Below are 52,184 nucleotides of genomic sequence, written 5' to 3'. Positions count from 1 at the left end.
ATCAGACAGGACTCGTTGTGTAAATAATGTATATAAATGCCTGAGGTTTGGGGGGGGCAATTCAATCACTGTTTTACAAGCTGCAATAATGAGCATGAAATCACGGCAGGACTCCAAGTATATTTCAGGGGGAAACAGGCTTCTGTGCCTTTACTGCTGGCTCACTCCTGACACCTACCTTCTACACCTTCAGGAAAGCTGGAGATATTATTTATAGAATGACAGAAAGGACACGCACAGACACCCCTCAGCCACAAAGTCAACTAAGCGCAACAAAAGCCCTGTACTCAAAATTTCACAGAAATGTTCTTTTCCCTTTAATAATTTTTGAATGCAACTTCTTCTCATTAATTGATAGAGAATGGCTAAAAAAAATGCAGGCGAAACTTTTGGCACAGCACTAATCAAACTTCTACAAATATTAGCTAACTGTTCATGTCTGGTTCCATGATGGAATAATGAAAAAAACATAGGCAGTTGAGTACAGCAGTGCCATAAAGATACTTTTTCTGCTCAAAAATATGACAAAGGCAGACACCATTTTAGCATCTAAATATTTTAAAACTTTGGAGACTCAAACGCTATGCATAACAGACATCTCCCAGGGGAGTATCTACTATTTCTTCTATGTATACCTTGCTTTCAAATGGCAGCAGGACTGAGATAAAGATTTGTTAACCACAAATCCTGTGCTTCTCTTAAAACAAAATGCAAATCAGGCAATTCTATAAAGCTTTCATAATATGCAAAAGAGCCATAATCCACTAAGATGCATAGCAGAAGTAAACATTTATTCAAGCATCACATAAACTACTAGTGAATACAATGTAAATCCCCAAAGATTTGACTTAATATACCTTTGCTCTTATTAGCACTTATGGAGAGCACAGGAAAGCAAAAGAACAGGGCTCCTATATTGCTTTTCTAAAATTACTTATTCCCAATTACAGCACACTGCTATTTTGTGCTCCAGGAATTATTTGGAGAAATCAGCACCCAGCAAGGGAGCAATGATAGCTTAGAAAGGATGAGCAAGAAAAAGAATAAATATTTAAATATAATGTAGTTCCATTTCCACATAGAATTATCTAAAGTACTATGGTTTAACTGGATTGGGTACAGTATTTGGCTGTAAGACATGTTCCATTTTATGGGGCCATATGCTTAATGCGATGCTTCAGAGATTTACGAAACCCCTGCAATTATTAAATAATATTAATTACTGTTTCAGTTTTTTATCTTCCTTTTAAAGCATGCATTTCAATTATATTTGAGAGACAGTCTCATCTGTAACTACAGGTAACCCCCCCCCCAATTTGCATGGGGGGTTGAGTTCTGGGTGATTGCATAAGACTGCCCCACCTTGTTCTGTCCCCCCCCCCATTCTGCTCTCTTCCGGGTCCAAAAGGACCCACACGTCGACAGTTGCACATCAATTGGATGCTGCCTGTACAGTACTCACCCAGCAGACAGATCACCATGGCTGGACCGTCCTATGCAGAACTGGGGACTTCTCCAGACAACCTCTTCAGTGAGCATTCATCCTGATTTGCTTCCACAAATCTTACTTGACCAGTCTTTCTAGACCACCCATTATGACTTGTTTGCAGGGAGATTATACAACAATGAACATTCATCCCAATTTGCTTTCCCAGAGGTTATGCGTCTTCCTGTTGCTCAATAATTTATCCCAAACTTTTGAGTGCACTTCTCCATCACTTTGCTAGCCACAGTCTGGGATGCGGGTGGCGCTGTGGTCTAAACAACTGAGCCTCCTTGGCTTGAAAATCAGAAAGTCGGCGTTTCGAATCCCCACGACGGGGTGAGCTCCCGTTGCTCTGTCCCAGCTCCTGCCAACCTAGCAGTTCAAACGCATGCCAGTGCAAGTAGATAAATAGAGTGTTTCCGTGCACTCTGGTTTCCGTCACGGTGTTCCGTTGCGCCAGAAGCGGTTTAGTCATGCTTATGATCTAGAAAGCTGTCTGTGGACAAATGCCAACTCGTTTGGCCTGAAAGCGAGATGGGTGCCACAACCCAATAGTCGCCTTTGACTGGACTTAACCGTACATGGGTCCTTTACCTTTACCTTTACCTTTTTTTGCTAGCCACAGAAAGTCTGCTGATTTTTAAGTGGATTTGTTGCACCAGAGTGACAAAGTGCTTCAATCCACTTTAACTGTGCAAACCTAAATGTCTGGTACACAACGCAACCACTGTCTGAAATAAGGTCTTGTGACTCTTCAGTCTGCCTCCTGAGCTGCCTCAGCTGGCCATTGACAAATGAGAGAGACGTTTTAGAACCCACCTTGTTCCTTTAATTGTAAATTGTTTAAACTGATTTTCATGGTGTGTTTTTACGTTGTTGCAACCCTCCTTGGGATGCTATGGTGAAGAGTAAGAAACCACCTAAACAGTAACAACAATCTGAGCAGTCTGTTGGGCCTCATTTAAACCTTGTCTCAATGTGGGTATCTGGGCTCCTCCACACTTTTGCTTGGCTTGACCCATATTTTGATTGTGCCGTGTACGAACTAATTCCCATGGGTCCAAGAGCTTTCCTTGTTATTCTGTGGCTGTGCATCACAAAAATCTGATCTTACCTGTCAGATGCTGGTGGTGGTTTCTTGTGAGTAACCAGGCAGGACTCTGACCTGTCTTTTACAGTTTTTTTTGTGCAAACTATTTACAGTGCAAGGGACACGGGTGGCACTGTGGGTTAAACCACAGAGCCCAGGACTTGCTGATCAGAAGATCGGCGGTTCGAATCCCCATGACGGGATGAGCTCCCATTGTTTGGTCCCTGCTCCTGCCAACCTAGCAGTTCAAAAGCACGTCAAAGTGCAAGTAGATCAATAGGTACCGCTCCGGCGGGAAGGTAAACGGCATTTCCATGTGCTGCTCTGGTTCGCCAGAAGCGGCTTAGTCATGCTGGCCACATGACCTGGAAGCTGTACACCGGCTCCCTCGGCCAATAAAGGGAGATGAGCACCGCAACTCCAGAGTCGGCCACGACTGGACCTAATGATCAGGGTTCCCTTTACCTTTACTTTATTTACAGTGCAGAACTAAAAAGTTAATGTCCATCTTAGTCACTTGCAGAATCTGGGAGTGGCCCCTTCTGGCTTCTCCCCCAACATAAGAACTTCGGCAACCCAAGCCTCCTCCTCCTTTCCTTGCGTTCCACCCCTCTGTGCAAGCTGGGTGACGTGCGTCCCTCCTGGCCAGCCTGGCGAGGTGAGACGCTGGGGCTCTCCGCAGCATCCTCAAGCCCTTTCCTCGCTTGGCTGGCCCCTTCCCTCTCTTCTCCACTGGAGGTGTGCCTTTCCCCACCACTGGAAGAGGAACCGCTCCTCAGGATTTTCAGAGGCTCCCTGTATCCCAGTGCCTCCCACTGCCTCCCTCCCCTGTTCCAATGGCAGTCCCCTGACATTACCCAATGAATTGGATCTTATCAGAAGTGCGGAAAATCTGGCAAGAAATTTTGCTTAGCCAGTTTTCAATTCAGCGGGACAAGATCAGAATTGTGCAAGGCACAGCTGTGGAAAAGCTCTTGGACACGGCCGAATTAATTGGTACACAATACAATCTAAATACGGGTTAAGCGGAAGTGTAGATGAGCCCTCTCTTTCAGCTGTTGTCTGAAGAGTCTCTGTGTTGAACTAAACTATCCAAAAATCTAGTCATAAATTATGAGTCTTCTCTAAGATAAATTGGTGGCAATAAAGCGCCGAAGGACTTTCTTGTGGTCTTTGCTACCAATTAAACTCTGAGAAGTAGGTGAAGCCCCAAAGAATCCTGGAAATTGTAGTATGACACTGTTGTCCTGTCACAGAGTCCTGTCCTCTGAGAGAAGATGGCAAAAGGGTTACAGGAGGAAAGATAAGGAGCCGATACAAAGAGCTGGAAGGGAAGTTGGATGCATGTTGTCTGATGTATAAGCTGTCTGCTGATAGTGAGAGAACCAGCTAGAGGTAAGTTCTGCTGAAGGACTGGGAAGATGTTACTTCAAGGGCTGACGAGAACTGTAGAGACAGTTTGGGGGCCACAGGCTGTGAAGATGTAAAGGAAACAGTATTCACCTTCAGTTTTGCCATTCCCCTCATCTGTTTCTTTTTAAGGTTTTGCTTTGGGGGGGGGGATTGTAACTGCAAAGAATAAGTGCAGCTTCATGTTAAAATAAACAATGGCAATCGGGAGATATTTGTTTAGCTTTTTCTTTACTGTTTATTTAGCGGGAAACCTATCTCTGACATCACGTCTCACATCACACTTCTAATATTAATCTTATACCTTAAAAGCAATGTAATCTTCTTTTCAAAACAAAACAAAAACACAGAAATTAGAACAGATAAACCATCTATTTCCCTAAACAAAGAACGATCATCATATTTCTGGCATTACAGTTCTAATACTCATTTTACACCCTAAAATCAAAAGGATTAGTCACAGGCTTAAAAGCAACGTAATCTTTTAAAGAGAGAGAGAGAGAGAAATTAGAAAAGATTAATAATCTATATCCCTAAACAAAGAACCAGGAAATAATAATGAAATACTACAGCATTGCATGAAGGGATAGACAGAAATAAGATCTTCTCCATGCCATAGCAACATAACTAGTCAGTAACCAGGGGTGGAGCAACAACGTTCACATTGTAGAAGGTCCCAGGTTCAGCCACCAAGTATGGCTGGGAACAAATTCTGTCTCGGATCCTGCAGACCAATGACTCATCTCTGTATACAGTACTGCTCTAGATGAACCAGTGGTCCGACTCAGTATAAACTTAACTGTTTTTCAGCAGTTTCCACCTTAGAGGCACAGGCTGATCTTATTTATTGCTATGCTTCAGTATTCCCCAGCTATAAAATGGAACCAGCGCCCTCCAGATTATGCACATGCATATTTCCTTAACAACATAATGCATGTGTGTGCATGTTACATGGAACTGACTTGCTCTGCAGCCTGCAGCTTAACTTGTTGCACTTGTCATCTGCTTGCACCTTTGTTGATTCCTGCTTTCTGTTTGTAGTACAGTTTGAGTCTGAATTTCCTTGGCCTGACATTGTTCGCTGGGCCACACTGCTGGACTCTGTACCTGGACTCATCCATTCATGCCTAGAAATGTCTCTGTTTTCAGTTGTGATATGTTGAAGAATATGAAATAAATTGACATTGGATAGGAAAGGGCTGAGCACATAAAAAACACTTCTAAGAGCTGCTGCATTGTTTCTGACTTTCAGCATAATCCATGGCTCAGAAGTAAAATTACGTGTTCGACAGAGCTACTCCCAGAAAAGCTTGTTTAGGATAGCAGCCTTTGTTATCCAATAAAATATTGGAAACAGCATATATCTAGCTTTCAAAGCGGAGAATAATGAATAGTTTTAAAGATGTGAGTGGGAGTAAAAATATTATTTACTCTCTTTGTATCCAAATTAATGTAAGGTTTTCATGTGGTAAAATAGCACTTTGTAACATGCCGCCATAGAAATCTCAAGAGGAGTCAAACTGACCTGAGACCAGTTATCCTTGTCGCCACAGTTGTGGGTGAATGAGCTTTTACATTTGAGTCACAATATCCTAAGAAATGCACAAAGAGGAGAGCGGAATTTTAAAAATAACTCTTCAAAACGCTAACAGTCCTAATACACTGGTATCAAAGCTATGGAAAAGAATGTAGGTCCTTTCCAAAGGACTACAATCTATTCAAAGAAGGAGCCAAGGCATTGTGTGAAATCGGCGCCGTGATGTATGGTCCTGACCAAGAGGAGAAAGTCCACTGACAAAATGAATGACTGCGGCGACATTCACACTCAACCTTAAAAAGCCTCTTATGAGTACAGTGTCATTGATCTTTCTCAGCCCCACTGTAATGTGGGTCACTGGCTACTCCTTATAGATATATATTTGTATGGAGGCGCTTTATGTTTAACAGTGCTCTTATTAGTAACACAGAAAAAAGTAACATAAAGAATAGTGTCTTGCCTGAACTGAGAACTCAGGGGGGCAGAATAACTCTAAATAATATTTTTCCGTTCTACTGTTCCATTCCTGTGAGTCACTGCCCTGGTAAATAAGCATTTAGGATTGGATGCAGGAGCCAATCAGCACTTAAGAGGACATTTGTCAGAGCCCTTGGCTCTAGGACAGGGGCAAGGAAGGCTTGCTTTGAATTTTTACCAGAACTCCCAGATTCACTTGCAGGAGCCAAGTGCAAAATATTATTGCTTTTGTTTATTGTATTTCATTTCATTTATATATTGCCTTTCCTCCTGAAGTCTGGGGAGGTGCACCACATAAAAAAAATGGAAATGATAAATCTTGTAATGTTTAGATGTTTTATTTAACAAAAAACAAAAACAGAACAACAAAGCAGTGAAACAGAACTTTGGAATCCCAGAGCCAATTCGTGGCCAAAATGCTCAAGCAGACGTATGTTTTAAATTGGCATCTAAATAATAACTGGGGAGAAGAACCTTACCTCCCTGTGAGTCCCTCAGTTGGGGTGCGGCCACTGAGAAGGCACTGTACCAGACCCTCACACACCTACACACAGCCTTGCTGATCAGCAACCATCACATGACTCTATTACATTCAATAAAGGAGAATTACAAATTACAGTGGTACCTCTTGTTACGTACTTAATTCATTCCAGAGGTCTGTTCTTAACCTGAAACTGTTCTTAACCTGAAGCACCACTTTAGCTAATGGGGCCTCCTGCTGCTGCTGCCGTGCCGCCGCACGATTTCTGTTCTCATCCTGAAGCAAAGTTCTTAACCCGAGGTACTATTTCTGGGTTAGCGCAGTCTGTAACCTGAAGCATATGTAACCTGAAGCGTATGTAACCCGAGGTACCACTGTATAGTGAGAGACTGCAGAGTCTGCAAGGGGATTCTCTATTTTTTATTTGGTCTTTGAGGCTTCTTAAATTTCCCCTTATGTGATTTAATGGAACAAAGTAACTCTATTACATTAGACAGTTTTTCCCTAAGAGGATTCTGGAGCAAAAACTGTGGGTGGGGGAGAAGAGGATTTGCAGGGGGTGTACATTAGAAGCGATGTAGACAAATGCAAGCTTGGAACCATTTCTCCCCATTGCCTTTATGTGCAACATATCTCAAAAGAGATGTGCTGTCCTTCACTGGATGTTAAGTACCCAAGAACTCTTATCCTACGATTTGCAACAATAGTGGTACTTGACACTGCCTAGCAATATTGGATTAATTGTCACAACCCATAGGGGTTTTTTTTAAAAGCATTACTGTTTGGTGGGGAAAGGGTGTTCTATACATAATACAGCTTGCGCAGAGCTACCAGCGCCACAATGAGAATCATTTACAGTATATAAGGTAGAAATTATACCATTGTTAAACTGTCATTCAAAGACCCTATTATATATGAATAGCACATCACATCCATATTAAAACAGCCTTTTCTGTCAATCAGAGATGCAGTTCTGTACAGATCCAGCATCTGATTCGATTATTAAATTGGCAGAGGCTATAAAACATTGTTCTAATGTGGTATCAATCTGATCCAAGTTGCTGCCAAAGCCAGAATAACAAGAGAGCTCCCCCCACCCCTCACTATAGCTCCAACCATTTGTCTTAATCATGCATCAATTACTTGCAATTAGAAACATATTTTTGCATTAGCAAAGGTTATAAATAGACTAGTAGAACACCTGTAGGGTTACAGACATATGGCATGTAATGGAGGGAGAAGAGAATCCTTATGTTGCCAGCACACCCTGACCCATTTACTTTCGAGTGACAGAAATGGTCAGTTCTGGGGCAGAGTGCCATAGACAGGGATGATACGAGTTAGGAGGGAAGAGGAAAGGACTGTCTGCAACACCATAAGTACACTGTTCCATGTGTCAGACAGACAGACAGACAGACCAAAGCTCAATCTGTCCACTTAGAAAGAGCCAGGGTGGTGTAGTGGTTAAGAGCAGTGGACTCGTAATCTGGTGAACCGGGTTCGCGTCTCCGCTCCTCCACATGCAGCTGCTGGGTGACCTTGGGCCAGTCACGCTTTTTTGAAGTCTCTCAGCCCCACTCACCTCACAGAGTGTTTGTTGTGGGGGAGGAAGGGAAAGGAGATTGTTAGCCGCTTTGAGACTCCTTCGGGTAGTGATAAAGCGGGATATCAAATCCAAACTCCTCCTCCGCTTCTTCTTCTTCTTCTTCTTCTTCTTCTTCTTCTTCTTCTGTATCACAAAGACACAGAAACCCCAATGCATACATTATCAGTGCAACATGGCTTGCACCGAGTAACATTCCCCAGTTGGGGGACTCTACATTTCAGTGACTACAGATGGAAATGGTAATCACTGAATTGCTCTTGGTTAATTCCAGTACCAGTGTCACACATTCTTGCTGCAGCAACCATGTACTGAGGAGACCACGTGACCTGTAATCCTTTTGAATCACCTCTAGCTGGAAGGGACCAGTCCACACTTGCCAAGATGCACACAACCCTAGGCAGCCGAGTCCTCCAAGACACACACACAGACCCTTTTAGGCTAGGCATTTCCCCCCTGGTTGGTTACAATTTATTAAGAGAAGATGAATGGACAGGGAGGAGTTTTATCCTCCATTGTACTCTCTCTGGATGTTTTTGAGGTGGGGAGGGACATGTTTCTCAATGTACATCTGCGCAGCTGAGCTTAACTTTAAAAGCTTTCCCTCGCATATTTTCACAGGGTGAGGACTGAGGAGGCAGAACATTGGTGATCAAGAAGGAATGTGATTTTGGGCAAATTGAGAGTGTGATCCCTTCATCAGCTTGCATGGGGGGGAAAAAGAGCCTCATATTCCCCACCACCATCAAGGACCCTTGGAGCAATGGACTCCTTGCTGTGGGGGGGGTGAGATTGTCCTGTCTCAGCTATGTCTAGAGATGCTGATCCTTTTGTCTGCTAACCCACACACGTGGGTCTATAAAGGAATAAAATATAGTTCATTATATTCCCTCACCTACCTTAAAAAACCCATCACTTATAAGGCTCCTCCTGCTGACCCGTTTATTGAACATTTATCCTGCTTTGCTGGAAGAAAGCTTAGACAGAGAATATATTAAATCTGGTCTTTACTGAACATTCGTTCTGATTTGTTTGCAGGGATGTTATATGGCAATGAGCATTCGTTCCGATTTACTTGGGGGTGTTTAGGTGTCTTCTCGTTAATCATTCATTCATCCCACCATTTCCAGTACATTTCCCTGTCAATTTCCTAACTACAAAAGGTCTGGTTTTTGGTTTGGTTTTAAGTGGATTTGTTGTGCTAACTAAGGCAACAGAGCACATTTCTTCTATGTGTTTGAATCCCTCCCACATAGTGTGGAGGTAACCTTAACAAAGGAGGTCCACCATTGTATGCCATGCTGTGTTTTGAAACCCCCACCCCGCCCCCAAAGTGGCAATACCAAATACAGCAATTCTTCCCAGACAAAAGGGGCTTCAGTATAGATTGCATGAGGGTGTTATTTTACTATGTTCATTTTGGGTGCATTCAGACATGGGGAATATTGTGTTAGTTTTGCTGATAATCACATATGACTTTTGTCCTGTTTGCTAATGTTCCTTTCATACTGCAGTACCTGCTGTGTTAGGGAACTGTGGCTTTTTGACCAATATACCAGCCTGTTGCACTAAATTTCATTCACATCAGTGGGTGTGGCATGACACAACTGCTATTGGACAGTGTTGTTAGTCCCCACTTCTTTCCATGCATGAATATTCCCCCATGAAAATAACAGGAAATAACTAAATGCTGGTGCCCCACCCCAAATTTTGTCACTTTACTTTTGCTGTTTTCCAGGTTAAGATGGCTGCAAACAGATTTTTCCAATAAAATGGAAATGAGTGCTAAACATGTTCTATATTCCATTAGTTTTCTGGAAGTGTCTTTTACCTTGTGGGGAAGCTCAAATAATATGTGGAAATCAAAAGCAAGGAAATATCAGGGAAATGGAATAAACTGTAATGTGAATGTAGCCTTCATTTCTATATGTTGTATTCTGCATTTTTTTAAGTGCAGCTTATTAATTCATAAATAAAAAAATACGTTTTAAGCAAAGAACAAAGTAACTTATCAACTTTGACTTATCATTTCTTAAAAGAAAAGAAAGATGAATACTTGAATGGCTGATCACAGAGCTATAGCACAAGGGAGAACTACTGCTTTCCTTTGAGGGCAAGGGAGGAGAGAATTATCTATTTAAAAAACCCCAGAATTGAAATTAGCCTAAATTAAAAGATAAGACTCATATGAGCCTGACTTTGATCAAAACAGTGCAAGTAGCACACCTTTTGTACAACAAGCGAGTCCACAGAAAAAGTACTAAACTTACAAAAGCCATTGAAGAAGGTTTCATGGGGCCTTGACAGATCACATGCTGATAGCACTACCGCTGGAGTCTCAGTGGAAATCTGGTTTGGTATAATTAACAAAAGGACTCGAACTACACAAAGACAAGAGTAATTTTTTAAAATAATAATAAAGCAGAGAGGCTACAGAGCTTTGCCATTAACTAAAATGATTGATCATGAATGTAAAGTTTAGCTCATAAAAGGAAAGTAAGGGGAAAGCTGAACTGCATGATACATTTATATGATACTTTTGTTAACCGCAGGTGGCAAATTACCATGAACTTCCCATACAGTGTAATCTCTATGCATGTCTTGAGTTCAATGGGTCTTCTTCCCTGACTTTCTGAATCCATCGCCCATATGATTTCAGGTGCCGGGGAGAGGAAATGATGCAGAAGCTGTGAACTCCCAAGTATTTGCTTCAGTTCCACCTCTTCAAACCTAAACCTAAACTCATGTACCGTAAGTTTCAGTAGGAGAAATCCTCTCATCCCAAATAAGAATGAAGGAAAACACAAGCAGGATTTATAACTGTGTGTTGCACAATGGAGGGTTGCTTATCACGATTCCATCTGCTCCATTCCATTCCCTCTCTACATGGTTTTCAATTTCTACACCACCCTGGGAGGAGGAATTATTGAGTATCCCATAGCCACTGAGCACGCTCAGTTCTCATTGGGCTGTCTGCGGGGTTACAACTTGCAACAACAAAAGTTTGTCCCACCATATAACCTGGCTGGCTTCATCTGAGGGTATGTTCACGTTACCCCTTGCTCTGCATGCACAGCACCCCCACTGCTGATTTTTGAAGCTGCATTCACACGTTAGCCAAAATGTCTATCGACCCTGTCATTTCCTGCCAAATACTGCTGTTTGATGCAATTCTTCTCAAGCCAGCTTCAATCTGATTAGAAAACTGGATGAAAACTTCTCTGATGTGAGCATCTCTATGCAAACATGGCTTGAAAAGCAGTATGTGTGTGTGGCAGGGGGAATACATTTCAGGCCACTAATGTGAACACAGCCTAATTGGAAGGTTATGTTCACACTCCTGCTTTCTGTATTTCCAGTGCTGAGTTTTCAATCCATGTTCATAGGACATTAACTAAAATGCATATGTATCCCGTACTTTGTTATAAGACACGACTGCTTGATACGTTGCGAACATCTTTCCTCAGGGTAAAGATATCCCCAACAAGAACACACCCTCAAAGGCATCAGAGGTTTCAGAGCGGGGTCACCAAAGAAGCTTTTGGACTCAATTTGAACTTGTTCCACTACTGACAGATTTGGGTTGTTGTGTTTTGTGTGGTGGGTATACTGCTGTATTCACGCAAGCATGATGCCCACCCCCAATTTACTTTCTTTTACTTTCCCCAAGCACCTCTGAAATTCGGAGATCATTAACGCCACACGATGTAACAGAGCCTTCCAAAGTATTTTCTAACCTTTAGGCACACACGTAATCCCCATTAGCTTTAATGTGAATCGTGTGTGTGTATCAAGAGGCAAACAGGCCAATTAGAGGCAGTACAACACATATATTAATCTTCAGGGTCATACTCAAGGCCATGTAGTCCAAAAATTGTTTATGAAAATGAGTTACTGTTCAGGCACAGTTGCCATTTGGGCACCAGGAATAGGTCTGGCAATTGTTAAAACTGTGCAAGTGAACTGTAATCGCTGCATTTATGTTTGTATTAATGTGGGTACTCATCCAGGACCTGAGGCAGCCTGCCTTTGAATACCAGGTGGTGGGGAACAACAGTGGGAGAGGGCTATTGCCTATCTTGGCCCCACTGCACTGGATACCAGTTAGTTTCCAGACCCAATTCAAAGGGTTTGTTTTGTCCTATAAAGTATTATGCAGCTCAGGACCCCAGTACCTCACAGACCACCTCTCCTCTTATGAACCAACCCAGAGCTTGTGATCATCATCTGAGGCCCTTCTTCATGTGCCCCCTCCACAAGAGGTCTAGAAGGTAGCAACATGTGGTCTGACTTTATCGACTGCATCCGTCAAAAAGAGCATAAAGGTCTCCGCCACCAGTCTATATGAGATTGTGGATTATGTGACTTTCATTTTCCTCTTTCTCAGCATTTCCTCATTGTTTGCCTGGTTGTTTCTGCCATCCCTTTCAACATACCTGGAAAGACATAACAAAGAGAAACAAGGCGAGCCTCTTATAGTTAGAGAATTGATTGTGGTTTGCTTTACCTTCTCATTCTTGCCAGATGTTCTGTCTTTGTTTCCCCTTTGGCTTTTTATTTTCCTTTCCCCCTGTCATGGTTTCTTTACTTTGTATTTGATACTGCTATGCCAAAATTCTTAATAAAAATATTGCGGGGGGGGGATGAAGAAAAAGAAAATAGCTGTGAATTAGCAAGATCTGAATCTGATAGGTAGTAAGCATGGTTTTGCATCTTATTCAGATGTTAGGATGGAAGAAGCAAGTTCAGTTGTTACAAGTCATGCAAAATAACATAACCCATACACACACCTTCTTTTCTTTTCTTCTTCTACAAATGAATGTGTTGCACCAAATTCAACAGCTAGACTTTTTTAGGGTGGAAAAGGTAGAACTGTTTTTTTTTAAAAAAAATCTAATTTAAAAAATACTCTTTGAGGTAACCACCACACAATGCAGATATCAAAGATTCAATGATTTCACCAAGTTCCTAAGGCAAAAGAATGGAGCAGAAGTGCTTGGCTGGCTGTTGTTTTCTGACTGAGCTTTTGTGCCTTCAGCAGCTACCTTACAGAACACCACATTTCCAAGATACAGCTTTTACCCCTACTAGGGTCATTTAATGGGGAAACAAGTGGAAAGTACTGTACAGTAACCAGGGGGAGTGGCTGCTTATGAAATAACAACATGCAGGGCATACAACTACATCAAACCTCAGTGCAGCGTTTGGGGCACAGCTTGTTGGGGAAACACTCCTGTCCTAGGCTACCCACCAAATAGCTCACACAAACAGTACAAACATTTCATATTTACTTGCAAAGTTGGCAATACTGTTACATTAACACATTAACATTTCCCTCTTGCAACAGTGGCCACTCAACAAACAGTGTGTGTGTGTGTGTGTGTGTGTGTGTGTGTGTGACACAGAGAGTATCCTTAGATTTGTTTTAAATGACAGGGATAAATAATACATGCAAATTCATAGAATTGTAGAGTTGGAAGGAACCATGAGGGTCATCTAGTCCAACTCCCTGCAATGCAGGAATCTTTTGCCCAACATGGGACTCAAACCCACAACCCTGAGATCAAGAGTCTCATGCTCTACCAACTCAGCTAAATTGTGCATTTTTAAATGGGCTACGGATTTTTAAAAGAAAATAAAAAACAAGGTATTAAAAAGTTGAACAAATGGGAAATATGCCAAATGGTGTAGGGCTTTTCCTGACCATGTGATTTAAAACACACACTCATTGTAAGGAAGAAAAAAAGCAGAGAGGAGAGCATAACAAGAAACTCCAAACATCCTTTCCAATTTGCTGTTTTCCTTTTTAAGGGTAAATTTCAAGGTTCCAGAGAAATTACACACCCCTGCCCTCTTATGAAGAGGATGGGGGAATATGACAGGAGCTTTATCTATTTATGAATGGCTACTGCCCCCCTTCCCCCACTTTCTCATTCTATGTGAGGTTACCCTCTGACAAATGGAATGCCAATAGAAATAACTGGTGTGTGGGTCTCACTGCCAGACGTGGCTTAGATGCCTTTTAAATAAAAATTAAATATTGGACAGGTTTATAGAGGATTATTAGTCATTATTGTTAAAACAGAGCTTCCCGTTTCAGAAGCAGTATACTTCTGAATACCAGCTACAATACAAACAAAACAGAATCTTTGCTTGTGGAGCATTAAGCTACTCTCTGCTGCAATCAGGGTGCTGGGCTATTTAATTCTAAAGAGTTGCCCATCCCTCGACTCCTTAAACAGCGCAATGATTCTGAATTCCATTTCTCCAATCAACTCTCATTGGGCAACACGTCGTCCGCGGCTTTTCCTTCCATGTGATTGGATGCAAGGGCCGCCCATCAGGCAGCTGACCCCGCCTGGCCTCTTCGCCGTAATCGGCTGAGCTCTCCGCGGAGAAGCTTGGCAAGCCCACAGAGTTAATGTAGAGTAGCTCACCATCTGGATAGCGATCTTCTGGGTTTACTCTGGAAGCCATTTTTAAACCTTTCCCTCTCCGGAAGTGAGAGAAACAACGGGGAAACCAAAGTGTTTTATATTTTATTTACATTTTTACCAAATCTGTGACTGGGCATCAGAATGTCCACCCCAAAAAGGGAGTAGCAAAGGCAGGAATCCATGCTCTCTCTCTTTTGTTTAACCCAGGCCTTCCTATCCCCCATATCTTGGCTTGGGGGCGGGTAGGCAGTTGAGAGTGACTACAACAGTACATTGTTAATGCATTTTGGAGATCATCCTGAGGCTTAAGTTTACAACAGCCCTGCAAAGTAGTCCAGTGACACTGAGCTCTGGATGTAGGTTGGGCAGACGCTGAGAGAATAGCACCGTAGTCAGCTATTCATGTTGCATGTGGGGCTGAGGTTGACTGGTTTGGTTTTCATTTTAAAACTGGTTTGGTTTAACCAAAAGCCAACCGATTTCCACCCCGACCCTTTCTAGTCCCAACCTAGTACTCAGCTGTATGCAGAAGTCCTGTGCTCTGCTGACTTGCATGCAGATCCGTGACAACAAATCCTTAGAAGAAGAAAAACAAACCTAGGACCACATTCTGCATACGAAAAAAGACGTTACTTGGAGCCTGGGAGTTCAGCATTTCCTATATATTACTTTGAGGGCGGGGGCGAGGTGTGCCTACTGCCCAATCGCACCCGTATTACAAAATCCTGTGTTTCTTTCCTGTGTTCTTTTCTACGGAGAGCTCTCACTTTGCTCTTAGGGAGAAATCAAAAGGTCTTTTCAAGCCAGAGATTTGGACGACGTGCCACTCTTGTATTTATTTTTGTTTTTACTATCTCTATGGGCAAAAGCAGAGAACAAGAACCGCGAAGCTGCGGGGGGGGGGAGAGGGGAGCCGCTCTAGGAAAGACGTAAAGGGCATCTCATTAGTATTTCCTGCTTCAGCTGGGGAGACGCTCTGCGCTTTGTCGGCAGTTACCTACAACGCTGAGGAAAGCAAAGGACGGAGGAGCACCATAGAGATGAGGAGAGCGGAAAGGCGCGCGGCGTGGTGGAAGCAAGCTCGGCTGCTCTAGGAATCCCCGAAGGAGAACTCGACGCCCGAAGTGAAATCCGGGTCACCGAACTGCATGGTCTCTTCCCCTCGGTCGGCGCGGGAAACGGGGCGGCGGGGTCTCGCGGAGTAGCCCCTCCCTCAGGAAAAGAGAGGTCAGTCCGTGACGGAGGAGGGGGATGGATGGGGGAGGGGGGAGGCTGGCAGTCGGTGGGGAGAGGGGTTGCGTAGCGTCAAGGTGGGGTGGGGGTCCCAAAATGGGGCTTAAGGCGAGCTCAGCGGCATCCTTAATTCTGGGACACAAGAGGCCTGAAGAGGCCTGTTCGTTGGAACTCCCTGCCTATTGACGTCAAGTAGGCTCCACCTCACCGTACGCTTTTTCCAGCTCCTGCTGAAAGCCTTCGTGTTCTCTCAAGCCTAACCCAGATGCTTAGAAACTTGAGGTACTTTTCATCTGTTTTAGTGCTCTGACTTTTGCATGTTTGAAACTGAATTTTGTGGATTTTTGTAAACCGCTTTGAGGTTGGTTTCCCCACCTTCACAATCTTAATGAAATAAATAAGGGAGCAAAATCCTTGGAAGTTGGGTTACCTCGCTCTGCAAACCAGGTTTCTTTGTTATATATAAATATATATAGCCCTGCCTGCTTTGTAAAAAGAGTTATCGGTTGGATTTCTGCCTGCCATGTATCTGCTTGTTTACATTTCTTTGTCCCCTTTTCTCAAGGAACATAGGAAGATGTCATATACAGAGTCAGACGATTGGCCCATCTTGCTCAGTATTGTCTACATGCTGACTGGCAGTGACTCTGCAGGATTTAAGGCAGGGGGTCTCCCCCAACTCTACCTGGAGATGCCGGGGATTGAATTTGGGGGCTTCTGCTTGCAAGTGCAGATGCTCTGCCACTGAGCTGTGGCCCTTCCAGGGTTGTATGGGTGATCCTTCTTCCTAACACAACTTTTTATCCTTGCAACATGGATGCAAGTTAGGCTTGACTTGAATGCTAGTTCCTAGGGTTCTGCTTGTGGCCTTCACCAGAGGCATCTTTGTGGGAACATAATGCTGGATTTGTTCTGATTCAGCAAGTGGTTTTTCCTTACAGTTCCTATGAGAGAATGCCTAATCCAAAGTCACCCAGTGAGCTTCTTCGCAGCTGAGTGATGTTTTGAACCTGGATCCAGCCAATTGTAGTCTTAACACCACTGTACCATACTGACATTCCTATGACGGATTCCTAGGGGGTGGGTGAGGGAGGGACTTAGCCGTGCTACATGTGGCTTTAAAACAACAACTGATTAATAACCACAAACCTCTAATTGAAACTAATTTACAGTTAGTTTCAAAGCCCTGCTCCTACATTTTTCATGTCCCTAAAGTAGTGATGGGTGAAAACGAATGAAAGACACAGAAATCAGCACCTGCCATCATATACAGTGGTACCTTGGGTTAAGAACTTAATTCATTCTGGAAGTCCATTCTTAACCTGAGATTCCATTTTAGCTAATGGAGCCTCGCGCCACTGCCACACAATTTCTGTTCTCATCCTGAAGCAAAGTTATTAACCTGAAATACTATTTCTGGGTTAGTGGAGTCTGTAACCTGAAGCGTCTGTAACCCGAGGTTCCACTGTACAGTGTATCAGCTTTATCTGACCTGGTGACCTCCAGATGTTGTGGGCTGAAACGCACATCATTCCTGTTCATGCTGGTTGGACATGATGGGAGTCCAACAACATCTGGATGGCACCAGGGCTGCTGTACTAATAGTGAACATAAATATCTGTTGTGTTGGTCTTTACATAGATGGAACTGCACTGCCCATGCCCTGGAAAGTAGCAGCAGCATTGCAAGGGTCCCAAAGTCTGCAAAAGTAAAACACACACACACACACACACAGACTGGAGTGACCGCAAATCAGCCCTCTGAACACTGAGTATGCCCAAGTAATTGGCGGAGGGTAGGAATGGAATGGGGCATACGAGAAGAATGCAGGATAGCAGCCAACCAGTCATGAGAAAGAGCATTCCCTGCCCCAACATTTAGTTGCACTTCCCACTTGTTGCCTGTATTTGAAGTTGAACAGCTGTTCAAGATGCATGAGTCCAGTGGAGTGCCATTGAGAAATCCATGCCATTGATCCTTTCCTGTGAACATTGTTTTCAGATGCTTTGCTTCCTCCTTCACACATTAAAGAATGAGAAAAAACCCTTAGGTAACCTTGTTGAGATGTCTTCCTTGCATACCCCTAGTATTCCAGAGTTGGCATATTGCAAATCCCAAATTATTCTGCATTCAATGATTCATACTCAAATCATTTGTGAAGAGGTGTGTTAATTTGAACAAGTCTGGCATGTTGTGTTTAGTTACCTAAAGAATATCTCTTAAGACAAACGTGCTTTTAACAGTTATGTAATTACACTAAGAATGGAAAATTGCACATCTATACAAGTCAGTATCTAGGTTTTAGGTACCAGACTGTAGAGAATTACAATGCCCTACATACAAACACACTCGCACTCCTTTCATTCACAGGTGGCACCAAAATAGACACAGAATCACAGTTACCTCATAGCAAAGTCTTGTGTGTGTGAATTCTCCTTACAGGCCCACTTCATGTTTGGGAGTGCCTTAGCAAATATTCTACAAGTAGGTTGAACAATGGTGTGGTCATCTGAGGAACTTCTTTCACGACCCACTTCCTTCCAGCAAATGATTCCGGAGTTGGGAGGAAGAGAATAAGTGTGTGTATATCTATGCATGTATTCATTAGTCCTGTGGAAAAGTTCTCAAATAGACTTGTCACTGAAATTTGCCTAAAGCAAAATCAAAGTGAATCTGGAGGATCTTGTTCAGGAGAGTTAGAGGAATTTTGAAACGATTAATTAAATTTTTCAGGTGGGATTCCATTTTTTTCTTTCTTTTTAATAACATGCGAGCAGCAGTCCCACCAGGAGCAAGATTGCCTTTGCTGACCTTATTTCCTTCAATGACCTTATTCAAAATCTGAATTTACTATGCATGCTGCACAGCTCAGCTAACACGAAGAAAAACAAGGTGGTGAATACTACCACTCAAGGTTTTGAAGGCAGCGTTAAAACCGTTGGCGCAGGAGTGGAAACAATTACGAAGATGTGCTCTAAAAAAAAAAATCTTGATGGTACCCAAAGAGTCAATTTTCATATCGTATGTGTGTATGTTACACACACATGTCATGTATTCCTTGGAAGGAATATCTCAGACTTCTTAAATGTGGTAACATATGCGAGAAAGGAAATATCAGTTTGAAATCACATATTCAAAGCATGCACAGTGCACAGACTTGATCCAAGCAAAATTGCTATAAGGAAATTAATGCTACATTAGCAGGCACATTTTAATTTCCTTTCAAAGCCCATGGTACCTCCCTTAAATTATTTCCTTAAGATAAAGATTTGAGTGAGCTAAAAAGTGCACCGTATAAGCCCCCTTCTAAGCCTTGCTATCTTTATTAAAAAGTGGGGTGGGGTGGGGGGAGAAGCACATCATTCTTATCATTTTGTCATTGATGGAAATTGACTCATTTTGTGCAAATCTAAGCATGCATAATTTTATTTTTTTTAAGATGGTGGTTAAGCAATTTATATTATTTGTTGCTGTGATCAGTTACTTTCCAAGATGATTTTCATTTGGATTGCTTAGGAATATAGGATTGTTTGTTTATACGGGAAACAGAATTTTAGAGCGTTAGGTTTTCAGAGGCAGTAAATTTCATGGGAGTTGCAGGTCTGCTGATATGGACGTGGAATTCACTGTCAGCAGGAGCTCTCCCATTAACTTAAATGGTGAAGAAAGGGATGGGGGATTATATAGCGTTCTCCATCACTGAAGTCTCAATGTGCACATAACTCGATGTGCACACTGAGGCCCCCAGATTGGGGCAAATATGTTTAATGAATGCTCATTCCTTCTGCATTTACCATTTAGCTTTGTGCAGACAAATTCCTATATGGGGGATATCAGACTTCAGAATTTCGTGAGATTACTAATAGAAGGAACCAGGAACATCAGGTTACTGTCTTCTACAAGAGTGCGATTTTACCATTGATGCTAACTAGAATATAACATAGAATGCTATTTTTTAATATATAAAAAATCCTTTGTTCTTGAGCTTGGTGAGATCTGTGTGGATTTTCACAGCAGAAGACTCAGATTTAACTTTTGGTGCACTAGGTTCTGAACTTCTTTGGAAGTTTATTGAGACATTTATCAGTGATAATTCAGGACTTCCTGAGATAGAAATGCTGTGGATATCTAAAGCTACTTCAGCATCCTGTTAATGCATGTTCAGAAGTCTTCATATTGAATACCATAATAATTCATTCAAGAACTTCTGTATATAACATGGTGGAAGTCCTTTCAAATATCCCTCTGTTCTAAGTTATGATAAAAGTAAATGTCCTTGTTGTTTGGTTAATAGTCATAAATATTTATGATTGTCAGAAAGTATGAACACAGTGCATGATTTATTGTATCATGTTCTTAATGCTCGACTATTGAAGTCAAAACATTTTCCCTATTTTTTCTTTTATGTAAAAAAACCCACAGGATTTAGTGTAGTATGTTTGAAAACAGGTCTGACCTGAGATTTGAAAAAGAATCAAGTTATGAATGTTTGTATTCAACACAATTTAATAAATATTATGTAATGTAACTATTTTTTTATCCACCCCAATAATCTCTTATTGATAGCAAACTAAGCAGGAAGCAGAAAACTGCTCCATCTTACTGCCAAGAGACAGTGAGATGGAAATTATGAGAATACTGAGAAAAATGTGAAATAAATTAAACAGTACTTCATTGGCATGTTTAGGAATTTAAAAAACAAAACAACCAACCACAGTCAGTATTATACTGTCATATCACACTAATTACATTTGGCAATAAGAAGAAAGCAGTTATCTGAAAAGTGAATTCCAACTACCCTTAAGAGACTCATTCCAAAACACAAGACGAAAATTTGGTCTCACAGATACGTTATTAAGCCTCCTTAAAACAAAACTAATACGACCATTTGATACAGCTGAGCCAAAAGCAGTGCTTTGTTTAGAATCATTCAGTCTGGACTATGTGATTTCAAATGCCCGCGTAAAACCTAGTTTCAGTGGTGGATGCTTTAAACAATGGTCAGGTCAGCCTTGCCTTTGTTCTGAAACGAGAATTACAGCAGATCAGTGCAACCTTCTTTAGCTATAGCTTTAGCCCAGGTGCCACTGTGTGTTCTTACCGCCTTCTGTGTCTGCCGCTCTGTGTCCTGCCACTACTGACGCCACCTTCCTGTTAGCAGCCGTCCCGCAAATGGAGAGCTGCACTTTCAGGAGGGCAGAATGTGTCTTAAAAGTACATGGAAAGCAGAGGTTTAGTCTGTGTGTTTGTGTATCACGGTACAAAGACCACCAACTAAAACTCTGGGAAGAGAATGTACTTATAATTGATTTTTAAAAAAACCAACACGGGAGGTTTCAGTGACCAAGAATGTCAAATGGTTACTTGTATCATACACACTCATAAATTACAATGATATATACAGTGGAACCTCAGTTTTTGAGAATCTCAGAAGTCGGAACATTTCGGCTTTCAAGTGCCGAAAACCCAGAAGTAACCTCCAGTTTTCAAACGATTTTCAGAAGCTGAACGTGCCATGCGGCTTCCTTTTTGAGTTTCCCTATGGTATCGAGGCTTCCATATTGAGTTTTTGAACGTTTCAGAAGTTGAACAGTCTTCTGGAATGGATTATGTTCAAAATTCGAGGTGCCACTGTGTGTGTGTGTACAGGAAAGAGTTTTCCATTTCTGTTTAGATCAGGGGTCAGCAACGTGCAGCCCACGAACCACCCCTGAACCAAGCCACCCACTCGGTGAGTTCCCCGCATGCTGCGCTAAAGCAGCACGGCACGGGGACTAACCAAGTGGTGCCAGAAATTGCATCTGCGCAGGTGCAGATACTGGAAATCATGTCTGCACATGTCCAGATGCCGAAAATCGCTTCTGCGCAGGCGGGATTTTTGGCGTCTAGGCTTGCGCAGAAGCAATTTCTGGCGCCGCGGACATGCGCAGATGCGCTATCCGGCGTCGCGCTATGCCAGTCCAGTGCCAGGATGATCTCCGTGGGAGTGATCTGGCCCATGGCCGGTAAACCTTGCCGACCCCTGGTTTAGATCAACTATCTCTCTATTAGTAATGTAATACCCTTATTAGGACTGAACCGCCTTTTATGTTTCCCAGAGCGGTGCACCCGGCTAGATGTTAAACAGAAGCGAGGTTGAAGAGATGAAGATTGTTGGTAAAAGGCAGAACAGACACCCAACTGTCTTACAGTTACCTATTTCAAAAAAATTATTTGCCTTAAGTAAGTTTGTGCCCAGTAGAAAGGATTTGAGTTGATATACCAAAGCTACCAGTTCCTCTTGGGGCAACAGGATGGTGTGGGGTAAGGCGGGAAAGGACATTTAGCCAGAATAAAAGTTATGTAAAACTCAAGATCAGGGGTAAGCAACCTAAGGCCTGGGGGCTGGATGCGGCCCAATCACCTTCTAAATCCGGCCCACAGATGGCCCGGGAATCAGTGTGTTTTTACATGAGTAGAATGTGTGCTTTTATTTAAAATGCATCTCTGAGTTATTTGTGGGGCATAGTCGACTCCAGCCTACCACATGGTCTGAGGGACGGTGGACCGGCCCACGGCTGAAAAAGGTTGCTGACCCCTGCTCAGGATCTTACTACTTGAGTTGTTGGTCTTACAGGTATCAATGCTACTGCCATTGGGCAAAATCATAGTAACAGTACTAGTAGCAGCAATAATAGCTTCTGAAATGAAATGTGTTACAAATCCAGTATTTTTGCCAAACTACCATTTCCGGCCTAAGCATTATTGTGGACATAGCCATCAATGATGTCTAGCATAGTAAGATACTTCTTGCATGGTACAGAAAGTTGATTATCTCCAGGCAACATAATGCATTTTCATGAAAAATTAAAAGGGGTATTATCAGTCCAGTCCTCTTTATCAAGGTAGCTAAAATTCACAAACCTAGATATTTCCCTTCTATTTCCCATAGTTATTTATCCTTTTTACAATATCCAGTAAAGAACCGTAAATTAAATGACTAAAATTCTAAGTAAAAGATTATGTGACTTAAGAAAATGAATATAGTCATGGAAATCATGTGATTTCTCCTTCTAGTCTTTTCCCCAAATTTTGATGCAATATGTTCTGAAGTCCTCTTTTCCACATGTAAAATAGAGATAATTCTTCAATGCCTCACAGGAATACCATGAAAATAATCAGTTAACATTTTCAGGGATTCAAACATGGAAAGTTATATAAATGTTATGTATTATTAGCTATGCAGAATGGTTAGAGAACCTAAGTCTCTATTATTCTTTCAAACGATAGTAGGCACTTAATTGAAGAATATAGAAATTTAAAATGTAATATGAAATTAATCTTTTCTAAGGTTATTTAAGCTAATGGCATAGTAATGGCAAACTAATTTTACAGTGATTAAGAGATAATATACTCTGGGCTTCTAGTGAGGCTTTTGTTGAGGTAACGTACCTATCTTTGATGAGACTGAAGATAGAAAAATACATTGTACAGTATGCATCTCTAAGGAGATTCTCTATTGTGGTTTGGGTTGGAAACCCGTAGAGTGGAGGCAGCCTACAGACAGCCAATGTGGTCCCTTTTAAACAAAGAACAATGAGTTTGTCTTGCACACTGTAGCTTTGATAGAAGTCTTCTTACTTGGCAGCTGAATTCTCATGCAACTGTATTCCTCAATACTCCTCAGGCTCCTTGGCATGGACTCAATACAAATGATTTTGAGAAATCTTTTAATATCACGCACAGTAGGAATTACTCTAAGAAATTATCATGTTGATAAATAGTCTATCTTTATTACATTGACATCTCTCTTCCATGATGGAACTTGCAGCACACAGGGTTCCCAGGTAATCTGATGTCCAGCCGCTGACCAGAATTTAACCTGCTGCTTCTGCAGGGGTGTTGCGTTGTATACCTTCAGGCCATGTTCAAGGTCAAGGCCAACCTGGTAGGCTCCAGATGTTGTAGGACTATAACTCTCATCAGCTGCAGCCAGCACATTGTGAGAGTTATAGTCCAACAACATATGGGGAGCACTAGGTTGGTAAAGGGTCTTATAGCCAGAAACTGGGTCTTGGATGAAAACCAGTGCTTATTTTTCTGGCGGTACCCAATGATCCTTAATACCGGCACTTTATTTTTCCTGGAGATGCTTGGCCGCATGAGGAGACATGGCATGGGCAGTGCCACTCCAGGGCCCGGCTGCCACCGCCCTCCGGGAGCTGTTCCTGGGCCCGATAACAGCTGCTGCTTCCTGTCAGCAGCAGCGTGGCTTGCCAGAGCGCATGAGTCCCGCTCCCTGTGGAGCGCAAGAGCAGGCAGCACAGTGTGATGTGCATCCCCAGCAACGCACTGCACTCCACTGTTGGCCATGTGCGGCTTGGTCGCCTCACTGGCAGCATTCATGATGGCCGTGGCAGGGTGGGCGCAGGAGCTGCCGAAGCCGCCAAAGTCACCGGAGCCAGTGCGGCAAAAGTCCCAGGTAATATGAGAATGGGAGGGAGGGAGGCCATCTGGCTTTAAGGGACCCTAAGGGTCATCTAGTCCAATTCCTGCAGTGTGGCCGGGGAAGTTGGTGCCATGGCCAGCGCCAAAACAAGCCCTCTTTGTGGGACCCCTCCATTGTCTTTCCAAGTTCTGCTTCTGGAATTCTTCTAACGCCAGCCTCTCTTTCTTTTTCAGACCTATGCTCAGTATAGCCGCTTTGCAGAAGGCATGATGAGGCAGTTGTACATGTGATCCAAGTTAAATCAGTGCAATCATTTTTCATAATGAGTACCTTAAGTAGTTACTTTGTTCCACTAAGTCAAAAAAGGAAGGCTGAAGAAGCAGCAGAAATTGTTGAATCAACTTCTGATCCTTTCAAACATCGCAAAACTAACACTGAAGATACATGTGGTCAAGAGGATGGAAGTTCAGGCAAAGATTGGCCCGAATGTTGGACACTATTGCAGAAAAATGACTTCTGTCAGAGAAATGAGTGGCTCTTTGTCAACAATAAAAGGTTGGGCTGCAAAGTGTGCCGAGATATCGGAAGTCTTCCTGTCGAAAAACGGATGGGAGTGAAAATTTCAGTAGAGTGGGCCAATTGCAAAATTAGTCATTTTGGAGAGTCTCGAAAACAACAGTTAATGTCTTTAAGAAAAAAGATTTTCGAACACAAGGAAAGTGGCGCTCACAAAGCAGCTGAAAGGATAAAATCTGAGTCTAAAAGTGAAAAGTTAGATAAAGTCATCTTAAACACAACAAAAGTGTTTCGAACTGCTTACAAAGTTGCAAAGAAAAATCAAGCATTTAACAACTTTGAGGATGAAATAAATTTACAGGAACTTAATGGCCTAGACATGGGATATACCTTTCACTCTACAAATGCCTGCATTAATATTTTAAACCATATTGCAGATGAAATGAGAAAAACATTAATAAGCAACATAGTGAACTCTAAGAACAAAATGTCCTTAATTATTGATGAATCAACAACAGTGAATAACAGAATAACTTTGATTGTTAGTATTCGCGTAGTTCTTCCCAAACATTCGGCTCCAGTAAGTCTTTTCTTAGATTTGATTGAGTTACAAGATACAACAGCAAGAGGAATTTTAAGCTCATTAATCAGTCATCTTGAGTCCCTAGGAATCTCAGAAGATTATTTAAAGGAGTATTTATTGTCTGTCACTTGTGATGGTGGTGCAGTGTTGTTTGGCGCACGTGGTGGTGTAAAAAGGTTAATAAAAGAAAAATTTCCGAGTGTTATGTTCTGGCGTTGTGCTAACCATCGTCTGGAATTGTCTGTCAGTGACACAGTGAACAAAGTGGTTGGAGTTAATCACTTTAAGAATTTTATGGACAAACTTTATGTGACTTACCACGCTTCACCCGAGAATGCTAGGGAATTGGAGGAATGTGCAGCAACTCTAGAACTTCAGCTTCTGAAAATTGGAAGGATTTTAAGCACCCGCTGGGTTGCTTCTAGCTTTTGCACAGTTTTCGCAGTTTGGCAAGATTATGAAGCACTGGTTTATCACTTTCAGGAGGCAAAAGAAGACAGGAGAAGAAGCAAAACAGATCGCTGTCTTTATGAGGGTCTTTTACGGACAATAACATCATGTGAATTTGTTCTCGATTTGGGTCTTATGTGTGATGCTCTCCAAGTTCTCAGTGAACTAAACTTGGATTTACAAGAGCAAAATATTGATTTGTTTACAGCAGACAGGAAGATAAGGAACACAGTTCAACTTTTTGAAGAACGAATTGAAAATCCTGGTCCATACTATAATGTTGCTCTTGAGAGTCAGAAGACTATGAAGTTCAAAGGGAGTGAGCTCCACAAAAATGAAAAACTTACCCCTACAATAAGTTCATCTGCTTTCTATGAAAGTCTGAAAGAAACTGTTAGAAAGTGTATACTTGAAGGAGATGATGCTGATTTGCCTGAATGTGCCAAGGTCTTAGATTCCAAATATTGGCCAGAAAATCCTGGAAAGCAATTAACCTTTGGTGAAACTGAAATTAGAAAACTAGCACAAAAGTTTTGCTTAAATGAAAATGAAACAATTCTTGGCTTTCATGAATATCTTGAAGAAAATGAAGTCCCGGACAAATTACTTCCTCTAATGCACGCTTTAAGCACAATTGCAATATCTTCGACTGAATGTGAAAGAGGATTATCTCAGATGAATCTTACAGTAACTTCATCAAGATCATCTCTGGTTATTCGGACAGTTTCTTCTCTGATGTTCATCAGGATGGTAGGACCACCTCTTACTCAATTCAGTCCTACCAAATATGTTGAATCATGGCTGCTACAAGGACATCATAATGCAGTTGATACAAAAAGCAGGAAGCGATGTAGAGAAGATGAAGGTACATCGGAGGATGTATCAAAAGTGTGGCACTTACTCTAACAACTTCATGGTGAGTACCGGCATCGTTTTTTCTCCAAAACAAGAAATGAAAAAAGCACTGATGAAAACCATCAGTGCAAGTGATTTTCTGTGCCTGCTTTTGTTCTAGTTTGGTGACATGATTTAGTTCAATTTCATCACCTGTAACAATTCATACATTTTACAACTTATTCCACAAAATGCATTTCTGCTGGAAAATCGACACTTCAGATTTCCTCTCCCTCTTTCTTTTTAAGTCTTGTTTGCCTTTCTGTCATCAGAAACAGTAGCAATGTTCATTACAGAGGTGGGTCCTGCTTGGAAATGTTTTAGAGTTACGCTCTATATACTAAATTTATGATAACCTGTTTTTTTAAAAAAAAGCTTTCAAAATGAAGTCTTCAGCTAATGCCAGCAGAGGTGACACAGGAATAGGTCATGATGGAAACCAGGGATGTGAAACCTGTGGACCTCCTGAGTTGGTAGACTCCGATTTCTGAGTCGTAGCCATCTTGGCTGAACTCTTCCAGCATTTGGAGGGCCAGAGGTTCTCTGTCCCTGTGTAACTGTGCTCCTTAGGAAGAAAGGAAGCTAGCTTATATTGTCAGATCCGTGGTCCATCTAACTTACCATTGCCTACACTGACTGGCAGCAGCTGTCCAGGGTTTTAGACAGGGAACATTCCCAGCGCTACCTGGAGATGTTGGGGAATTGAAGCTGTGGCCTTCTGCATTCAAAGCAGATGTTCTTATCACTACAGCCCTTTCCCTTACCCCTCCAAGCACTGTACCCAGACCCCACAAAATGTTTGAGCAAGACAATGTAGCCCACAAGAGATGTGGTATTGATTGGCAGCTGGAGATGCATTTTACACTGTGATGAGTGCCTAACAGATTATCAGCATGCCTCACTGATGTAAATGGCCTTGGGAACTAAGGCACTTGGATAATAAGACGTTTGAATCAATTGGAATATTACTTACTGAGAGGTTCACTAATAAGCTGCTGCATTCACAGCCAACACAATTAAGGGATTTCAGTAGTCAAACTTCTTACAATAGGAGTTTTAGCCCATTAGTTTCCTTTTCTGCCTAAGCTTTGGATCCTGAAGATATGCAAGGCCAGCATATATTAAGTAACAGAATGTGTGTGACCTTCCATTATGAAAATGCTGTTTGTTTTCTGCTAATTATGCTTAAAAAATGAGATAGAGTGGGAGTGAGATGGCAGTGACATTGGATTGGCATAAATTAGTTTATTACAGTAGAATAGTGGGCGAAGGGGGGAATGACACCCTAGAGATTACTTGAACTCATACATTTCTGCTGCCAAAGTTTACAGGCCTGTAAATTTAAATGTAGAATTTTTGTAGGCAGAATGCATTGACAAATATGCCTAATGGTAATACATCTAGTTCTGAGCCTCAGAACAGGTCAATAATAATGCTTATATTGATAGCAGCAATGTAGGAGATGTTATTTGGTATTAAAGCTAAAATCCATGTTATCCCCTTAATCATAATTACATTAATATTGACAGGCCCTTGACAATACCCACTTTACTATTGATAGATTTCTGTCAATAATGCATTTCTAAATAAAATATATTCATTCATAATTTGTACAATACTCAGTAAGCAATGCTAAAGTATATCAGGAGAAATACCTATTTTATTGGTGATATACAGCAAATTGTTTTCTTACAGTGCATGTTTTGCAAGAGGGATTCCTGAATTTAGTTAAATAAAAATGAGCAATTTATTACATTACCTGTATTTAAAAGAGCTGTTGGACAAATATAAAAACATGGCATGCGGTTTACTTTTGGAAAGGAAAGCAGTGTGGCATTACAAGGAAAAGCTGGTCAGAAACATCTCAAATACATTTAAAACCTGGACCACGTCATCTTTAAAATATTATTTTAAAGTATATATACTGATAATTGGCAACATTTCTCCCCCCTCAAGAATTCTTTTTTGCTTTGCTTGATCACACTCTTCACAGAGCATTGCTATTGATAATATTCTTAAAGGTTTCCATTTGGAGCCTTATAGTTATCAGTGATTTGACTAAGATGGTGGAAAGGAGTTTCTAGAGGCGTTGTACTTTCATAGAATATCTCTCAGCTTCATAGGGCATAATATAATTAAAATTGGTGTGGTGCTGTTTGTAAGAGTGTGAGTTGTGGGTCAGGAAGTTGCTGATTCAAATCTCATCTCTGCCACAAACTCTCTGGAACTAGCTGACCTTAAGCAAGCCTCTATTATCTTAGCCTCAAGCCCATGGCAGTGGAGGAGATATACTGACTGTATCTAACTTTTCGCTATCTCCTCTTTAAGCCCTGAGATGTTCTAGGACAATGAGTTTCTAAACTTGCTTCACCCAGGAATGTACATTCCTGCAAAGGAATGTATTACAGGGCAGATTTGGGGGGAGGTTCCAAGTCTTACGCTCCGTTCTTTGGAGTGCCAGCCAATTTGTTTATCTTATTCAAAGCATGTTTATGCCACTTTTCATCCAAAAAGCTTCCAAGACAGTTAAAAAAAAATACAATTACATAAGTGTTGTGGGGTTTTTTTGAGGCCACTAAAACTCTTCAGCTTGTTAAAAGGTCTAGTGATGGTTGACCAACTGATTTTAAGCAAAATTTGTCTATCGTGACTGATCTTGTCTGGGAGGATGCCTGGAACATAGACAACCCCCTTTCTAGAAGCATTTTGAACAGAATTCAGTACGGTAGGCCTGCAACATAGGTGGGGCTTATATTTTAGGGATCGCACCTAAAGCCAACATTGTGTATACAGTGGAACCTCTACTCACAACCACAATCCATTCCAGAGGACCATTCTTATGGTGAAACGGGTCGCTGGGAGAAGCGCCATTGTGCGCAGGCACGGGCAGCGATTCCCTGCTTTTGCGCATGCGCGAACAGCGATTGCCGCTTCTGCGCAGGCGCAAACAGCAATCGCCACTCCTGCACATGCGCAAACCCGCCTGTTACTTACGGGTTTGCTGTGTTTGCAACTTGGAACGTCTGCGAGTGAAGGCAGTTGTAAGTAGAGGTTCTACTGTAGTCACAACCCATTGGGTTCAATGGCAGGTAGAATTGCCACAATTGTTTATCCTGGAACTCCACCCCTTCTTTTAAGAAAATTGCCATGCGCATGAAGATGAATGTACACAAGTTGTGGGCTTATTGTATATAGTCTCTGTATACTTCACAGTAGCAACTCACTTAAAGATTACATAAATAATTTTGATAAACAGAACCAGGGAGGTATGTCTGCATAGATAAAATGTTTCCGTCATGCCTCCTCTAGGAAATCATAGAATTGAGTTATGAGTCGCTCGTTTTCTCTGGTCACATTCCCCTTTTACTATATTTCCCCTCCCTCTTTAAAACCTACTTTATTGCATAATCTTTATTTTGAGAGGTTGCACAGAATCTCCATTGTATTATGGAAAACTAGCCACACCTAGAGAACTATAGCATATTTATAGCAAAAGCAATTGTATAACCATAAGGCATGTTAGTGTTAGAAATGATATGCAATGTGTTGTTTGAGTTAGGGATATAGATATGTTACAACTTTCACATCTGTATACTGTTTTTAATAATCCTTGTCACATATATTGACTGCCATTGTGTCATGGGTGTCCACAGAAATAAATGTGGAGGCGCAAGGTCTATGACTTGTAACTACAAATTGTTGAATGGAATATTATCAATCTTCATATGACTGAACCCCACACATCATTATATGGTGCTGAAGAGAAGCAACAAGAAACCGTGGTGGTGTACTGTATTGTTTGGGATTACACATTTCAAAACTAACTGCTAACAAATTGCTTTATTTGTCCATTTAACAATAACAGAGTTAAGGCAGGAGAAAGACACACAGCTTCAAATTTTCCATTGAACAACAATACTGTAGGATTCTAAACCAAATTAAAAACCCCTAAGGCTGAATTTCACACCTTTTACACAGAATCTGCCTTGGCTGTAGTGAACAACAGACATAAGGTCTGAAACTAGTCAGAATTTATTTATTTATTTATTTGTTGTTAATGCTTGCCTGTCCATAACATAAAGGAAAATATAATACAAAGTGGATCATCGTTCAAACAAAAACTGGAGCCTCTGAGAGTCTTGGCCAAAACAATCAATCATTTCTTTTATAAATTTCTCCTTGGGATAGGTCTTCAACTTTTCTCCATGGTCACTCCACAAACACAAGCCAGACGATCGATCTTCACTCATTGTCGTACATCGCCATTTCTTCACCCTGCACAGAGTGCTAAAGGATCAGTCATAACTGCATGTTATAACTGGAAGGGAAAGTGCTGTATGGATGGCCATTAAAATAGCAAGGAATGGTTCAGTATAGTTCAGTAGTTTAAAGACTCTTGTTGCATATTTCACACAATGATTCATCCCCAACAGTTTCAGTTTGTAAAGATCCTGAAGGAAACTGACATGAGTTTTAAAGTATTCCCCCCCACAAAAAATGCTGTACACCTGTGATCATAGTCGTTTTAGCAAACTCTATGCAGGTTAGTTCACTGTTATTGGTGAAGCTCATCATGATGGGTTATGCAGTGCAACCTAGTGACAGAAAAGTGTCCCAATATCTCAGGTAATAAGCGAATCCAGGTAGGGAATATTGATGGACCAACGGTAGAACTCTTCTGTGGATTGGTTGGGTTGATCGGCACAGTTTTGCTGTTGTGTTGCTTCTCTAGGTGTTTTAAGTTCTACATCAACTTCATCTGCAAGTTTCTTGCACTTCTCTATTGTTGTGCTAAAGCTTCCTTGTGTTTCCAGCAACGCTTGTATATATGCTTTCATTTCCATTACATCTATCTTTATAGAGCTCGGGGAACTGTCTGTATGAAAGAATAAATGAAAGAATGTTCGTTTATGATCACAAGACTGAAAATAAAAGTCTGTGTTTGTGATCCACACAGCAAGTTGTCTTGGTGTTACATGATGTTATGAGTTGCGGGACCATACTTGTGTAAGTTTCTGCAGATACACTCTTGTATTTTGGAGTCCATCATGCTTCACACAACATTGGTATGTTGGGTATTAGATTTTGTCTTTGGATGCTCTCACAGAAAAAAGGTTGGCTTCAATTGTGCGTGCTGTATTACACACATAACTTAACACTGTTTAGATCATTTACAGTGAGATGGATTCTATGGGTTGTGCAGTGGACAAGGGTTGCCTAAGAATAACTTGCCCTGCTTGAGCTCCACCTTCTTTTCCTGCCATGGTTGAACAGCCCTTGTATTCTTCTCCAAGTAATTTATAGCAATCTAGTCCAAAATCAAAACAAGCAGATAAAATTGTGTTAGCTATGCCTGCTGGTCTGAGATGAAAGTGAACCCAGGGAATTCCTCATGAATAGATTCATTGTTTCCCCATTGTCAGATTTTAGATTGTAACCTCCTCAAGGCAGGGACTTCCTCTCTTGTACTCTGTAACGTTCTGTGCATAGTGATGGTGCACTGTGAATAATTGGAGCAGAAAATTTAATCATACCAGTTCAAACATTTTTATAAGTTAAGCACACTGTTCTGCCACATGTGGACCTAGCACCGTTTCTGGGAGAAGTCTTGAATCTCTGAGCCATCTTCACATTTCATAAAAGCAATTGACTGGTTCAGTTCCATTTAAGACCATGAGGGAATTAATGAGACTGATTGCTGACTGACAGCAGGAAGTTGTGCTTGTATAGAATGGAAAAATAGGAGGCAACTGCCTAAAATGTACAGCCTCTAGTCCAGGCATCCCCAAACTCAGCCCTCCAGGTGTTTTGGGACTACAACTCCCATCATCCCTAGCTAGCAGGACCAATGGTCAGGGATGATGGGAATTTTAGCCCCAAAACACCTGGAGGGCCGAGTTTGGGGGCGCCTGCTCTACACAGTGCTGAAAGCCTGAGACCAAGGTATTGCAAGGTCACCAGCTGTCCATCACCAGATGAAAAATAAATACACCACCTCAACTGACGCGGGCTTGAACCATCATGACATCAGTAGAGTGCAGAACTCTGTCCAGATTTCAAAGAATCTATTCCAGTGTTTAGCACAATACAACCTAGCAGTTCTTCTGCCATAGATCCCCTGGTCCTCATTGTATGTTGCAGAAAACCCTGGGATTCCCAACAGCACCAGCAAGCATTCCTCCATCTCACTTGCAAAAGGACATTCCCATCATTACCCCATTGTCCCTTGCAGTGCTTAGCTGCAAGGGATATTGGAGCGTGTACACAGGTCATGCTGGCCGATGGTGGCATCCAGCAGATATAGCCAGTGCTCTGCATGCTCCCTGCAAAAAAACACAAGCAACACCTGATGCTTTCTTGCAAGGAAGCAGCTTTCGTCTGAATGTTGGTTTTAGTTTAAAGGAAGCTAAAATTCTCTTTTTAAGTACCTAAAGTTTGTCACAGTCTCTGCTACACTGTTATGTATATTAATTTGATACGCTTACCTTCTCTCATGCATGCTTTTCATTCACATTCTTCCATATCATTTTGTATGGCAAGTGCTTATGTGGCAACAATTTCTTCTTTATCTTACCCATATGTCTACTTAATATACCCAACTTCCACATTGAAGGCATGTTAACTATTTTAACTGCAATACAATTCCTCCCCTAAGAAGTTCCTCTTAATTTTCATATTTGATAATAACTTCCGCCATAGGAAGTGCTGTGATCTTCTTAGGGAACACTTGCACCTATGAAATAGCCATTAAAGAGAGAGAGAGAGAGTTTGGAATAAGCTTTTTTTGCCTTTTTCCTAAAACCAAATACTTATCTTTCTGGGGAAGTGTGGAGGGTTGAGAGAAAACTATTTAAAAATAAAAAAGGAATTGGTGTTTGTGTGTGCAGCCTATTGCACCATGCTTCACATTTAATTATAAATTTAATTGTTGATTGCACATTCTAAGCTTCAGTTGAAAGATTAATACCAACCATATAGGGTGAAAATTATGTGAGCATTACTGTCGCTGGGTATGTATATACAGTGTTTGTTCTGGGAGAACTAATAGGAGAGGGTAGCAAACTCAGGGTTTCAAACCTCTGTTTACCATTGAATGACCTTGGGGTAAGTTGCACTTTCCCAGCTTTGAATTCTTGGGTGATCTAGCTCACAAAGTTGTTATCAACATGAAATACTTCTTTTAAAGCCTAATAAATTGTAATTTAAATTAATATGATAATAATATATATCTTTAAATCTCTTCTTTTATCATAGAAAGCCACGTGTTGACAATGGCATCTGGCGATGACAATGGCAAGAAAGTGACTCCTGTGCTTAGAATAAGTCAGCTTGATGCCCTTGAACTGAACAAAGCATTGGAACAGCTGGTTTGGTCCCAGTTTACTCGCTGTTTTCAGGGATTTAAACCCGGACTGTTGGCTCGCTTTGAACCAGAGCTTAAAGCCTCCTTGTGGCTTTTTTTGTGGAGATTCACTGTCTACTCCAAGAATGCAACCGTGGGGCAAGCTATTCTGAACATTCAGTACAAGAACGACTTATCCCAGATGCAGAAATACCAGGCGTTGAGCAAGCAACAGAAATATTGGTACCTTATTTGCACCGTCGGTGGGAAATGGCTGGAAGAAAGGTGTTACGGTTTATTTAGCAATCGTCCATTGGAGTCATTCCGGAAGACAAAGTACTTTATTAACATAGTGTTTGGGCTCATCAGGCTTTGTGAATTGCTGAACTTCCTCGCTTTTCTTCAGAAGGGAAAGTTTGCTACACTCACTGAACGTATTTTACGAATCAGATCAGTGTTCTGCCAGCCGCAGAGTGTCCGTCAGATTGGATTTGAATACACAAACAGGGAACTCCTGTGGCATGGGTTTGCTGAATTTCTTATTTTTCTTTTACCACTTATTAACATGCAAAAGCTCAAACTCAAAGTCTCTTCTTGGTCATTACCTATTTCAGGGGGTACCAGAAATGAAAATAATTCAGCAACATGTTGCAAGGAATGTTCTCTGTGTGGAGAGTGGCCCACTCTGCCTCACACCATTGGCTGTTCACATGTTTTTTGTTACTATTGTATTAAAAGCAACTACTTATTTGATTTGTATTTTACTTGTCCTAAATGTGGCACAGAGGTGCAAGATCTGCAGCCATTAAAGTATAAGTTAGAAATGAAAGAGGTAGATACACATTAAGCTTGTTTAGGCTTTCCTCAAATCCATAATTATGTATAACTTGTGCATTCTATGGGACTATTCTATCCTGATAGTTAAATTTAGCCTACAGTAATTTTAACCTTTCTGTAATACTGGAATTCTCTTATTCTGTGCTACTTTGTAGGTTTTGTTACTTAACTGTAAAATGATCAACAGCTATAAAAAGATTGTGGCTTTCAAAGAATTGCAATCTCAATAGAACTGTAAATAAAGAACAAAATAGTGATTAAACTTTGTCCATTTTATTTATATCATCATAAGTCAGTGTATTCAAAGAAAACCTTTTTTTAAGGTAACTGAATCAGTCGGTAGCGCATTAGCCTCTTAATCTCGGGGTCGTTGGTTGAAGCCCCACATTGGGCAAAAGATCCCTGCATTGCAGGGGGTTGGACGAGATGACCCTCATGGTCCCTCCAGCTCTGCAATTCTATGATACATAAGTTAAGGTTACCAGACGTCCTCGTTTCCCGGGGACAGTCCCTTGATTTACAAATCAGTCCCCACACAAAATCCATTGAAGTTGAAAAGTGCCCCCGGATTCATTGGAAAAAACTTGGTAACCATAACATAAGTGCAGCCACTTGTAATAGTTACATGTAATATAACCACATGGGTGCCAAGAAAAGGAGAGAAGAGATGGCATCATTAAAAGCTGCCACAAACTCTGGGAAGCCATTTCACACTATTGTTTCTCAAGTTGCGCTAGACCCATTCAGTTTTATATACAGTTCAACCACACTGGGTTGTATTCTGTGGATGGTATGGGAGTAGACCAATAAAAGTAATAATATTTTAAAAGGTGTAACAGATTTATTAATTTCAGTGAGTCTACCCTTAGTATGATTTCGTTGCATAGAGACAACTGCACCTGCAAACTATTATTATTATTATTATTATTATTAATATACCATCCTGTACCTGGGGTCTCAGGACGGTTCACAGAATAAAAGCGCTCCAGTTGGAGAACAGCCTTTACCAAAGGTGTCATGGGCTTTGAAGACACTCAAACTCAGGACGCAAGGGAGAAACATGCTAAGAGAAAGACACGCTTGGCAAATCCACACTGTGACCAACTCCCATCCAGAAACCAATGTCCCCACTGTGGAAGGACGTGTGGGTCCAGAAGGCCTCCACAGTCACGGACTGATTGTTAAAACCATGTTTATAGAAGATAATCTTACTCGGCTATGAGTGACCACAGAAGAAGAAGAGACCACAAAATAACTATTTTTTTTTTAAAAAAAAAAACAACCTAATAGCCCCCCCCATAACATTTTTAAAGGGCATAGGATGTACATTGAATCAACCAAATTAGGCTTGACTTGCAAATACTTTGGGGCCAATCCACAAACCTTATTGTGGTTGCATCCCCCAGTGTTGTTATGCCTCCAATAGGTTCAGAGGCTTTACTGAACTTTCTGAAAGCTCCTTGGAACACCCAAGCTGTAGTTTGCTTGCCAGTTGTCGCCTCTGGGCTTGATGAGGCAGGTGACCCTCACCTGTTCCCAGTCTCCTCCAGCTGAGGAATCACTCAGCTCCTCCAGCTAACAAGCACCACCTGGCTGGCTGGTGAGCTGGGCTGTGGGCCCTCACCTGCCTCAGCTTCCTAGAACATTCCTCCCACTGCTCCTTAGGCCTCAGCCTGCCGCATTTGGGGAGACAGAGCTCCCTCTGACTCTCTGGTCATGGGCCCTGCTGCTCTGGTTCCTGCACATTGACCAGGCCATTCTTCACCACCCCGTGAGTACTTTCTGTGCCAACCTCTCCTCTTCCATCCCTAGCTTGCTGTGTGTCCCAGTAACAGCAACACCCCACACCAGATCCCTCTTCCTCCTTCCTGTTCATGACATGGGCCGTAGCTCAGTGGTGGAGTATCTGGTATTGTCCCATCTCCCAAAAGGGCTGGGAGTGTCAGAGCTGATGCTAGTCAGTGATGCTAGATATGCCCTGAGCTAGATGCGCCAATGGCTTGGCTCCGTAGAAGGCAGCTCCCTGCGTTCCTTTGTACCAGGCCAGTCCCGCAAAGTGACGCTTGCCATATTTCTGAAGAGGGTGGCTAACTGCCGGCCACTCGGTTGATACTTGTGCACTGGAGCAGAAAGGCTAGGAAGTGGATATATTGCTCCTGGCTCTTTTCCCTTGCTGTTATCGCCGATGTGGTTTTCCGTGTGGGGGTGGGGGAACCATGTAAAAGCATAATTCCAAAGTGCAAGAAGAAAAAGGATTATTAGAAAGATAACTATCGCCTCAGAACTCTGCACTTGTACACACGCCTCGCAACTGAAGCCAAGCTAATTTCCCCCAAAGCAATTGCCAAATGAGGGCTAGAGTTACAGTTTGCATGCTGACAGGAATCCATGGGGGGTTGATATTAAGCACACTGAGGGTAATTAAGTTGTTGTAATCATTAGTTTAGCAGTCAGTTTGGCACAGGGCTACGGTCTCCCCACCTTAGCCACAAGCAAGAACATCAGCTAATTTCCACTCCTATTTAAAAGTTGTTCCGTTGTCTTTAAAGAGAATGCAGTTGTTTTAACTCTTAACAGAGTTTTGATACTGCGAGGCAATTTCTTAGCTACGAGGAGGAAATATTTGTAGATTTCAGCTAACATGGCCAGCCTGTAGCCATGCCTATTCTACAGCCAAGCAAGCCCCATTGAGGGGAGGTTTGGGGTAAGAGCGTCTCCTATACACGAATGTATGGGGTTCCAGACTTCTTCAATTGAAAAAGCCGTGTGAACTTTAGGATGGGGGAGGAGTCTGTCTCCAATCTGTATTCCTGGGACTGCAGGAAGCTTTTGGACCTTTGATTTGTTTCTCTGAAGACTCGCTGAGAAATGTAATTTTATCCTTGAGAAATGCTTTCGCTTCTCCCTCCCCCCATCTCTTTTTCCAGGAGGAGAAAAAAGAAAACATTCTGGAACTCAAAATAGGAATGCAGATGTGTTTTCTGCTTTGAACTGGAACTCCTATGCCTGCCCCTTTTCATGCCATCCCCCCCTCTCCGCCCCACTTAACTGGATGGATGAAAAATTTTAATGTCATTATAAGAGTAATGGGTCTGTTTGGATGTTTGGTAGCAGATAGTATTCTACTTGTGATTGTCTTTGCAGTAATTCATTGCTTTGAATTTGGAATTCTATTATTTTACATCTCTGGCGGTTTAAAGTGGTTTTTTTCTTTTTTCTTTTTTTTAATAAACACCAAACTTCACCTCATAAAAATTCATTACATAAGGGCATAAACAAGCATTTTTCCTTCCAGTCATTGGCAGTAAGTGATTCATCAGTTTTCCACAGAAAACCAATTTCATTGCAGATGTTCTGTAATTTCCACTCTTCTTGAGTTGTAGAATCATATCAACCAATCCCAATGTAGGCTATATAGGGTGTTTGAAGGAGTGTGTGTGTGTGTGTGTGTGTGTGTGTGTGTGTATGCTTAATCTTTTTAATAGGATTGACTATCATTTGCTGTCTCATCAGTTTTTCAAAATAACCATAAAGTAATCAGTCTGCCATTCTTTCCTTTGGGATGCAGGCTATCATTTCCCTCTGTGCTCTGCCCTGTTGAAAGAGTGCAGTTAATAACTGGCAGAAAAGCAAAGGAATTGGGGTCCACACATTGTGCTTAAATCATCCTTCTGAATGAATCTCTCCTCCACCTTTTTGCTCAGCAGAAGGGGCAGGGGGGCAACGTTCTCGGCACCCCTCCCTGCCCCCTGCACTGGGCAGCTTGAGGCTCGCTTGCTGCATGGGCTTCCTCAGCAGTCTCGCTACTGCTGCGGGGTGGGCAGGAGGGAGAAAGGTGTCGCATAGCTTTGTGCGGCGGCGGCGCCGCTGCCTCCTCTCCCAGGCAGGAGAGCCACCACCCAGCATGCCCTCGCAGCTGTTCCCGGTTGGTCCCAGACTCCCGCTGCTGGACGCCCCTGTTGGGCGGGCACCGTGGCACAGGGCGCCATTAACCCTAATGGGTAAGACGGCCCTGTCTCCACATGATTTGGACAACAGCTTTTGCCAGCCCAAGCCAGCCTGGTGACAAAAGTTCTGTGTCCACATCTGACTCCCACCCCAGAAAGTGACTTAATTGTGCAATGGGCGAAACACAACCAGTTGGTATTAATCTGGATGCTTTTATGCCACAGCCTAAAGGACTTGTGCCAAGATTTGCACATGCAACCCTTTTTCTAGAGAGTGAAACTGTACAGGGATAGTGTCGTGAGTGTCTTGGGTAGTAGGCAGCAAAGTCATCCCATTAGTGGAAGGACCTTCACCTACACAACAGAACTTCCTCTCTGACACGCAAGGACCTGCCCCCATGCCCTCCACAAGTCTGCTCCAGAGGATTGGGGGAAATCCCAGAACAGGTTTTCAGGGGTGCAGGAAGGGGCATGCAGGGAGAGGAGAGGGAGTTGGAGTTTCATTGTGTGGGTCCTTCTGCTCAGTCAGTAAAGCATGAGACTCTTAATTTCAAGCCCCACGTTGGGCAAAAGATTCTGCATTGCAGGGGGTTGGACTAGATGACTCTTGTGGTCCTTTCCAACTAAAATTTCCAATTTTCTTTCCAATTACTCTTGTGGTCCTTTCCAATTAAAATTCTATGATTCTATGACTTAGTTGGATACAACCCATTGATTTTCGTGTATACCAGTTCTTACAGCCATTCCCCATTGTTGCCAAACTAGGAATCTTCTATGTATGATGAAGGGCTGAACCAAATATATACATCCCTGCATGAAATAGATACAGTCGTACCTTGGAAGTCGAACGGAATCCATTCTAGAAGTCCGTTCAACTTCCAAAACGTTCGGAAACCAAAGTGCGGATTCTGATTGGTTGCAGGAAGTTCCTGCAGCCAATTGGAAGCCCTGTCAGGAGTTCGGCTTCCAAAAATAGTTCACAAACCGGTACAGTTGCTTCCAGGCGTTCTGGAGCCAAAACGTTCAGGAACTAAGCTGTTTGAAAACCAAGGTGCAACTGTACTGCATTGATCCCTGTCCCACCACAGAGAAGATTCCTTGTTGACCTTCATCTTGACAGGTTTGACATACTGGTGCAAGGTGCAGGTGACATTCAGGGAAATGAAACTGAAAGATAGGTTGAGGTGGTGGTGTTCTTACCCCGAGAAAATTAGCGACTGAGAGTGCAAGGAGGTGAGTGAGGGCTTGGTCCTTGAAGGCTCAGTTCTTAGTATCCATTGCACTTCCTTTGTGTGTTGAGAGTAAATTTACTCTTCCAAGGTCCGCACAGCTAGATCACAGCCATTTCTGCTGAACATACCCTTATGAGAAGAGCCTGGATTTAATTTGCACTTTAAAACATTAATTTTTACTTGCAGATGTTAATGGAAATTCATTAGCCTAAATGTGACTTTATTGAATGCCTTGAGGACTAGACCAACTGAGATTGAATGTGCAAATTTGGTGCAGGACAATTAGGATTCAAAACAGCAGCCAGTCAAGAAGGGATTAAGGAAGATGGGGGACGAGGCAGCAGATATGGTGTCTAACGACATATCATATAAAGTACTTTATTTATTTGCTTGCTTGCTTACAACATGCTCCTCATCCAGGAAGTTTCAAAAATCAATTTTTATAAAACACATGCCACACACAGAGATAAAAAAAAAGAACACACTGAAAGCCGACACATTTTTACCAATGTTAACATTTGGCAAAATGCTAAAATAAAAATTGCACGCAGCTTTATTCCAGCGAAAGAGTGTGGAACCAGTAACCCAGATGTCACGGGGACTACACCTACAAAGGAACACTCTGTACATTCACATAACAGGAGTAACACCCCAAACATTTAGGTCAGGGGACTGAAAAACTGCTCCGTCAGATTGGCAGCAATGAGATGATGTCATGTACATAGGTCACATTCTACTCTAAAACAATTCCCTCCCCCCCCCAAAAAAAATCATATTTTACATCAAGTGATACAAAGTTCATATTAAAAGTCAAGACATATGGGGAATGGGGCAGAACTTCTGGTGAAAAGGAGGCAGGGAACCTGCCACTTTTTATGACATAGAGGTAGTATAATATTCTTCTAATTAATCAGATTAATAATACTAAAAATCCAGAGCAGCGTATTCCCTCCCCTAAAAACATCTAGTGCTTGTGTGTGTTTCCATTTTAGCTGGAAACAAGTTCTCTTTTCCTCTCCCATAATACTTCCCCAAATCTATTACTCTTATTGTCCAAGACCCTCCCTCCCCTATGCTTTGATTTTTATTACTCCCTTTAGCTCTTTTAGTCTTTTCTGTTGGCTTCGTGCATTTTGCACCATGGAAAAAGGATTAATAAGGAGGGACACAACAGAGAGTGATAAAATTATGAATATGAAACAGAGAGATCTCCTCATATAATGCTAGAAGTCTGGCTGACCCATTGAAATGTATTGGTGGTAGGTTCAGAACTGACAAAAGGGAGTTCTATTGTACATGGTGTGTCAGTATTTCAATAAATCTATAAGTAACATCTTTATGTATTCCATGCCACAAGATTTAAAGATGGCAATGAGCTGTAAAAAGGGATTAGACAAATTTTTGGAAGATTATAAAGCTATCACTAGCCATTAGCCATCTGAAGAGGAGCTTCCACATTCAGAAGCATCTCTGAATACCAATTGCTTGCAGACAAACAACTGCCTTCATGTTGCCATCATGCTTTGCTTCTGGACTTTTCACTTATTTTAAGGACGGATTTTTAGTTTTACCTTTATTAACAGGCATTTCATGTGATCTCATCCAGAATTAAAACAGGCGGTTGTGTTCCGATTGTTATTCGTTATTACTGTGGTTCATTCTGACAGTTTTCACTATCAACTTTGTTTCATATTATTCTCATTGTTCGATGACAATTGCATAAACTTCTTTTTTAAAAAAAAAAAATTCTTCTACTGCATAAGAGGAATCGAGGCTTCAAAGTTGGCAAGATGACCCCCCTTATCCAGCCTGGTTGAGATTGGTGGGAGTGGATTGTCCTTCAACATACCATCACTCACATTTTACAGCAAGGAACTGCCTGTTGAAGTCTTTGCAATGTGCTTTTGTTGTATGCAAATGTCTGCAAACATGTGGAATGGAAGGTATTCTGATGGTAGAGTGACAGCTGGTACTTTTTCATTCCTGCCCCCCCCCCCCCGCCCATACACTTGAACTGGTGACCTAGAAGTGCAAGGATAACCCCTAAGTAATTTTAAGGCTTGCTTTGAATCAGAGTTTGGAACATCTTACTAATTACCCTTATCTAAATGCATTTATCTACTTTCCCTAACATCTCTTCAGATTCATTGCAGTGCTGAATAATTACCTGATGGCCTTGCTCTGCCATTTTTTATGTCAGGCAAAAACTCTGCCTTTAGTCTCTGCAGGCGTGCAAGTGGCAACTGAGCTCCATTTGTTCAGGCCAGCAGTTGAGTGAACTACTGGAGGCACAAGAAAGCTTTAGCTTGACATCCCTCCCTGGAGGGAGAGGGATTCCTACCTGGGGGGAGAGGGAACTTTAGAAGAATCACAAGACATTTCACGTGTTCTCACTCTGCCCATTTTTTTCTAGTTATGTTGCACTTGCACACTTTCAAATATCCCACAAAGCCTCCTACCCACATGGGAATCCAGCCTAGCCCTCTTTCTGAAGCTCCCCTCTCTTCCTCTTCTTCCATTCCAGCTTTGACCTGAATGTGACATGAGCATCCTTAGCACAACTTAAGCTGTGTACAGGCAACAGCTTTGCAGATGTTTGAAGGAAGCTGTAATTGCCCACCGACAAGCCTGCCAACCCAATCCTTATAAAGCAATATTCTGCGCACATTCAGGCTCACCTCTGTGGGGCACAACTTCTGGCCACATCATAGCCCGCTCTGACTCCCCTCGCACAACAGATCCACACGCACCTTCTGTTTGCAGCCTCCCCTAAAGTTACACGTGCTCCTTTTTTGAAAAATTCCACCAATGTCTTTGATCAAACTGACTTGATATATTTTGAAGACTTGCAAAAGGTTGATACCCATCTGTAGAATTGAAGGGGTTCTCCCAGAGTTGTTTTTCTACACACACACACAAATCCACCCACCCCTCCCATCTACATTACTAAATAGAGATTTCTGGGGCTTTTCACACTGAGACACACACTCTCTCCCTCTCACCAGTGACTCTTTCCCTGTGTATTTTGCCCTTCCAAGATAGCAACTCAAGTATTGCTTATGTGATCACTTGTCCCTGGATTGGTCAGCCAAGAGTCCCTTTTCTATGCTGGAGTCTCTTGTTCTTTCTCAGCTTGCTTCAACCTCTCATCCACCCTTTAAGCAAGTTCCCAGATCTTTAATCTTGGGTGACTAAACTGCAGAGCATAATTCTGCAATGTAACCTTTAGTGTAGAAACTGGTACTGGCATCTTGCCCATTCCAGACATGTGGAAGAAACCTGACATTCCTGCCAGCCCCAACTTGTGAGGTATTCAGAAAAGCATTGTGCTTTCTCAAAGCTATTTTTGGAGGAAGGACATAAATCCACAGTCTATAGGAACCTTCATGATCCCATTGATATTTAGCCTTGAGTTTGTACCTTGGTTTGATAAGCAAATAACATGTCAGCTTTCTGCCTCACTCACCAACCATACTTCCAACAAATATTTGAAATCGCAAAGGTAATGGGACAGAAATAATTAATCATGATGTTAATTCAAAGCAAACGTTCCTCAGATGCTGCGGAGGAATCTCAGGACAGCTTGCCCTTAAGACCAAGGAGAGTTAGAAACATTAGCCACAGCCCAAATAACCACTGCTCAGGGAGCTGTAGTAGTCCAGCAAAATCTAGAAGGCCACCAGATCCAGACCCTGCCCTAGAGAATGAAGATTTAATATCACCCAAAGAGGAACTGCACCAGCAAAAAGGAGGATGTATATTTGCATAAGTGTGCTCCTTGATATGTATAGATTCACATTTAGAAATAATGACAACTCACCACAGCAGGGAAAAGACTGTGAGCAGGTTGGTTCACATGCCTGCTCAGTCTGTTGTCCAGGTGCTAACTTTTCCAGTCTTGTGGTTCTTAGCCTTTGAGCTGGGCTTGGACTGGGCAGCACTTCAAATAGATGAGTCCTTCAAGCCCTCTTGATATAGAGGGCTGTCCTCTCTAAAATAGGACACATGACCACCCAAAGAGCAACACTGACAAAGACCCTAATCTGCAATTTTAGTGACAGAAATAACAGTACTGCTCACTTTGATCTCCAAACTGTTTCCTTCTTCAAGAAAAAATTGAAGCAATTTTAAATAAATAGCTCTCATAGTTCTAAGAAGCCTGTGAAACGTTCCTTTAAAATACTGTCCTCTGTTCTTCACGTTACATATACAAATCACTGCCTGCAACTTTTAGAGGAATGCTGTTTTCATAAACTATTTAAGCTGTCATTTCCCATTAGGAAATTATCGGCCAGCCAGAAGTTCTTGCATACACAGTTAAATACTGTATTCTCTTCTTACCATTTTCTCCAATAGCACCTAGAAATTATTTACTCTGCAATGCTGAACAGATGTATCAGGAAGGAAACCTTACTGAATTCAGAGAGACATGCACACACACAACTCTAGTTTAATCAAAGTCATTTGACTGGAGTCTCAAAGAGGTATGTGATGCTGCCATCACTGAAACCAGAGCAGCTGCACAAATCTTGTTATGGGGGTGGGATGGGGATCAGTCTGAATTACAGGTAGCTCCATGGGTCCCTCCCATGCCTGTGATTCTGTGTCTGTGAAGTTAGAACCTGCAAGAGAATACCTGGTGAACTGGCCAAATCCGTTTCTTTGTTAAGCTAATGGCATTGGTCACTATCATCAGCATCATAAAGGGTTAGCTAAGCAAAGATGTGTTGCCATACTTTTAGGTGGTGGGATAGGCATTTTCTCGCCACTTCTCACCTGGCTGGATGCCACATCCATCCCAGCAAGGAGAATAATAGGCCTGGAAGCTGGCTAGTCTTGATCTGTGCTGAACCCAGTCAGTGCCGGATTTAAGTATAAGCTAAACAAGCTATAGCTTACGGCCCCAGTCTCTTGTGGAGCCCCCCAAAAATTAAAGAAAAAAAAACCTGGATGTACATTTCCAAAATATAAGATAAAAAACAAATAAAACCTGCATACAGCAACAGTGCTTTGTGTTGTGTTGTGATGTAAGTAATGGGCCCTGCCTGCTCCCTAAAATATCACTGGTTTGCTCACTTCTAAAGGAACTTTTGTTATTGCCAAATGCCAATGTGTTTGCATTATTAAGTTTATTATGAATAAAAAAATCATTTTAAGTTAGAACTTAATTATTTCACTATTAATATACTTCTTGATTGTATTTCACTATTAATATACTTCTTCTTAATTGTATTTCAGTTCAACAATTACTTTGATAAAATACATATTTTTTATGTGCAAATGGATTTAGATTCCTATTAGGTCCATAAATTACCATATAGCATATATTCAACACTAAAAACAGCGTCAATTTGTTGTTGACCAAGGACGCTGGACATATAAAGGGCCCCATTACCTCCAGTAGCTAACAGCCTCATCAAACCTAAATCCGGCCCTGAACCCAGTGCTATGGCTTGAGGATCTCTCTGGGAATCGAATAGGGAGGCAGGATTTGTGGTGTGTTAATACTGTGAACCCATCCACCAGGTTGTATATATATGTAAATAAAACCATATATCTTAAAGACTCCTCAGTATCCATTGACCTTTACTCCAAGGAAACTAAACTCTGGATAGGCACAGGCATCCCTGAAATCCCTCCCCTGATTGGAGGCTGCGGTGTGCACAACATTAAGGAGACGCTGGTTGATGTAAGTGGTGGATACATGCAAGCCCAGTCCATTTGCAAGACTAGCACACTCCTCTTTACCTGGAAGGAAACCTGAAGGAAACCTGGACCTACCACTGCTCTCTTCCCCATTTTACAGATTAGTGGTGCTGGGGGGAGTGAATATCTTTATTTTAGTATTAGGAAAAGGGAACTTCAGGGCCATTGCAAACTTGAATGTCCCCTGTCCTTGGGTGAGCTTGTCTGAAGCTGCAGCTAGCCGCAAGGCTTCTGTAATTTATGGTCTTTCACTATGGAAGCTTGTTGCAGCACCCTGAACCGTCTGAGATTCAGGGCCAGTGTGCAGACAATGCTCAGCAGAGGCGCCAACTCCTAAGAGCTGAGGTCCCTTCATTTCCCCAATAAAATATTTGAGGGGGTTGCCCTCCAAGTTGATGGGCATTGCCCTTCAAATGGTATGCATCCACCACATCTTGCGATCAATTATGTGGGGTGGGGCTTGCTTGGGTCCCTCAATATTTTATTCAAGTTGGCACCCCCGATGCCAGTTGGGTGACTGTTGCATTTTATTTTATTTTATTCTTAAATGCAAAGCTGCTGTGGTCAAGGCTGCAGTCTTGAGTGGAGGGCATGGGGAGAAGCTACTTAGCCCTTTCCCTCCTGCCCTTTGTTTGTGCAAAACTGATTGCAGCCTCCAGCTGCTTTCTGAGGAACGGAAGTAAGGCTATTGGATCTGTGTAACTCCCCCGCCCCACTAATGGTAAAGCATCTTTGGGGGGTGATTGTGAGCAGGCAAAAGGCAGGAAGGGAAACTTTTAATCAGCCCTTTGCCCCCCTTCCCTGTTTCCGCTACAGGGCTGCTTTGCATTTAAAAACAAAACAAAGCCCAAACCACAAAGGGAAAGCACAGCACCACGGATCATCAGGTGTCGTTTCACCCTTAGAATAACTTAAACGTGATATTTACTGTTGCAGCTCTGCATTATTTTAAAAATCCTACCAATCTATATTACCCCGAGCACAGTGTATCAACATGGAGAGGGGCTGCACTGCTCTACTGCATTACTTGAGCTGCTGATAAAGCAAATTGCTGTGGAGGCCCAGCTACTAAGACAAGATAGTGCTATGACAGAAATAATATAAGGAATAATAAGGACCCAGGTGTCCATAATTAAAGCTGTATTTCAAGCAAGGGGTTTTTGGTGACATCATTTATCAATGTCATTACAAGCCCTTGACGGAATTACAACTTTATATGCAGAATTCAGAGATACGTGATTTGTTAGAATGCATGAAGAATGTTTCTATTAAAAGCAGGCAGGCAATATGTTAACCTCTAGTGGTAGAAGTGCCAGCAATCTGTGATAGGAAGAAAACACTTTTTAAAAAAAATTCCTCCCCATCCCCCTTAGATTATCCTTAACAGAGTGATCAAAATTGACGGGGTTCTCTTTGGGGGGAGGCAATGGGCACTCCTGAACAAAGTGGTATAGGGCTCCGGAGGGCTGCTGGGAGAGAAGAGAACTGCCTGAAATCTGGCAGAGTCATTACTCACAGAAAAGGGCTTCATCCGAATTTGGGTAATTTCATCAACCCCTAGCAGTAACCCTCTCCGCTCCCCCAGTCCCCATCCCACATTGTTCAGGAATGTTCCTACAGAGAGGCTTTTCAGGGGTGGGGAGGGTCTAAGGGAAGAGGGGCACAGGAAACTTACATTTTAATCAGTTTCCTTCCATGCACAGATCTAAGTATCCAAGCCTGTGCAGCTTGTGCAACATACAGGCAGGCTGCAGAGCACATATTACAGAGCTGCAGACACAGGAACGCAGAAAAGCAGACACTCATGCGTTGTTCTTGCGGTTTTGTTTTATGCACAATGTACTTTAATTGTGATGTTTCTGAAACCCACACCCTGCAGTCATTTGGAGGAGGGGACAGGCTCTTGAGTACTAATAATAAATAAAATAAATAAGCAGTGCTGGTTCTGAAATGCAGCATCAGCAATCCTGGCTTACAAAATCTGCTTCAGTCAGCCACACTAAAATGTTTGATTCTACCTGGGTCGCCTAACCATCAGACGAGCACTCCTGCTTCCATTGTTTTCCTCTATTAGTTCCCAATCCTTTTGTGCTTCCTATAATCGTAGCGTCATAGGATTGTAGAATTAGAAGGGACCCCAAGGGTCATTTAGTCCTAACCCCCTGCAATGCAGGAATCACAACTAAAGCATCCATGGCAGATGGCCACGCAACATTTGCTTAAAATCCTCCAATGAAGACGAGTCCACAACCTCCCGAGGGAGTCTGTGCCACTGTCAAATAGCTCTTACTGTCAGAAAGTTCTTCCATTGTGGTGTAGTGGTTAAGAGCGGTAGACTTGTAATCTGGTGGACTGGGTTCGCTTCCCCGCTCCTCCACATGCAGCTGCTGGGTGACCTTGGGCCAGTCACACTTCTCTGAAGTCTCTCAGCCCCACTCACCTCACAGAGTGTTTGTTGTGGGGCAGGAAGGGAAAGGAGAATGTTAGCCGCTTTGAGACTCCTTCGGGTAGTGATAAAGCAGGATATCCAATCCAAACACTTCTTCTTCTGGTGTTTAGTTGGCGTCTCCTTTCTTGTAACTTGAAGTTATTGGCTTGGCTCCTACCCTTCAGAGCAGGAGAAAACAAGCTTGCTCCATCTTCCATGTGACAACCCTTTAGATATTTAAAGATGGCTATCATTTCTCAGTCTGTTCTTATTCAGGCTAAGCAAACTCAGCTCCCTCAGCCTTGTCTAATAAGGCTTTATTTACAGATCCTCAATCATCTTCGTTGCCCTCCTCTGCATATATTCCAGTTCGCCAAAATCCCTTTTAAATTGTGGTGCCCATAACTGGACACAGGACTCCAGGTGTGGCCTGACCAAGGCATAATAGAGCGGCACTATTACTTCCCTTGATCTGGACACTATACTTCTGTTGATGCAGCCTAGAATAGCATGAGCTCTCTTTTTTGCTGCTGCATCACCCTGCTGACTCAGGTTAAGCTTCTGGTCTACTAAGACCCCTAGATCCTTTTCACATGTACTACAGGCAAACCCTGTGTCGCCCATCTTATATTTGTGCAGCACACAAAAGCACAGTACTATCTCTTAAGCAAATTTGTTTTCAGCTTTATTAAGAAGGAAAAATGGCAGCTAGAAAAAGACACAAGGGATGGCAAAATCAGGGAGAATAAATAAATAAATACCCCTGAAACAATAAACAAAACAAACTTCACTTCAAATCCCAATAAAAAAATTCATTAATTCACTGTTGCAAATTACTTTTGCTTAGAGCAGAAGTACTTGATCTTTCCTCCTAATTATGGCTTCTTCATCAGTTTGCAGCAAAAAGCTTATGCATTCAACAGATAAATATTTTATTTTATTTATCTTTTGTAACCACTTAAAACGGCATTTATCAAGAAAGCAATGTAAAAAAGATATATATAGTCAAACCATAGTTTGTTTTCTTTTAAAACATTTTGCTTTTGGATATATGTAGATGAAGATAAGTAAGTGAAAATGGATTTTAAGCGGTACCCATGGTCCTTGCAAAGGTGTCCTGAAGGTAATCCAGATTGTCTCCCAACATGCACCATCATCCTGTGATGTTGCAGGTGCAGAACTCTGATGTGCATTCAGACTCTTATGCTAGCCTCTCATTTGTACACACAGGTCTGCTACTTCCACTGAAACCAGTGTGACTCCATTACATACATGTAGTCACAAACTGGAATCCATGGTACAATTGTGTTTTCCAAACTATGTCTGCCTTGGGGTTGGGTGAATCCGTTAATTTTGTTTTTTCTGAGTTTCTCAGTTTTCTAATCTTAATGTCAGTTCTGCACATTTCAGATAGATGGATGATAGATAGATAGATGATAGATAGATAGATAGATAGATAGATAGATAGATAGATAGATGATAGATAGATAGATGATAGATAGATATGTATGAGAGAGAAATCCTCTCAGAAATTTATCACAATTTTAGTGCAAATTTCTCCTAATATACATACTTTTGTATGGAATTTTGCCTGTCTAATTTTTGTGTGCAGCAATTGCTACTTGCAAATGTTACAAGCAGCATATTGAAAGGTTTTGCTACAGTGATACAGTGTCTGAATCTATTTGTAGATACTGTATCTTCATTCAATGAATATGTGGAAAGAAGGACACTAGCTAGCGACAGGGTTATCAGTGCTACACTCAGCACCTGTTTTGGAAACCTCAGGTTATGTAAAGCCTGGTAAGCAGAATTTTGTGAACTATGCATTAGTCTCGTGCATTATATCTACCATTCTCATTAAATTAACGAGAATAGAAATTTCATTCAAAAATGATAAAATTCTGTAAAATTCTCATGATAAGGGTGCAGTGTTTGTGCACGTCTCTTCTTTCATTCTACATCTCACCACTTTACCAGAGTTCCCTGTGAAGAGCGGTTGATGGTTAAACCACTCTGGGAATTGTGTCTCTGGGAGGGGACTAGGGATCTCCTAACTCTGAATGAACTACAGCTCCCAGAATTCTTTAGAGGAAACCATGGCTGTTTAAAGTGGTATCACAATGCCTTTAAATGTGTGGTGTGAGCGTGGCCTAAGTCTCAGTAAAACCATTGAAGTAAATGGGCTTAATCATGACCAACTTCATTGTTTTTGATGAGCCTGCTTAGAGGATGCCATCTGACTAAGTCATACTCAGTGTTTACTGCACAAATTGGTCTAATTGTGTGAAGCATCTCCTTGCCACTTTCAGGACCAGAAATGTGCACCCCTGGTTTGCAGACTTCCCTCTCAAATGGGCAACCCACAAAGTAATAGTAAGCAGATATTAAGTTTATAGAACCCAAATGTAATACATTGTTATACAGAAATATTGTCCAGCAATTTCTATGCTAGAGGGTTTAAAATGTTTGAACGGTTACTCAATTATCTTATGCAGACCTGCTTGTTTAAAAGTAGGTGCATGTGGATATGCAGAAAGCTTTCCCCCTAACATGCTAAGATTTTCATGGGGCTGCTGCCATTTTAATGTGGACACCTTGTGTGAAAACTGAGAGCTACAATCTCCACCTGAAATCTGTATCCACAATTTAATTAAATACAGTTGAATTGGTTCCTATTTCCATATTTTGAGTATATACTTAGTTGCTAATTCTTTTCCAATTACTTTACTTGTTTATTTGTAGACTGTAAGCTATTTTGGGCAGAGGCTGACATTTTCCCCCATTGTAAAGTACCAAGTATACTTCCAGGTGCAGTGTGATGAAAGTAATAAATAAGAAGCAAAAGCTAGCCAACCTTTTCAGAAAGGTTTATTTCATATTCAGCTTCCACACTTCTCCATACCCTTAGCAGCTAAGTCACAAATGCATATATATTGAAAGCCTTTCCTAAATGGAACACTGCTCGGTTATTCCCTAATAAGGCCAGGTACCAAGAAGGGAGTGCTCCCAAGGAAGCAGAAAATACACCAGAAACTCAGCTCTCACCACTTCTATTTGCCTCTTCTTAGCAACAGCACACGGCCATTTCTGTGTACTGACAGTTTACTTCTTAACGGTTCTGCTGTGTGTGGACATTCTGACATCATGGCAATCAAAGGCTGATTGGAGGCTCCTTGCAATAAATCAAAGCTTTATCATGCACAGACCTTGGAGATATTGCAGGAGAGCAGCCAATTGCTAAGAAGGAATCTCAAGCCCCTTTCACATATATCTGCTGCAGATGGCTCTCCCTAACCTAATTCCACACAGCTTGGATAGTTGGGCAACAGTTGGGTAGAAGAGGGCAATATTATTTACCTTGCTCAGGTGATGTTCCGTTCACACATGCTCCTGAGCAGTGTAGAATAAAAAGTTGGATGATACGCCAAGGGTAATCCAGTCCAACACTCTGCAATGCTGGAATCTTGCCCACAGCCATCTGTGGGTGGGCTCAGACCACCAACCTTCTGATTACCAGCCAGACCCACTGCGCCACAGGCTCCCATACTGCCAAGTGTGCTTGTGAATGGCACATCAGACTGTCAGGTAAGATCCTGCGTATTTTTTGACCTTTTTCATGATCCTCAGATTTTAATTGGATGTTTTATTCACGTCTTTACTATAAACCATAGTAAATGCATTGAGTGTATATGAGGTGAAGCAGACTATAGAAAATAATGACAGTGTTTAGATCTGCTGTCTGAAGATGGTGCTAGTGGGAATTCCTAGCAGTGAGCAGGAAAGTACTGAGAGCCTCTTCAGAAAAGCTAACCATGAGCAACTGATAACTTACACATCACTGCAATGTGATTTGATAATCACCACGTAATTTACGTTATCTTGAAGGTGGTTTGGATACCTCACAATCCAGAATGCTGCAGAATGGTTTTCGTCCACTACAAGTATTACAATAGTTGTATTGGTTATTGGCTGGTTTCTGAGACAAGGTGCTGCAATTAGCCCTTAAAGCCCTACATGTCCTGGGATATCTGACGGATATATACCGCTCCAGGTTTTCATTTTTG

The 52,184-nt window shown here is 41.9% G+C and overlaps 1 protein-coding gene and 1 long non-coding RNA gene across 6 annotated transcripts; one reads left to right on the top strand and one right to left on the bottom strand.

The window, feature by feature from the left end:
- The first annotated feature begins 15,437 nt into the window (after positions 1-15,437).
- PEX2 (peroxisomal biogenesis factor 2) lies at positions 15,438-35,066 on the top strand. Of its 5 annotated transcripts, XM_082236200.1 has the most exons (3): positions 15,480-15,748; positions 24,416-26,647; positions 33,880-34,018. In XM_082236200.1, exon 2 carries the CDS (start codon positions 24,505-24,507, stop codon positions 26,635-26,637), a length of 2,133 nt encoding a protein of 710 aa, XP_082092326.1. In that variant the 5' UTR covers positions 15,480-15,748; positions 24,416-24,504; the 3' UTR covers positions 26,638-26,647; positions 33,880-34,018. The 5 variants fall into 5 exon arrangements, 4 of the variants coding, with proteins under 4 accessions (XP_082092326.1, XP_082092327.1, XP_082092328.1 ...); XR_014222995.1 differs by lacking the exons at positions 24,416-26,647; positions 33,880-34,018 and adding an exon at positions 16,320-19,992 and having other exon boundaries at positions 15,438-15,748; XM_082236201.1 differs by lacking the exon at positions 24,416-26,647 and having other exon boundaries at positions 15,505-15,748; positions 33,880-35,066.
- Positions 32,674-44,575, bottom strand: LOC309539851. Its single transcript, XR_014222996.1, has 3 exons — positions 44,325-44,575; positions 43,804-43,972; positions 32,674-32,948 (listed from the first exon to the last, which is right to left on the bottom strand). It is a non-coding gene; the product is annotated as an uncharacterized lncRNA (long non-coding RNA).
- Between the last annotated feature and the right edge of the window lie 7,609 nt (positions 44,576-52,184).

The sequence above is a fragment of the Podarcis vaucheri genome (genome assembly GCF_965113315.1).
Source record: "Podarcis vaucheri genome assembly, chromosome: 8".
Classification (NCBI taxonomy): domain Eukaryota; kingdom Metazoa; phylum Chordata; class Lepidosauria; order Squamata; family Lacertidae; genus Podarcis; species Podarcis vaucheri.
This window is presented reverse-complemented; position numbering and strand designations above follow the sequence as displayed.

What these genes read in the sequence shown, in the direction of transcription:
- PEX2 (XM_082236200.1), top strand. Translation starts at nt 24,505, where the DNA reads ATGAGTACCTTAAGTAGTTACTTTGTTCCACTAAGTCAAAAAAGGAAG.